Source organism: Miscanthus floridulus, chromosome 5 (assembly GCF_019320115.1).
Source record: "Miscanthus floridulus cultivar M001 chromosome 5, ASM1932011v1, whole genome shotgun sequence".
In the NCBI taxonomy this organism is placed as follows: Eukaryota; Viridiplantae; Streptophyta; class Magnoliopsida; order Poales; family Poaceae; genus Miscanthus; species Miscanthus floridulus.
The window spans coordinates 70946277-71018365 of record NC_089584.1 but is presented as its reverse complement, the minus strand read 5'-3'; the positions used below and the strand labels follow the sequence as shown (position 1 = coordinate 71018365).

At 45.8% G+C, this 72089-nt stretch overlaps 1 protein-coding gene and 1 pseudogene across 1 annotated transcript; both read left to right on the top strand.

The window, feature by feature from the left end:
• Nucleotides 1–39299: 39299 nt before the first annotated feature.
• Nucleotides 39300–40534, top strand: LOC136450062 (NDR1/HIN1-like protein 13). The gene has a single exon (XM_066450325.1). It carries the CDS (start codon nt 39441–39443, stop codon nt 40377–40379), a length of 939 nt encoding a protein of 312 aa, XP_066306422.1. The 5' UTR covers nt 39300–39440; the 3' UTR covers nt 40380–40534.
• A 3672-nt stretch (nt 40535–44206) lies between these two features.
• LOC136450061 (glyoxylate/succinic semialdehyde reductase 2, chloroplastic-like) lies at nt 44207–46950 on the top strand (annotated as a pseudogene).
• Nucleotides 46951–72089: the final 25139 nt, after the last annotated feature.

Genomic DNA, 72089 nt, shown 5'->3' with positions numbered 1-72089 from the left:
AGCACTTGCTTGTTACTTTTATGTTCAATACTTTTAGTATGATTCTAGACTTTCTCCTTCACAACGTATAACTTTAACGTCAATGTGTTTGGCAGCACACTTGACCGTTGTTATAGGAGCGAACTACTTCAATGGTTATTGCTGTTGAATACCATTATCAATTCCGGGTGTAAGTTCTTTTAACCATTTCGCCTGTCCTTAAGCCTCATAACAAGCTACACCATGGGTATGCATCTTTGATGACACCACAACTGTTTTGGAGCTTTTCCACAATAAAACTCCAACTGTGAGTGTTAGCTACTATGTGGGTTTCACTAAACATCTCGCCAAAATTTAACATTTGTACCCACAACTATTTGAGAGTACTTATTCTTTCTTACTCACCATGAGGCCTATAAATCTTTACACAATTGTAAAATATTCTCAACTCCATTCCAGTGATCTATATCTGGACTGGACTTCTGCCAAAAACATCCCGGATACATAAACTGTGTAAGGGTAAGTTCTTGCTTATAAGCATTCAATAAGCTTCCAACAACTGAAGCATATAGGACGTCCATTTGATCGATCTCACATTTATTCTTGGAACACTGAAAGTTCCAAAAACTATTACCCTTGACTATAGGAACAGGCGCAGGTTTATTCACATATATACTTTATTTCTTTAGAATCTTCTCTAAGTATACACTTGAGATAGTTCTAATACCCCTTTTCATTTTATCTCGTTAAGTTCCAATTCCTAGAACGAATGATGCTTTACCAAAACCATTCTCATTGAAACTTGAGGACAAGAACTGCTTCTTCTCCAACAATAGATTAACACCACTACTAGCGAGTAAGGTGCTACCCACATGCAGGATTAGGAAAATAAATTTCCCATGTTTAAACTTTGCATAAATACAATTGTCCTCTACATTCTCTTTAAAACCCAAACTTTCTTATTGTCCTGTCAAGCTTCAAGAACCACTATCTTGAAGCTTACTTTAATCCATAAATAGATTTCTTTAGGCAACATCCCTTTACGTTCTTTTCCTTCCACGACAAAACCTTTTGAGTTATGCCATGTAAACTTTTCCATACAAATCTCCGTTGAGGAATGTGTCTTTACATCCTTCTGATGTAACTGTAAATCGTAATGTGCCACTAATACCATTATGATTCTAAAAGAATCCTTGCATGCTCATTATAATCTATTCCTTCTCTTTATGTAAATCATTTCACCACAAGTGGCGCTTTATAGCTTTCCATATTCCCTTTGGATATCTTTCTATATTCCCTTTGGAGTCACCTTTGTCTTGTAGACCCATTATAGCCTATTGTTTTGGCTCCATTAGGAATTTCTTCTAAGTCCCAAACAACGTTGGTATTTATCGATTTCATTTCATGTTCCTTTGCTTCTTGCCATTTAGACGAGTGAACGCCTATCATGGCTTCTTCAAATGAGGTGAAATCACTCTCTATTTGAATTTCTTTCTTACCTTTTACTTCTTAGTCACCAAAAATATCTGATTTTCTTATTCTTTGAGACCTTCTAGGGTCTCGTGGCACTTCTTTCATATGGGGCTATTGTTACTCTTCATTGCCAAAAGGCAATTGTTCTATAGCCTCTTGTATCACAAGATCCTTGTTTACTTATTCATCCTCTTTAAGAGCTAACATCTGGTGTTGTATAGGTCATACAACATCAGCATGTATAAAGCAATTTGTTGCTCTAATAAACACTGTAGTGGATATGTAATCCCATTTCTATTCAAGCCTTAGGTATCTACATACCATGCTCCCCCAGATTACTCCATCTTCTGTAAAGATGGTGTATCTTCAAATTTCTTATTTTAGGTTTAATCTGCTAAAAAACTCATATGGCACATTTAGCACCGCCTTGATAACTCTGAACTCGTCCAGTATGAATACTAGCCGACTATGCTATCTTCCCATCGGAACTATAAAAAGTCCAGGAATTTAGCTATTTCTTCACTTTAGGGGTATCGTTATTATGACTGTCTTACTCCCTCAACGATCACACTCATCTTTTATAAATCACTTTTACCTTCAATGCATAGTATGCATTGCATTATCTGAAGTATGGGGAAAGTATCTTTCTTAATTGTCTTTCTTAATTAATCTTACATTTCTCCCCCTCGAAATGTGGTATGAACTTTTCTACCACAATTTCGAAACATTCAGAACTCTTATGAATGAGGAAACTTTGATTACTTACTTCATCCACATGATTACATCATGCAAACAAAATTCGTATGGGGGTACATTTTCCTCATTACACTTCAAAACTCAACATAGTCTATTATTATCAATACTTCTGCAAGTCATACTTGCATATCATTCTTATCTCTTGGTTCACATGCAACTTTCTTTTGTTCTCAAACTCATTGAGTACTTATGACCATGACACAATCAGAGTGTACGGTAAATACTAGAATAGCATAAGAGCTATTCCAAACTTCTCTCCATGTGCGGGATATTTCTTTAGAGCATATGAATCATCACATCCTCCTCCCGCCATGCGGGATAAGTACTATGCCAAACTCTTCCGCCATGCAGGATTGGTTAACATATGTACTATGCCAACTTTACCCCGTCATGCGGGTATTTTCTCAAACTTTTCCTGCCATGCGGGTACTATCATAAACTTTTTCCCGCCATGCGAGATATTCCTTTGAACGGACATAATTGCTAGGATTGGCTCGTGTTTAATCATCTAATTCAGAAATAAATTTGAATATTCTTTTAACACACATGTTTAATCCAATGTTAGTCAAATTAAACATGTATATGACTTTTACAACTCTCATAAGTGAAACTGAAAATAAATTCTTCTTCATAGAGAGTACATAAAAGACATTTCTCAATGAAGACTCTCATTGATCTATCTCTTTTCTTGGATCAATTTTAGAATTCTTTTCTTTTGAAGCCATTCTTTAAAAAGAACACAGTTTCTTAAACAATGGCATTCTTTCATACATAACTTGCCCTTAGGCATTTCATCATCTAAGTTATAAGTACCCAGCTCATTTCCCTTTCTGCCTTCAAGAATGAAAGCATGGAGGTCTTTTGTCTAAAAAAATATTCAACAATAATGCTCATTAAACTTTGAAATCTTTATGTTATATTCTATATCACCATTGGGCAGAAATAGAATAAAACATTATTCTTCTACATTAATTCCATATCACCGTTGGGCAGAAATGGAATTAACGTATAGAAATTCAATAATCTTAAAAACATAGAACTACTCCTCAAAATTAAATTCTCCCGTTGGTTTGAATTTAATTAGAAGACAATCAACTTCATTGCAGCGGAAACATGAAAATACATTTCTCTAGTTTAAGAGCATTCCTTGATCTTTATCTATTCTCTGAAAATTGGTCACTTTGATGCAAAATTCATTAGAGATTTAAACTTTAATCATAAAACTCATAAAATTATAATATTGTTATCATCAACGTTGGTCAGAAAATAACAATACCATAATTTAACTTTAAACTTAAACTCATAAATAAACTTATAATATTGTTATCATCAACGTTGGTCAGAAAATAACAATATTATAATTTATCTTAACTATCAACCAACTATTCCTCCAATTAAAAATTTTCTAGTTGGTTCCAATTTTAACTGGAGGATATTCTTCTCATTATTTACTGAATAACTATAACTGCTCCTCAAATTAAATTCTCCCGTTGGTTCGAATTTAATAAGAAGACAACATCTTTAACTTTGCAGCGGAAACTTGACAAAATTTCTTTATATACTTTTCAGAAGCATTTTACTGTACTTTTCTACTCTCTGGAAAATCTAACACGTTGGTGCAATTTTACCAGAAATTTAAACCTTCAAATTGATCAAAATTCATTCAAATATGCTTCTGAAAATAAATAGACTTCAAAACATCATTTACTATTCATTCTGGCCCGGCCGGCCTGAAGCCTGCTCGGCCCGAAGGCCTGCCCGCGCGTGTGGCCCAGCAGCCTAGCCGCGTGTGCTGCTCTTCCCCGTGCCCAGGCCGCAACCTGGGCCTGGGCCGGGAATTCGTCTTCCCACCTAGGCCAAAAGACAGCCCATTCATCGCTAGCCGTTGATAGCGATCCGACGGCTCTGCTTACAGATCGGGCGAACAAAAACCCAGAGCAGCCGACGTCTCCCCAAACCCTACTCCATTCTCTTCTTCCTTTCCTCTCTCTCCACCGAACAGAGCGGCTACGGCAGAGGAAAAAAGGTGGCGGTGGCCGCCGGCAACTGCGAGGAGGTGGTGCCGCCGCCTCCGCTACGAGACTCTAGCCGGCCAGCCTATCTATCTCCCTCCCTTTCTCCTCTATTCTAGCCCCGCATCGAGCAAGAGGTTCCCCATGGTTCCCTCCCTTTCTCCCAAGGCTGAGCGCACCGCCGTCGAGCGGCTTTGTGGTGGTGCCCTTTACCGCCGAGCCCGAGACGTGTCCGCGCGGCAGCGTGACCACGACGATCGGCAGTGTTCTCGCGCACACAGACACTACGGCGACCCGAGGCAACGACGACCACCCGAGGCGGCCGGAGCGGCAACAGCGTCCGCGCGTGGTGACTTGGCTCGATCCGCCCGCGCGACGGCGGACCTTCTTACCGCTCTACGGCGGTTCTCTTCCGCGCTATGGCGGTGGTGATGGGGTCGAAGAGACTCACGTAGGTCCCCTCCCCTCCATCCTTCCATTTTTTTCTTTTCTTTTAGGGTTAGGGTTTCGATTCCTCTTTCTTGATCCTCGGTTAGAGTTAGGGTTCTGATTTGCTTTTCGAAATCGAGACCCCTTCTTTCCCCGTTTCTTCACCCGATTAGGGTTTAGGGTTCAATGAACCCTTTGTATTTCTTTTCTTTCGATCCGAATCGGATCTAGCTCTGTTCTTTTCTTTTCTTTGCCTAGTGTCGTGATCTACACCTTGCAAACCGGCTCTGATACCATTGTTATATTCTTTAGATCGTCTAGGTGTAGATCCAGTGGGTGAGTTCTTTTCTATTTGGGATAATTAGTGACTTAGAGATTCAGAGGGAGTAGGAGACAGAGAGAGAGAGAGAGAGAAAGGGAAATGTAGGAACATCTGACCGTCGGAGGGGTTGGAGGAGCTCCCTGTCTTCGTCTAGTTTGCCGGTGATGATCTGCGCTAGGGCAGCGACGGGCGATGAAGTAGCGGTGGAGACCGGCGGTGGTGGTAAAGGCAGTGGCGCTTCCCGCCGCTGGCAGTGCCACCCTCTGAATCGGATTAGGGTTAGGACCGTGGGGCTGTGGCGGCGGTGAACCTCGTTAGCTGAGCCGTTTGCCCCACCTCCTCTTTATAGGCACTGTGCGCTGGGGGCCCACCAGTCAGTAGATGGCTGGACGTCCCCGATCAGGACGCGGTCAAGGGGTCCGTCTTGACCCGATCAAGACGGATGAGATCAATTCTAACATTAGCAGCTTGTCGCCCTTTATTCAGCCCCCCTTATATTTTTCCTTGGATACGTCACCGATTGATTGCTAGAGTAAATAAAAATGTTATTGAGCGCTTCTTAGGTTACGAGCGTAGATTGGTGGTTAATTAAGGTATTAGTGCTTCTTAGGCGTTCTCTAATATCCCTGTATTTGTGGAGGTTAACCCTAGATCATGAAAAGAAATGGATTCTTGTAGGAGCACTTAATCTACATATGAAGTTGCATTGCAAGAATTATTAACAACACATGATTCACTTATGGAAACAATCACTTGACAATATTGATTGTCCGGAAGTGCCGTGTCCATGGAATGAACTGCGATAGATATATTAAGCCATTAATTTGATTGAGGAAGTTTTTTGAAGCAATACAGTTTTGGGTGCTTACTGACATATGGAATAGAAGGAGCAGACCTTGAGTAAACTATTCATCCCGGTAACAGCAACCTCAGCTTGCTGGCATTTCGCCAAGCACCTTGCGTGCGCGCTCATGACTGTTCTCCTGCACATGACTGCTGACATGGGACAATTCAGCTGCACGAAATAACAGTGGAGGAAGAGCACACGGCCACACGGGGAGGCGGGACTCGGGAGGACGAGCGCCTGATGAAGCCGGTCTCGTCGGGAACGCAGCGAGCAGATTGGACGGGCTCACCTGCCGGAGGAAGTTGGGGGAGGAAAGCAGCATGGCGCCCTCAGCTTTTGCAGATGCCTCGTGAGCAGACTGGACGGGTGGCGGCCCCATCCGTCTGCCCTGGGGACCTCGCCCGTGCGAGCGGCGCTCGGCTTGACAGCGCGGGTCGCGCCGCCTCGCTGGTGGCTGGCGCCTGAGCTGCCATGTCGACGGCCGCGCTTGTGCGTGGTTGGTTGCGCCCTTGCCGTGGCCCATGCATCACGGCCGAGGAGGCGGTTGTGGAGGGGGGCTAGGAGCTGGCGGCGCGGCAAGCGGAGGCTGCAGGCTGGCCGTGGTTGCGAGGAGTGGGGAGCGGCGATCTCGTGGGACGGGATGCCCCTTGCCAAGGTCGTCGGCCGAGGAGAGACCGTGGGAGGAGCGGAGAGTTCAGGAAGAATCGGGATAGGCGAACTGGACGGCCAGTATCAACGACTCGATCAATCTGAGACTGGAAATCGGACGGCCGAAAAAGAAAGGCGACGTGGCCCAATGATATGGCAGAGCTTGAACTCTGGTTTCGAAAGGTAAAGATCCCGTTTTGCTTCTCCATGCATTTGCCGTCTCCATCGAACGGCAGACGCTGGAGCATCAGCAGCCCGGTGCATGGTTTTTCTTCGCCACGACACGCATCGCCGTCGTTGATCCCTTGCGCGTGCCATTCGACAAGTGGCCGGCCGGGTCTCCCCATCGTTTCTTTGGGGAAAGATCATTAATGAATGGAATTGACGTCGCGACTGTGCCGCGCTCGTGCCTCATATGTCTGGATCGGAGTCGTGGTACGTATGTACGCGTCTCACTCTCATGTCCCATGCATGTCGTCGCTGCTAGCTAGCTGCAAATAAGTACATTTTGGACGGTGCATGCAGAGGGCAACGACTAGGTGCCCGATCGATATCGATCTCCTCTTGGTGAGACGTACGGCAGCTAGGGGTATTCGACCCATGCGGACCGGCCGATAAGCGCGGAGAGGCGCGCATTGAAATGCTGTGCACGACGACGGACCGATGGAGTAGCACGCATGCACGACCGACCAGCCACCTTCCGACGACGACACGTCTTCGTTCCTCCTCCCCCGCGCCGCCCTTCCGTTCCATTCCCCCAACGGCAAGGCCGGATGAGATGACCTTTTAAATTTGACCTGGCCTTGCTTCGTGTACCAAAACTGAAACGGCGTTAATTCATTTCCTTTTTCTGCCCACATGCCATGCATACACACGCGACATGGCTTTGTGACCCTGTGTGTAGTGTACTCCTACATTATAGCACATTAGGCCCTCCGCAGTGTGTGGTTGAGTGGTGCCTGAAAGATGAGAGAGAGCATTTAGGAATCACTCCCCACGCTGTGGAATGCGGTGCTAAATCTGAGCGGTACCAACGAAAAGGGGAGCGGTGCAACTACTTTCACCGATGCCTAGTTCTTAAAAAATTATTTTTCACTGTGGCATGCAGGGCAAATGCGTGCATGCGGTGCATGTAGGAAGTCGAGACGGCCTGCAACTTTATTGGCGTGGCCCGCAATCCGATTAAATGTGTCCTTTTTTATTGATTGTGGGGACAGCCGAGATAGAATGGAGTGATGCTCTACACTGTAGGTATAAAATGAAGCAAAGTATCACTCCAAGGTGGAGATCGTACACAGTTCCAAGCATCACTCACGCTGTGGAAGGCCTTACATTTCATACATACGACACGCGACCATACAAACTGTTGCATGCAGCTAGCAAGCCGGCGGCTAGTTCAATTCAATGATCCACGTACGGGAGCTGAGGTTGCATGCAGCTGCGCACACCGCACAGCCACTAGGCACGATCGATGAGAGACTAGTCCTTCGCGTCTCCCCCAACAAATAAAATGCATGTAAACAAACAACTTTAATGAACTTTTGTCTTTTTTGGAACGACGACGACGACTGATCCCTGCTGGTGGTTCGTTCGTTGCTGGCAAGTCCCGATCGATCCACCACCATCCAAGGCCAGCAACACAACACAAGCTGATACTATATACTCCGTAGTTTTATTTTGTTTCAGAAAATTAAACCTGATACCCACTTCTTCTGGTTATATTACGCACTGATTAAGACCAGAGCTTTTGAAAAGGTCGATGCACGCATCTGATTACTCTCGTCTAATAATCTACTTACCATCAGCCCGTTAGGAGGACGCGCGCGCAGGTGCCACGCAACGCAGCTCTCTTCTCACGCTACGTTCTTGGCAGCCCGAGCGAGGGGTTGCAAACGTACGTTGCATATACTCCGTAAAAAGGACGCAACTTGCAGCTTCAAAATACATTTAGAATCCAGAAATCAAACGAATGGTATAGAATTTCATAAGAAAAAGGGAAAATGCTCAATTTCAGACGCCTAATCTTTCGGTGATTGTTTTTAGCCGTCCAATCTACGTAGATCCTAGGGCCCATACCATATAGGTCCCTTTGACCTCCGTCTCTTTTTGTCACTCCGAGGCAGGGATGAAAACGGTACGGATATTTTCCGACCGTATTTGAAACCGAATTCGTTTAGAGGAGTTGAGATCTGTCCGTAACTGAGTCCGGATATCCAACATCCGATACTATATCCATATCCGAATACTCAAATCGCATATTTATGATGTCGATATCCAATCGTATCATATCCGACATAGTTGACACTATCCGTATTCGAATCCGAATCCGGACAAAAATATGAAAACAAATGTAATATCGGTGATATCCGTCCGTATCCGATCCGTTTTCATCCCTACTCCGAGGTGTGTTAGTCATGGTTGTCGCCTCTCGTCTCCCTCCGGTCTACCCCACTAGTACAGAAACGGGCTTTACTCCTGGTTGGGGAACCCCTTTAGTCCCGGTTTTTCAACTGGGAGCATGAATTCGGAACTAAAGGGCTCCTCCTTTAGTCCCGGCTTCTCGCCCGGGACTAAAGGTGCACCACCAACCGGGACTAAAGAGGCCTCCCGGCCTGGCCACGTGGGGCGGCCCTTTAGTCCCGGTTGGTATTACCAACCGGGACTAAAGGTTTCCTTTTTTTCTTTTTTTTATTTTTATTTTCTATTGATGATTCGTTTTGGTTTTCGAATACGCATTCTACGCTACTAGTAATATACGTATTCTACACATTTATAATGTTCGAATATTTTGTACAAACTAAAGTATGAAACTAACGTATATATTACATGCATATACATATATTGTATGTTATTTTATGTACAAATAAAGCTTGCATTGTATATTCTATCATATCCTTGGGATAACAAATTCACTCTATTTGGTTTGGCTTCCATGTTTCGTTGACGTCATTGTAGAACTCGCCGGCGGGGTTGAGAACCTGGTCATTAAGAAATCCTGCTATGGTCTCTTGAATTACTTTCAGTTGGTCAAGTCGTATGACTTTTTTCTTCAACCATAGAGTCTTCAATAAAAGTTAAAGGAAAAGTATTAATATATATATATATATATATATATATATATATATATATATATATATATATATATATATATATGTGTGTGTGTGTGTGTGTGTGTGTGTGTTGGTCACGTGATTACTTATATATATATGAGCAACAAAAGAAATTATGAATATATGAATATATTTATATAACGTACTTTGAGGATCTCTTCAGGAGTTCTTTTTGCGTACGCCATGATGAACTCACAAACATAGTATCCGCAGTAGTTGTTCCCCTGTTCTCGCCTCAGAACCCACTTTTACAAGAAAAAAGATCTGGTGAATTGAAAACATGCATGGTGTTAATTAAAAGTAAGTACTATATATATATATATATATATATATATATATATATATATATATATATATAGAGCTAGTACTTACTTTATGTGCGATTACATCCAGTGGCGCTTTGCAATGTTTCATGTGGTGTTCCTCAATGAAACTTTTCCAAACACTGCGCCCAATAAAATAAAAAATTAATTTGGCCTTTAATAATTATTGCAGTTAAGAGATCGGGGTATACATAGTTGCTAGAGAGACTAAATTACCCTTGGATAATATCTATCATGTCTTGGTACTCTGTTTGCTCTTTTCTTAACGAGTCTAAGATGCTCAACCGACTATTGGCCATATCGATGACCATCAATATCCAGTGATTGTTGCATATGTTTTTATACACAAATATGATCCACATTAACTAGAGTCAACGTATATATATGGGAGATAGCTTAGCTAGTAAGCAAATAATTGAACAAATGTCCATATGATCGACATTAATTATTTAACACTCACTTGAAGTTGTAGGGGAAGAGTATGTTCTTGTTTTGTTGGTTCACTAAGAACCTCATGAGATTTTCTCGAGTTCAGCTTTCCATTGAGGCGGGGGTTAGGGTGTTTGAATACGACATTTGGATCAACGAAACCAACATCATTATCTTTTCTCTTTCTGAGTTCTATCATCTCATATCTGCATATATAAAAATATAGTGTGAGGATATATAATTTATATATATACATGTAGCTTTATATATATACACTTTAATATTAGAAAATAATCACACTTACAGATAATAACAGCTAATGAGACTTTTGTCGAGAGAGTCCAGGTGGCATAGTTGGTGTAATTCTATAAACTCGACATATATAACATCATCGCCATGAAAGTAATATTGGTTTCTAACTCTGATAGGAACAAAGGCCTCTCCCCGTTCACACGCCGCCATGTACCACTTGTTTAGCAGGTACATTTGCGTACCCAGTTCACCTAAGGCCTTAGGGTTGTATAGACTCTTTTCATGTTTGAATTTCTTCCAAGGATCCACTTTCAAAGCAGATGGTCCTTCAGCGAGCACTTGGACAAGGTCCAAACCAGTTTCCTCGTAAAACCGAGCCAGCTCCTAAAAATCAACGTCTAAGTCTAAGTTCGAACCATATTCATTACGAACGACAAGAGGGGGGACAAATTGTTGCGATTGTTATACGAGTTGTGTAACACCATTCCCTGGTCTAGTCTTTTTCTGCGCCGCCTCAAATGACTTGGTGAGAGAGCGGTCGTAGTCCGATTTTGGCAGGTCTTTTGAGATTCCTGCCTTTTCTTGTCCACCTTCTTTCTTAGAAGATCTGGAGGTAGGTAGAAGTACGGTTTCTCCGGGTTCTCCCTCGCTTCTCGTTGCTTTTTCACTTTTTCGAAGAAATTGTCCACATCTTTTTGTACTGCAGCATTTAATTCCTTTTCACTTTTCTCATAAGACAATTTTTGGAGAATAACTGGATTAGATGAGGTTTTCTTCTTTGCTGGCTGGTGGGCCAACGGCTTCATTTGCGGGGCGGACCTCTTAGGAGCTGGCTTCTTCTTAGTCATCAAGGGAGGCGGGGAAGCCGTTGGAGACCTCCTTGGAGGCGTTGGAGACCTCTTTGGAGGCGGCAGCGGTGGCGACGTTGCCACCTGATTTCCCGGAGCACTATGATGATCTGGAGATTAGATAATTGGACTTAGGTTGGCGGAGACCCTACTATGTGAGTACAGAAAAGAATAATTAGGTATAAGAAATTGTTATTTTTAATCATGCATGTCAATAGAAAATTAGTGAAAAAATTCCGTTCACTTTTGTCTGCACCTATTGTCTGGTAATTGAGAAAGCGGCGGTGGACTAGAGACCCCGAGAATAATGATGTAGCGCTTGCGCCATAGTATGAATGTCTTCTCTGCTTCTCCTAGAGTCTTCTCCCCCATCACCTCCTGGAATGTCAAGAGCCAGATCACTAAAACCTTTGTTAACTCTATCCACTGAGACGCTAACATATCCAGGTGGTATTATTGCCCATGGATTCTTGGTGTCTTGGTAGGATCTGGAGGAGAAAAAATACTGAGAGCCACCATGATTGTGACATTCTCTTTTGGAATATGTAGCTCACATGATGTAAACAGTGCAGTGATGTCATCCACAGGGAAACATAGCATTGCGTCATCTTGATTTGGCAACTCTGTGGAAGCGCAACTGCTTTTCAACTAATCAGGGCGGCTAATATTAATATTGATTCCTGGATCTGATGCCTGCCTTTGGACACTCATTGCTATTTGCACTTGCTTTATGATTTCGTCCTGCATTCTAGCTTGCATGTTTTTTTTGCGCTCTTATGCTTGAAGCAACGCCTCCCGTGACTCATGAACATATTCCTCCAACCTGCTGATCCACGCTGCTTCCTCATCCTTCCTTCTCTGCCAGCTTCTGTAGGTATCTCTGTCGTTAGGGAAACCATGCTCCCAAGAAATATTCTGTCCTAAACCTCTCGTTTGGCCACTGTGTTCAGCAGTCCCGATGGCATACGTCAGTTCATCTTTCTCTCTATTGGGCCTAAACGCACCAATAGTTTTAGCTTGTAGAGCATAAGATAATCTTTGTGTTGCTCTTTTGAGTTTTGGGCCATGAACGAGCTTCCCGGTCTCTAGGTCCAGTCTTCCCCCATGAGCGAAAAACTAATTCTTCGCACGTTTGGGTCAATTGAGTGATTCTGGTGTGATACCCTTGGCAAGAATGTCCGCTTCCATTTTCCCACTTGGGAATGACAGTCGCGTAGCCACCAGATCCCATGCCATGGTGGTATACCTTCTGTCGGGCGTTCTCTTAGTTCCTTCTCACCCGTTCCTCACCCTCTTCTGATGTCTTGTACTGTACAAAATCATTCCAGTAGGGCCTCAACTTCGTGAGCGGGCCCCTAGTATTGAAATTGGGCGTTATGTTCTTCTTGACGTATTTTGTGTATAGGGATTTCTTCCAAGTCTGGAATTGTATGGCCATCTTCTTCATAGCCCACTTTCGAACTAGCTCCTTCAATTCATCATCGTTGATATCATCATAATCATCCGCTTGTAATGTGAAATGTTGAAGGATATCATCCCAAATTAAATTCTTATCAAGATCAGAGATAAAACTAACATGAGGCTTGTTGATCTTTTGCTTCCATTCATGGGCACTGGTCGTAAGTCTGTCCCTTACAAGGTACCCACAGTGTTGCACGAATTTCCTTACATGTGGACCAAGTGGTTCGCCTGTCTCGATATTGAATTCTGATATTATGTAGCGCCCCTCCAATGGCTTTTTCGGGCCTCGAATATTTTTTGCTTTTCGCCGTTGTGGTCGTCGATCCAGAGGGCTACGTATAAAAAAAGAATAAATAAATATCATGTGTACACATAATAGATGATAGATATTCAAATATATATACAATATTCAAATATATATATAAATATATATACCTCGTCAGTATTTTCTTGCACAATATTTTTTTGGTTATCTTCAAGAGACAGGTATTGACTCCCGTCATCTACATCCTGCTGGTCACCATCGGCAAATTGAGTGCCGGTGTTGATAATATTCATCATTTCTTCATCCATGTTGTCTCTCGGAGCAGCCATCTAGCTTTTACTCCACTAGATATATCTATAAAAAATAAAATATGTTTCAATAAATAACCATCTGTACTAGTTGACCTTGCTTACGTGATCATCTCAGTGAGCATTTCTCCACCGGACGGCACCGTACTTGGCCAAGGAAGAGCTCTGATTCTATGAGGAAGGGAACACAGTCTTCCACGACCATTGCCGCTCTCCCTCATAGAATCAAAGCTCCTCCTTGACGTCCGTTACCGCTCGGCAAAGAACATGCTCGCCAAGATGAACACGGTCCGCAAATTCAACTAATATAGATTTTCTATAATTTTCTAACTATTTTCTAAGTTTTTCATTTCATGGAAAATTAATTCTAAAAAATAAAAGGCATGATTTCTAAGTATTTCATTTCATGGAAAAAATAATTCTAAGTGACCTACTCGATATCGGTGAGCTCGCGGGCGTTTAGGTTGCCGAGGATGGTAACATTTGTAGATAACATTTGTAGGTCTAAAGTTATCAAATATCCATCAAATTATAGCTCAAAAACATGTTTCAATAAATAACCATCCGTACTAGTTAACCTTGCTTACGTGATCATCTCGGCGAGCATTTCTCCACCGAACAGCACCGTACTTGGCCAAGAAAGAGCTCTGATTCTACGAGGAAGGGAACACGGTCTTCTACGACCGTTGCCGCTCTCCCTCGTAGAATCAAAGCTCCTCCTTGACGTCCATTACCGCTCGGCAGAGAACATGCTAGCCGAGATGAACATGGTCCGCAAGTTCAACTAGTATGGATTTTCTATAATTTTCTAACTATTTTCTAAGTTTTTCATTTCATGAAAAAATTAATTCTAAAAAATAAAATGCATGATTTCTAAGTATTCCATTTCATGGAAAAAATATTTCTAAGTGACCTACTCGATATCGGCGAGCTTACGGGCGATTAGGTTGCCAAGGATAGTAACATTTGTAGATGACATGTGTAGGTCTGAAGTTATCAAATATCCATCAAATTATAGCTCAAAAACATGTTTCAACAAATAACCATTCATACTAGTTGACCTTGCTTACGTGATCATCTCGGCGAGCATTTCTCCACCGGACGGCACCGTACTTGGCCAAGGAAGAGTTCCGATTCTACGAGGAAGGGAACATGGTCTTCCATGACTGTTGCCGCTCTCCCTCGTAGAATCAAAGCTCCTCCCTAACGTCCGTTACCGCTCGGCAGAGAACATGCTCGCCGAGCTGAACACGATCCGCAAGTTCAACTAGTACGGATTTTCTACAATTTTCTAACTATTTTCTAAGTTTTTCATTTCATAAAAAGTTAAAATAAAATGTTTAGTCATAGAGTCTATAGAAACGACCATATTTTGACCTAGCAACGTATTGTCAATTGTTATTGCGTTGCATTGCACCCCGGACCGGACTCCGAACAATAAAATACTATGGTCGATCGATGTAGTTCTTTGTCGTACAGTCACACGACGACGGCTGACGGACCCATAATCACCAAATCTGTCAGGCCGGCTGTTTGGGCGTATCGTCAAAAGAGAACAAAACCGTAGCAACGCAACGAAATCTGTCAGGGTGGCTGTTCAGGCTCTGATTCTACGAGCGAAGTGCATAAGACAGCAACGCAACCGCAAAACCATGATAGGAAGAGTAGAATTCCAAATGGACATGCACAGAGTCGAGCTAAACAACGACTGATGTCTGCCTGGCGCTCCCGATGGAAACGAGCCGCGCTGCACCGCACCACATCGCAGCCGTGTGGAGTCGGCAGCATGAGTTCTCCGCCGTCCCGCACGTCGTGTTTTCAAGTGTTACAGAAACCCAAACATAAAATGCTACTGACAGGCACATACAAGAGAAACTAATTACAACATAAAATCTTTCCTTGGTTTAGTTTGCAGCATGTCCGAATGAAGGAAGCACATACAAGAGAAGGCTTGGCCGTGCTCCGGTGAGGCAGCGCGCACAGGGAAGGCTCGGGCGAGCTCCGGTGAGGCAGCGTGGGGAAGGCTCGGCCGCCCTCGGGTGAGGCAGCACACGTGGGGAAGGCTCGGGCGAGCTCCAGTGAGGCAGCGCGGGGAAGGCTCGGTGCGCTCCGGTGAGCATGAGCGAGGTGGGGGCTAGGGACGAGGACGGTGCACGCTCCAGCGAGGATGAGCAAGGCGCGCGGCTGGCCAAAGAAGAAGCGTGCGTGCGTGTGGGGCTAGTGACAGCGTGCGCGCATGACGAGGCGAGGCAAGGGTGGTCACCTAGGAGCGACGACGCTGTTGGATCGATCTGGTGGAGAAGATGAGGCGATGGCATGATGGAGACAGAGAGGAAGAGAACTAGGGCGTGGTTCATAAAGGGAGACCTTTAGTCCCGGTTGGATCTACCAACCGAGACTAAAGACTCTTTAGTCCCGGGCTATGGTTAGAACCGGGACTAAAGGTCTGAGCTTTAGTCCCGGGTGTACCCATGACCTAGGAGTAAAGGGCATTTGGGCAGGCCACGAAAACTGCAGCTCCACCTTTAGTCCCGGGTGGTTGATCCACCCGGGAGTAAAGGGGGAGCTGTCCCGGGTCATGGCTACACCCGGGACTAAAGCTCCACCTTTAGTCCCGGGTGGTTGATCCACCCAGGAGTAAATGGGGTGCTGCAGTTGACTTTCTCCAATTACCATAAGTTTTTTCCTTTTTATATATTTATTTTATATAAATATGCAGAGAGTTATTAATTGCCTAATAAATAAAATATTATCCAAAAAAATTATAAAAAAATTCTTGGACTTGGTTTTGCATTATTATACACAACAAAAATTTATAAACTAAACTCTTTTGTTTTACTGTATAAATATTTGACATAGTGTAAATAATAATTACAATTTACACCATGCAAAAATATGCTACTTAATTAAAATCATTAAAACTATTGTTTTCGACAGAAAATTAGTTTTCATATCTTATTAACGTTCATCATTTGGTTTTTCATCACACATTCTCCACGGGAAATCCACCGTCTAGCAGAAAATTCATTTAAACCGTAGAAAATATGAAAACACGACAAAAAAATCTGAAATCATAATTATTACATAATAGGTCTAATACATCACTATATATATTAAGCGGGCACAGTAGTGAACATCTTCTTAACATATATCCCTTGGTTATGATCGTGCCGTAACCATGGAGTGTCCTCATCATTTAGCTGGATGCTTGGGTCTTTGTTCACTGTGAAGGGTGGAATTCGGTCATCCTTTTCATAATATTCTAATATGTCTAACTTGTCTTCAATTCCGACGATGTTTCTTCTCCCTGAAAGAACTATGTGGCGCTTTGGCTCATTGATTGGGTCGTTGTTATTTTTCCCTCTCTTTAGTTTTGTAGACATGTCCTTGACATAGAACACCTGATTCACATCCTTGGCAAGGACGAACGGTTCATCTTTGTACCCAATATTGTTGAGGTCCACGGTTGTCATTCCATACTGGTTGTCGACTGCTACCCCACCTTGAGTCGCCTTTACCCATTGGCACTTGAACAAAGGTACCTTAAAAGTAGGTGCATAGTTTAGTTCCCATATCTCCTCTATGTGGCCATAATATGTTTGCTTATTTCCATTAGGGTCGGTGGCATCTATGCGGACACCACTGTTTTGGTTGGTGCTCCTTTTATCTTGGGCTAGTGTGTAAAATGTATTCCCATTTATCTCATACCCTTTGTATGTGAGGATATGCCACGATGGCTGCCTAGCCAACAAATAAAGTTGCTCATCAATACTCTCATCACCCTGACATTCTTTTCGCAACCAGTCGCTAAAAGTTTCCATGTGCTGACGTGTAATCCAAGCTTCAGACTTCCCTTGAAACTCGGATCGGAGCAACTCTTTATGTGTCTCGATATACGGATCCACTAAAGAGGAGTTTTGCAGAACTATGTAGTGTGCTTTATTAAAATAATTGTCCTGCATACCAATATATGGTTTCTTCCCTAATGTCCCCTTTCCACTTAGTCTCCCCTTGTGTCGCGATTCAGGAACACCAATCGGGTCAAGGTCGGGAATAAAGTCAGCACAAAACTCAATGACCTCCTCTGTTCCATAGTCCTTGGCGATGCTTCCTTCTGGTCGAGCACGGTTGTGAACATATTTCTTTAGGACACCTATGAACCTCTCAAAGGGGAACATTTTGTGTAGGAACATAGGACCGAGAATGCTAATCTCCTTGACCAGGTGAACTAGAAGGTTGAAAGGTCCTAATGGCTAGAGGGGGGTGAATAGCCTAATAAAAATTTCTACAATAACACTTAACAAAATGGTTAGACAATTATGAGGCGAAGCAAGTGTTGTGCTAGCCTACTCAAAATGTAAGCCACCTACCACAATTCTAGTTTAGATAGTATCAATTCACACAATAGCTATGACACTACCCTATGTTAATGTGCTCTCAAAGGCTAACAAAAGAGCCACACCAACCAAGCAAGCAAGCTCTCACAACTAGCTACACTAAAGAGCTTGTCAACTAATTTGTGGTAAAGTAAAGAGAGTGATCAAGAAGGTTATACCGCCGTGTAGATGAAGAAACCAATCAATCACAAGGATGAATAACAATGAAGACCAATCACCTCGGAATCACCTCGGTAAAGTAAAGAGAGTGATCAAGAAGGTTATACCGCTTTGCCTTTCTTGGGGGTATAGCCCAATCCCTCTTTATAGAGAGAAGCTCTTTGGCTACCCAAGCACATAAGCAAGCGGTCCTCACCACCATAAGCCTTAGCTAGGTTGTGAGTGAGCTTAGTGACCTCCTTCTTGAGGTTCTCATTCTCAACCACTAGTGAGGCATCACAAGTGAGACCATCACTACTAGATGAGGTAGAAGTGGAAGTGCTACAAGAAGGGTTAGTAGGAGCAACAATGATAGGCATAGATAGTGATTCATCAATTATATTACAAGTTAAACCTACATCACAAGTTTCAACATGCTTCCTTTTATCTTGTTCATTAAGTAAAGTGGAATGAGCCTTTTCAAGCTTTTTGTGAGCCTTGCCAAGCTTCTCATGGGCTTCCTCTAGCTTCTCATGAGTTGCTTTAAGCTCATCAAGGGCTTGCTTAAGGGCTTTTACCTCCTTATTCAAGCTCTTGCATTCCCTTCTCTTAATGTCAAAGTGTTCTTTAGCATCTTCTAGCATGTCAAATAATTCGTCCTTAGTAGGTTCATCATCATCACTATCACTATCATTTTCATTTTCATGTTCATTGTCATCAACATGTTCTTCATCACAAGATTGTACCTTAGTGGCCTTAGCCATGAAGCATGATGAAGATTCAAAGAGAGAAGGCTTCTCATTGATAGCAATGCTTACAAGAACCTTCTTCTTAGTGGTCTTGTTATCATCACTATCATCATCATCATCACTTGAGGAAGCATCACTATCCCAAGTGACTACATATGAACCACCCTTCTTCTTCTTGAAAGCCATCTTGTCCTTCCTCTCTTTCTTTTCCTTCTTGTCCTTCTTCTTGTTCTTCTTATTGTCATCATCATTGTCACTATTGTATGGGCATTGAGCAACAAGATGATCTTTGCTTCCACACTTGAAGCATCTTCTTGACTCTTCTTTGTTCTTGGATGAAGACTTCTTTCTTCTAGCACGGTAGCCCTTCTTTACCATGAACTTGCTAAATCTCTTGACAAATAGAGCCATCTTCTCATCATCATCATCATACCATGATTCATCTTCTTCACTTGATGTTTCTTGCTTTGCTTTGCCCTTGGATGATGTGGCTTTGAATGCCACGCTCTTCTTCTTCTCATCCCTCTTCTCATCTTTCTTCTCCTTCTTTTCTTCCTTCTCATCATCATCTCTATAAGTATCATCAGTCATTATATCTCCCAACACTTGGTTTGGTGTCATGGTGTCCAAACCGCTTCTCACTAGAATGGTGACCAATCTACCAAATCTTGAAGGTAAGCATCTCAAGAACTTGTGGGAGAAGTCCTTATCCTTCACTTCTTCTCCAAGTGCTTTGAGATCATTGATAAGCACTTGAAGCCTATGGAACATCTCTGGCACACTCTCATCATCCTTCATCTTGAAGTTTGCAAACTTTTCTTTGAGAATGTAAGCCTTTGCACCCTTCATGGCTTGAGTGCCCTCAAATGATTCTTCCAACTTCTTCCATGCCTCATGAGCCATCTCAATTTTTTGACTTGCTCAAATGTTCTTTCATCAATTGCATCATGAATAGCACTTAGAGCAATGTCATTGTTTTGGAGAAGCACTTCTTCGGCCGCGGTGGGATTTTCCGGATCTTCAATCTCAATTTTTGTTTCTACCACCTTCCAAACCTTCCTATTGATTGACTTGATATAAGTTGTTATCTTGGCCTTCCAATAGGGATAGTTGGAGCCATCAAATTGGGGTGGCTTCTTGGTGTTGTTGATTTGAGCCATTTTAACACCGAAGGTTGTTAAGCCTCAAATGATGGTGACCTCTGCTCCGATACCACTTGAAAGGTCCTAATGGCTAGAGGGGGGTGAAAAGCCTTATAAAAATTTCTACAACAACACTTAACAAAATGGTTAGACAATTATGAGGTGAAGTAAGTGTTGCGCTAGCCTACTCAAAATGCAAGCCACCTACCACAATTCTAGTTTAGATAGTATCAATTCACACAATAGCTATGACACTACCCTATGTTAATGTGCTCTCAAAGGTTAACTAAAGAGCCACACCAACCAAGCAAGCAAGCTCTCACAACTAGCTACACTAAAGAGCTTGTCAACTAGTTTGCGGTAAAGTAAAGAGATTGATCAAGAAGGTTATACCACCATGTAGATGAAGAAACCAATCAATCACAAGGATGAATAACAATGAAGACCAATCACCTCGGAATCAATGATGAACACAATGATTTTTTATCGAGGTTCACTTGCTTGCCGGCAAGCTAGTCCTCGTTGTGGCGATTCACTCACTTGGAGGTTAACGCGCTAATTGGCTTCACACACCAAACCCTCAATAGGGTGCCGCACAACCAACATAAGATGAGGATCACACAAGCCACGAGCAATCCACTAGAGTACCTTTTGGCGCTCTGCCGGGGAAAGGTCAAGAACCCCTCACAATCACCACGATTGAAGCCGGAGACAATCACCACCCTCCGTTCAATGATCCTTGCTGCTCCAAGCCATCTAGGTGGTGGCAACCACCAAGAGTAACAAGTGAAATCCGCAGCGAAACAAGAACACCAAGTGCCTCTAGATGCAAACACTCAAGCAATGCACTTGGATTCACTCCCAATCTCACTATGATGATGAATCAATGATGGAGATGAGTGGGAGGACTTTGGCTAAGCTCACAAGGTTGCTATGTCAATGAAAATGGCCAAAGATGTGAGCCATAGCCAGCCATGGGGCTTAAATAGAAGCCCCCTCGAAATAGAGTCGTTATACCCCTTCACTGGGCATAACACGGGCTGACCGAACGCTCTGGTCCAACTGACCGGACGCTGCTCCTCAGCATCTGGTCGCCCAATGGTGACCACGTGTCCCTTGCCTTCAACTATGAACATTTGATCTCAACGGTCGAAATGTTGACCAGACACTCCGACAGAGCTTACCGGATGCTGGACCCTCAGCGTCTGGTCGTTTACAGTAAGGGTTCAAAACATATTTTTGCCGACCGGACGCGTCCGGTCATGCTTGACTGGGCATAGCCCAGCGTCTGGTGCTTAACCCTAATTACTGTGCCGACCGACAACGTGACCAGATGCAGCCCTTCAGCGTTCGGTCGTAGAGTGACCCAGCGTCTGATCAGTTGACCGACGCCAGCATCGTTGCGACCAACTCTATTTCACATCTAACTTCTCCACCCTTGCTCAAATGTGCCAACCACCAAGTGTATCACCTTGTGCACATATGTTAGCATATTTTCACAAATATTTTCAAGGGTGTTAGCACTCCACTAGATCCTAAATGCGTATGCAATGAGTTAGAGCATCTAGTGGCACTTTGATAACCGCATTCCGATACAAGTTTCACCCCTCTTAATAGTATGGCTATCAAACCTAAATGTGATCATACTCTCTAAGTGTCTTGATCATGAAAACAAAATAGCTCCTACAAGTTGTACCTTTGCCTTGAGCTTTTTGTTTTTCTCTTTCTTCTTTTCAAGTTTAAGCCCTTGATCATCGCCATGCCATCACCATTGTCATGCTATGATCTTCATTAGCTTCTCCACTTGAAGTGTGTGTAACACCTCTGGTGTTTTGACCTAGCACTAAAACTTGACATGTCATCATATGCATTGCAAAGCATTCATAAAGTAGAAAATTTTGAATGCATTCACTAAATAAGCTTTATTTCATAAGTTGTTATTTTATGGGATGTGATTCAAAACTCTAAATAAAGATCATGACCACAAGGGTCAAATTTCATGTGATCATGTGAGGCCATGTGTCATTTGACTCAAATAACCCTAATGGGCCATGTTACTGGTCAAAAATCAAAGTTAAAGTAAAAAGGTAAACAAATCAAATTTGAATTCAAATTCAAATCATAAAGGTCCTTTTTGCCCCTTTTGTCTAATTTAAAATCCATTTGGAATTTGGGGTTGTGACAAAAAGCAAAGTAGAAGCTTATTTTATAAGGATCAACTTTGGTATTCAAAGTTTTTCAAGTTTACATATAAAATTTGGAGTAATTTTGAAATGATTCAAATACTCAAATGCACCCCAAATTCAAATTTCAAAATGGAGGTAGAATTTGAAAATGTTCATTAAAGAAAAGTTGTAAAGTTGAGCAACTTTCATTTTTGGAGATTTTCAACTTCTTTAGAAAAATTGTGAGTAATTTGCAAAATAAATGCAATGGCAATTCTATAAATTATTCAAAAATCAAAACGAAGCCGAGCGCCACCTCCCTGCTTGTCGCCGGCGCCACACAGCTGCCGCCACCAATCGATTTTCACTGCTTTCTCGCACGGTGACACGCAGTAGGCTCTGTGGCAAGCTCGTGCGTGAGCTGTCGACACCGGACGCATCCTTCCTGTCTATAAATAGGAGCACCGCCGCCGTCGTCCTCCTTTTTCCTCTCTGCTCTGCTCCGCCACTGATCAACTCCGCTGCTCACCATAGCCGCCGTCGATTCCTTCCCATCGTGCCTAGCTAAGCCAGCGTAATCGCCTCGAAGTAGTGCTTCTCTTCGGCTTGCTCACATCACTCAAGTTAGCCAGAATCGCCCAGCACGACACCTTCTTCCTCGGAGCCGGCCGAAGTACCGCCACCATCGACCTCGCCATGGCCAGGACGTTCCAGCCCATCTCCGCCTTCACCAAGCACACCGTCATGTTCGCGAATCCGAGAGTGAACCGATCCTAGTTGAGCAAGTTGTTGAAGGATCCCCGGTTGCCTCGAGATTTGATATTTGTGGTACTGATCCAGAACCCGAGATCGTCAACGAAGGCAAGCCCCAGTTTATGCATTAAACCATTACCTTGTTTACTTTGAAAAGTTTATCACCTATGTTACCTATTGCATTAAGTTGATTTATTCAAATGTCACCTACTTGATGCATTGCCTACCTTGTTAATTGTTTACCATCCTTGAAGATGATTTCATTTACAAAGGCGTAGAATGCTTAGTATGCTTTATGGTAGGCTTTTAAAGTAAAAAAGTTTTAATACAATCAAAGATGGCATACTGGCCAAAGAAAGAAAGAAGATAGAATGAACTAGAGACTAGTCGGGTGACTTATCTTGAATGTTGGGTAATGTTGCCGACTATGTTGCTTAAAGGCCACTCATTGTGGATCTTTTGAACAAGACACTTTGTAGTACTGGTCACATACCCCGGTAAGCCTACTTCGGCTAATCTGATACTAAGGCGAATGCCCACGCATAGGGAGTGGAGAGATGGCGGGAGTAGCGTGTACCCTCATGGCTGGAATGTGGCCGGATTTGAGGTGTGCTGTGCTCTCGGGTGGCGTGGAGATGGCTTAGTATAGGAGGATCCGGTAGCGAGGTTGATATATGCAAGATTAAGTTCTACATATGTCGTGTGATAAGGAATCCCCAGCTGGGACTTGAATCAATTCGAATTACCGATGCTCCACGGATATGGAGACTCGATTCATTACAGAAGCAATGCAGGACTGGTGAATTACTAAAACATGAGAAAAGGGAATGGAATGAGAAGGATTGGAATATGGGATATGAACAATTAGTTTGATATAATGAACTAAAGTACTTAGGGGTAAAACTTGACAATAGAATCAAGAATAGTAAGCTTTTGGCAAAGAACTTTTTAATCTTGCTACATCCTTACCTTGACCCAACACCTGCATCTCTAAAGTCCTTCACCCCCTTTTATGTCAGGTCAGTCTTGTTGAGTACTTTTGTACTCAAGGTTTGTTAACCCTTGTTGCAGGTGAGTCGCATGTGCAGGCTTGTTTTGGTCCCTGCTGCATGTTTGTGTTTGAAGTCAATGACGATGAGGAATGATGAATGGCCTTTAGGCAAGGCACTAGTTTGTATGATAAATAATGTTAATATAATATTATCCTGCTACTATGGTTGTATGACACTTATGGTATCGTAAGTTTGAAAACAACTAGTTTGTAAACTATGTTATCTTAAGACTTCCACTATCTTTTACTCTGATGTATATATTTGAATAAACTATTGTAATATGCAATGTCTGTGATTGGGATCCTATTCAAAAAAGAATCGTGGATGATTCGGGTTTCCCGAGGACACCCGACAGACCTGTTAAGTTGTTGGGAACTCGTGTACGCTATCAAAGGTCTGTTGAGACAACGATAGATGCATGTGGGCCCAATTTCTCAGGAGGTTCTACCACAGCTAGTATCAGAGCAGTTCCTATCTAGATCATTGTAGGTTACTTTGGAAAACCTTCAAATTGATTTGGATCAAAGAAAGTAAACTTGATATTTTAAAATTCAAATTTCTTTCTTCTTACCTTCTGATCTAGTTTCAATTCTATCTTATTTGAAAGTTCATGGCGGATAATATGATTAGGTTTGTCCTATGTATTAAAAATCTAGTACTTATGATTATATAAATCTTTTGTACCTAGATTCGTAAGATCAATTCATGCATCATGCTTGAACACCTTGCATAATAATTCCCCTTGAGAAGTGGTTGGGTAAGTAATGTCAATCCCATTCTTGCTAACCTCCATTATCCTCAAGCTATTCTTATAGTCCTACCCTAAATTCTACATGCTATGGCAAAGACCAAGGTAACCGCATGCAAGTCCATGGGACCTCATGGAGTCCCTCGTCACTAGTTGGCACCATGAAACCATGAGCTTGGTGAAGGAAGTTCCAAGACCCTAGGAGATGAAGGATCTTCAAGCAATCCCACCAACATCGAGAATCTTACCAAGGAGCTCAACACTCTTCATCGAGCTCATGCCAAAGATCAAGAGGAGCTGGCAGAAATGCAAAGGGGCATCACCATGACCATGGAGCTGTGGAATGAAGCCTAGACACGAGAGGATGCAGCCAATGAACGCGTCCATGAGTTGGAATTCTACGTAGAAGACCTAGAGATGGACAATGCCATTCTTCATGAGAATGTCCACATGCTGTATGCTCAACTTCATCCTCCTCATGGGGATGGTGAAGTTACAGATGAAGAAATGATTGTAGATCCAGGAGAAGTCGAGAATGAAGAAGAGGAGGAGGATCCTGAGGAGTTAGGGAACTTCTCAGATGAAGATGAGGTTTCATTCGGTATGGGCACGGACACCGATGATTGAGAGCTTGGAATAGTAATAGTTCCTTTACTGCTTTCCTAGTAAACCAGGGTTGTCTTGTGGGATACAAGACATGTAATTTAAATAAGTAACCCTTTGTAGCATGAAACCTTTTTATTGCTTTCAATAAATAATAATGTAAGTAAACGTGTTTCTCTAATAGATGCCTTGTCCTATCACCCGAGCTGGTGCTAGTGGCTCGCATGACGATGATGATTACCCAAATCCTCCACCAATGCCTTCGACTATGGTAGATGTCATAGCCGCACTCGTCAATGCAACGGTAGAGAATGCTAGGTTGTTAAGGGAATTAGCGCAGAACCAATAGGCACCATACCCTAATCGTGGCCGCCGTAATAATGGAAATGATGAGTCGACCTATGTTGATTTTACTTACACACGTCCACCTATGTTCTCTAAGGCAGAAGAGCCTTTAGAAGCTGACGATTGGCTTAGGACAATAGAGCAAAAGTTTGAGCTGATTCACTGTACCGAGATTCAGAAACCAAGGTTTGCGGCACAACAACTCCAAGGAGCTGCTGGTGCCTGGTGGGCAAATTTGGTAGCTATACAGCCCGCTGGTCACCAAATCACCTGGATGGAGTTTAAGGATGCCTTCAGGGCACACTATATTCTAGATGGTGTGATGACCATGAAGTTAGAAGAGTTTTTGGCTCTTAAGCAAGGGGAGCACCCGGTGATGCACTATGTTGAGCGCTTCAATCACCTATCGCAGTATGCTATAGAGTATGTCAATACTAATAGGAAGAAGAAGAATCATTTTCTTAGAGGCCTGAACACTAAACTTCAGACCATGATGGCAACTTGTGGCAATGCAACTTATCATGAGACAGTCAACATTGCTATCGCTTCAGAGGAGAATTACCGCTGACACGAGGCAAAGAAAAAGAGAATATCTGCTTCTGGATCGTCAAGTGGAAAGCGTCAGAAGATAGTCTACCATCCTCAGAATCATGGCCATGCGCCATTCCGCCCACAACAAAGCCAAAGCAGGCAGCAAATTTTTATTCGCCCTGCAACTAATACGCCTTATCCTCATCAAGCACAGCAGCAGCAAAATAATACAAATAATGCAAACCACACTGCTACTTCCCAGAATCACAATTATCCATGTTATAATTGTGGTAAACCCGGACACTTTTCTCGAGAATGTCCGTATCCCAGGAAGAACAATCCTAATGCACCTAAAGCCCCTGTTACTCAAGCTCAGAATCAGTACAAGGGCAATGCTCAGAACAGTCAGAAGGGTCAGGCTAAGAAGAAAACTAGAAGGGTCTTCTATACTCAGGTGGAATCTATTCCAGAAGGAGAACCAGTAATGATGGGTATGTTTCCCATTGCTAAGCATCCTGCAATTACCTTATTTGATTCTGGTGCATCCTATACATTCATCAATCATACGTTTGTTGTGAAGCATGGGATAGCTATTGGGGAAACAAAAGAACCATGTCATATACAGTCGCTCGGGGGACGAATCTATACAAGGGAGGTAGTTCAGCATGTACCTATTGATTTGGGAGGTTATGAGTTCCCTACCAATATGCTGATATTAAAGGATCAAGATATAGATGTAATCCTTGGTATGAACTGGTTAACCCAACACGGGGCTATCATAGATGTCCTGCGTAGAACCATAAGGGTAAATGCACCTGACAGCAAAACCCAACTTCTCATCCAACTTCCCTTTCCTAAGAGTACGGTTGAAACAGTCTATGCAACTACTATTGAAGAAGCCGAGAAAATTTCAGTGGTATGTGAATTTATGGATGTCTTCCCCGATGATCTGCATGGTCTGCCACCAGACCGAGATGTAGAGTTTAGAATTGATCTGAAACCAGGAACGGCACCTATGTCCAGAAGAGCATATAGGATGCCACCCAAAGAATTAGCAGAATTAAAGATCCAACTACAAGAGTTGTTAGACAAGGGTTTCATTCAACCCAGTTCATCACCTTGGGGATGCCCTGCTATCTTCGTGAAGAAAAAGGACCAAACCTTAAGGTTATGTATTGACTATCGGCTATTAAATGAAGTCACCATAAAGAACAAATACCCCTTACCCCAAATTGATTTGCTTTTTGATCAACTTGCGGGAGCTAAGGTGTTCTCAAAGATAGACTTGAGATCAGGCTATCACCAGATTCAGATCAGACGAGAAGATGTGCCAAAGACAGCGTTTACTACCCGATATGGTCTATACGAGTATCTAGTCATGTCTTTTGGGCTAACCAATGCCTTGGCTCATTTCATGTATCTGATGAGTGTTCTCAAAGATAGACTTGAGATCAGGCTATCACCAGATTAAGATCAGACGAGAAGATGTGCCAAAGATAGCGTTTACTACCCGATATGGTCTATACGAGTATCTAGTCATGTCTTTTGGGCTAACCAATGCCCTGGCTCATTTCATATATCTGATGAACTCAGTTTTCATGCCTGAGTTGGATAAGTTTGTAGTGGTGTTCATTGATGACATTCTTATCTATTCTAAGAGCAAAGAGGAACATACGGAACATCTCCGCATTGTTCTACAAAGATTAAGAGACCACCAATTATATGCCAAATTCAATAAATGTGCATTTTGGTTGGAGGAAGTACAATTTCTGGGTCATGTGTTATCTGCTGAAGGTATAGTTGTTGATCCAAGCAAGGTAGAAGAAGTCCTTAACTGAAAAGCACCTACCACTGTTCATCAAGTTTGTAGTTTTCTGGGGTTGGTAGGGTATTATCATCGGTTTATCCCTGACTTCTCTAGAATTGCAAAGCCGATTACTGGACTGCTGAAAAATCAAACTAAGTTTGTATGGTCGACAGAATGTGAGGAGGCCTTTTAAACATTAAAGAAGTTGCTGACAACTGCACCAGTATTAGCACAACTTGATATCGAGAGGCCGTTTGATATCTATTATGATGCATCTAGAATTGGTATTGGCTATGTTCTTATGCAAGAAGGCAGAGTCATAGCGTATGCTTCCAGACAACTCAAGAAGCATGAAGAACATTATTCTGCCCATGATCTTGAATTAGCCGTTGTTGTTCATGCACTCAAGGTTTGGCGACATTATTTATTGGGCAATATCTGTCATATCTATACGGATCACAAAAGTTTGAAATACATCTTCACTCAGTTAGAGTTGAATATGAGGCAAAGAAGATGGTTAGAATTTATCAAAGATTATGACTTAGAAGTGCATTATCATCAGGGCAAGGCTAATGTGGTTGCCGATGCCCTGAGTCGCAAGAGTCATTGCCATTGTCTGACTGTGAAACCTATGCAACAAACATTGTGTCAAGAGATGGAGCATCTGAATTTACAAATCATAGAACAAGGTTCCCTGTCTAATATTGTAGTAGAGTCCACTATCAAAGATCAGATCATTGCTGCTCAACAGAAAAGTAAGGGTATAGTCCATATCAAAGATAAAGTCAGATCTGGAAAACCAACATGTTTCAATATTGATGAATCCAGCGTTGTATGGTTCAAAGATAGATTGGTAGTACCCAAAAGTCTGGAGCTGCGAAAGCAGATTCTTGATGAAGCTCATTCTACAAGATACTCCATTCATCCAGGTAGCAACAAAATGTATCATGATCTGAGAAAGAGATATTGGTGGACCAAAATGAAAATAGAAATAGCTCAATATGTTGCCAAGTGTGATATTTGTCAGAGAGTCAAAGCGGTTCATATAAAGACTGCAGGTCCATTACATTCATTGCTAGTTCCATCTTGGAAGTGGGAAGATATATGTATGGACTTCATCGTGGGATTGCCCAGGACATCTGCAGGCTACAATTCAATATGGGTTATTGTTGATCGCCTAACCAAGATAGCTCATTTCTTACCAGTTAGAGATAAATATCGAGCGGAACAATATGCAAAGCTTTATCTTGATAGAATCTTCAGTCTGCATGGGGCACCCAAGACCATTGTCTCTGACAGAGGGTCATTGTTCATATCCAAGTTTTGGAAAAGTCTACATGAGTCTTTGGGAACTAAACTTATCTGTAGTTCTGCTTATCATCCGCAAACAGATGGACAGACTGAGAGGTTAAATCAAATTCTTGAAGATATGTTAAGAGCATGTGTCCTTTCCTATGGTGCTAAATGGGATGAATGCCTTTCCTTAGCTGAATTCTCATATAACAATAGCCATCAAGAGAGTATTAAAATGGCACCATTCGAAGCATTGTATGGCCGTAGATGCCTAACACCTTTAAATTGGTCAGAAGCTGGAGAACGTTGGTTCTTTGGACCGGATGTGGTCAAGGAAGCTGAAGAGAAAGTTAAGCTCATACAAGCTAATATGAAGGTAGCTCAATCTCGACAGAAAAGCTATGCTGATAAGAGGAGACGACCGCTAGAATTCAAAGTGAGAGATCATGTCTACCTCAAGGTATCACCGATGAAAGGAGTTCATCGTTTTGGGATTTGGGGAAAGTTGGCGCCCCGTTATGTCGGTCCTTTTCAAATCCAACAACGATGTGGACCGATCGCCTATCGCGTCAAGCTACCAGATCACATGTCAACTGTGCATGATATCTTCCATGTATCTCAGTTAAAGAAGTGTCTTCAAGTACCTAACCAAGTGATCGACTTTGGTGATGTAGAACTAGAACCTGATCTGACTTATGCTGAGTACCCTATTAGAGTCTTAGATTAGAAAGATCGAGTCACTCAAAGACGTACAATCAAGTTCTACAAAGTACAATGGAATCAGCACACTAAAGATGAAGCTACTTGGGAGTCCAAGGATTATTTAGAAGAAAACTTTCCTGATTTCTTTGCTTCTATCTAGTTGCAATACCTTGTCTATATTGTAACTTGTCTCGTTTGTCAACAGAATGGAAAACCCCCTCACTAGCCTTTTGAATAAAGTTATGAGGTATTCACTTGACACATTTCCTTTTCCATTACTTAGCCTTAGGTTTTAAATCTCGGGACGAGATTTCTTTAAGGGGGAAGGGTTGTAACACCTCTGGTGTTTTGACCTAGCACTAAAACTTGACATGTCATCATATGCATTGAAAAGCATTCATAAAGTAGAAAATTTTGAATGCATTCACTAAATAAGCTTTATTTCATAAGTTGTTATTTTATGTGATATGATTCAAAACTCTAAATAAAGATCATGGCCACAAGGGTCAAATTTCATGTGATCATGTGAGGCCATGTGTCATTTGACTCAAATAACCCTAATGGGCCATGTTACTAGTTAAAAATCAAAGTTAAAGTAAAAAGGTAAACAAATCAAATTTGAATTCAAATTCAAATCATAAAGGTCCTTTTTGCCCCTTTTGTCTAATTTAAAATCCATTTGGAATTTGGGGTTGTGACAAAAAGCAAAGTTGAAGCTTATTTTATAAGGATCAACTTTGGTATTCAAAGTTTTTCAAGTTTACATATAAAATTTGGAGTAATTTTGAAATGATTCAAATACTCAAATGCACCCCAAATTCAAATTTCAAAATGGAGGTAGAATTTGAAAATGTTCAATAAAGCAAAGTTGTAGAGTTTGAAAAGTTGAGCAACTTTCATTTTGGAGATTTTCAACTTCTTTAGAAAAATTGTGAGTAATTTGCAAAATAAACGCAGTGGCAATTCTGTAAATTATTCAAAAATCAAAACGAAGCCGAGCGCCACCTCACTACTTGCCGCCGGCGCCACGTAGCTGCCATGGCTTAGTATAGGAGGATCCGGTAGCAAGGTTGATATATGCAAGATTAAGTTCTACATATGTCGTGTGATAAGGAATCCCCAGCTGGGACTTGAATCAATTCGAATTGCCGGTGCTCCGTGGATATGGAGACTTGATTCATTACAGAAACAATGCAGGACTGGTGAATTACTAAAACATGAGAAAAGAGAATGGAATGAGAAGGATTGGAATATGGGATATGAACAATTAGTTTGAGATAATGAACTAAAGTACTTAGGGGTAAAACTTGACAATAGAATCAAGAATAGTAATCTTTTGGCAAAGAACTTTTTAATCTTGCTACATCCTTACCTTGACCCAACACCTACATCTCTAAAGTCCTTCACCCCCTTTTACGTCGGGTCAGTCTTGTTGAGTACTTTTGTACTTAGGGTTTGTTAACCCTTGTTGCAGGTGAGTCGCATGCGCAGGCTTATTTTGGTCCCTGCTGCATGTATGTGTTTGAAGTCAATAACGACGAGGAATGATAAATGGCCTTTGGGCAAGGCACTAGTTTGTATAATAAATAATGTTAATGTAATATTATCCTGCTACTATGGTTGTATGACACTTATGGTATTGTAAGTTTGAAAACAATTGGTTTATAAACTATGTTATCTTAAGACTTTTGCTATCTTTTACTCTGATGTATATATTTGAATAAACTATTGTAATCTGCAATGTCTGTGATTGGGATCCTGTTCGAAAAAGAATCATGGATGATTCGGGTTTCCCGAGGACACCCGACAGACCTGTTAAGTTGTTGGAAACACGTGTACGCTATCAAAGGTCTGTTGAGACAACGATAGATGCACGTGGGCCTGATTTCTCAGGAGGTTCTGCCACAGTGTGCTACCTATCTCTTGATCACTTGATAAACTAGGTTAGCACTTAGGGTTTCATCAATTTACTAAAACCAAACTAGAGCTTTCAGAGGTGTGTCATGATATTAAAGAAGGAAAGAGGGAACACCAACTCAAAGCTGATAAGACATTGAACCATATCATTCTGTAGTTTAGCTAGATCTATTAGATCGATTGCCTTCTGAGAAATTGCATTGAGGAATGCACATAGCTTCATGGTGGCTAGACATACATTTAGAGGTAGAATTCCTCTTAATGCAACGGGAAGCAATTGTGTCATGAGCACGTGGCAGTCATGGGACTTTAATTTTAGGAATTTCTTCTCTGGCACATTTATTATACCCTTTATATTCGAGGAGAATCCAGATGGTACCTTGATGCTTGCTAGGCATTCAAACATGCTTTCCTTCTCTTCTTTGCTAAGAGTATAGCTGGCAGGACTTAAGTAATGGCGTCCATCATCTGTCTTCTCTGGATGCAGGTTGTCTCATTCTTTCAAACACCGCAGGTCCTGTCGTGCTTCAAGTGTGTCCTTAGATTTCCCATACACACCCATGAAGCCTAGCAGGTTCACACAAAGATTATTCGTCAGGTGCATCACGTCGATCACGCTACGAACCTCTAAGACTTGCCAATAGGGTAGCTCCCAAAATATGGACTTCTTCTTCCACATGGGTGCGTGACCGTCGGCGTCGTTCAGAATAGGTTCGCTACCATGTGCCTTTCTAAATACTACTTTCACATCCTTGACCATATTGAGTACATCCTCACCAGTTCGGTTGCCCGGCTTGGTCTGGTGGTCTGTCTTACCTTTAAAATGCTTGCCTTTCTTTCTTAGGGGGTGATTCGCAGGAAGAAATCAATGATGGCCAAGGTACATGACCTTTCGACATTTTTTCAAGAATATACCTTTAATGTCATCGAAACAGTGTGTGCATGCATTATATCCCTTGTTTGATTATCCTAAAAGATTACTTAGAGCAGGCCAATCATTGATTGTTATAAACAACAATGCTCGCAGGTCAAAGTGCTCCTGTTTGTGCTCATCCCACACACGTACACCTGGTCTATTCCACAAAAGTAGAAGTTCTTCAACTAGTGGCCTCAGGTACACATCGATGTCATTACTAGGTTGCCTTGGGCCTTGGATGAGCACTGGCATCATAATAAACTTACGCTTCATGCATAACCAGGGAGGAAGGTTATAGATACGTAGAGTAACAGGCCAAGTGCTATGACTACTGCTCTGCTCCTCGAAAGGATTCATACCATCCATACTTAAAGCAAACCTTAAGTTTCTTGCATCATTTGCAAACTTCAGAAATTCTCTATCGATTGCTCTCCACTAGGACCCATCAGCAGGGTGTCTCAACATATTGTCTACCTTACGGTCTTCTTTATGCCATCGCAACAACTTTGCATGGTTTTTGTTTCTGAACAGACGTTTCAAGCGTGGTATTATAGGAGCATACCACATAATCTTGGTAGAGATTTTTTTTGTGGGACGTTCGCCCTCAACATCACCAGGGTCATCTCGTCTGATCTTATACCGCGATGCATGACATACCGGGCGTGCATCTAACTTCTCGTACTCCTCGCCACGATAGAGGATTCAGTCATTAGGACATGCATGTATCTTTTGGATTTCTAATCCCAAAGGGCAGACTACCTGTTTTGCTTCGTACGTAGTGGCGGGCAATTCGTTATCCTTCGGAAGCATCTTCTTTTGAATTTTCAGTAACTCCCCAAATCCCTTGTCAGATACACCATTCTTTACCTTCCATTACAGAAATTCCAGTGTGGTATCCAACTTTTTCTGCCCCGCATCACAAGTTGGATATAACAATTTCTTGTGATCCTCTAGCATGCGCTCAAACTTGATCTTCTTCTTTTCACTTTCGCATTCTCTTTGTGCGTCACGAATGGCCTGACCAAGATCATCAGCGGGCTCATCATCTGCCCCTACCTCTTTTTTAGCTTCTCCCATTGCAGTATCATTGAAGGCCCTATATTCAGCAATAATGTCATCATCGTCCCATTGTTCTTCTTCATCTTCTTCCATTACAACCCCAGTTTCTCCGTGCTTCGTCCAACAAATATAGTTAGGCATAAAACCCGACTTCAACAAGTGTGAATGAAGACTCCTTGAGCTAGCATATTCCTTCAAATTCTTACATATGGCACATGGGCAGCACATGAAACCATCGCGCTTGTTTGCCTCGGCCACATGCAAGCAAGAATGCACGCCCTAAATGAACTCTTGGAAGCGGCGATCAGCATTGTACATCCAATACCGTCTCATCTGCATTACATGACATACATACCATATTAAAACCTAGAATATAATTAGCTAATTATACGACATGCATGCCACCACATAAGGTATTAATTTATGAAAGTCTCGCTACAATGTAGACAATCCTAACTACCACTAAAAAACTAAAGCTAAAATATACTTCAGCAGCATAAGGATTTCGCAACCAATCCCAACTAAAACAGACAGATCATGCGTTTGTTCAACATCTATATGCTTCTTCCGCAGGATCACTGCCTCATCAGCCGCCGTAACCGTCTGTGCAAGAGAGTTTTGCACATGTTCAACATACTCTTCTTCGCAGTACCAGCCTGAACATCCAGTGCCATCCCACTGAAATTAAAATAAAAAATTAGAACTTTAATCACAATCATCATAAAAATAAGTATAAATTAACCATAATCATCAAATATGACAAAATAACTCACATTGCGATCCGGACACTTGTAGAAGATACGGCCCTTGTTGGGACACTCCTTCCTCACTCGGTACTCCATCACAATCTTCTCCTCACACTTGCCGCATGCAATGAGAGGGGGTCCGGCCTCAGTCGCTTTGTAACCCGATGAGAGGCCGAGGACCCGAAAGCAGTTGCCATCTACTCTCTATTCTCATTTTTAATATAATATAAATTTCTCATTTTATAAACAAAAAATAAAAAAACTCTAAAATTCTCTATATCTCTAAAGCATGAAGTGTGCTATGCATGCTAGAAATGAAAGCTTAATACTAGTTTTGAATAACTACTTTAACCTTGTTTCATCCAAATATGCAAACTTTAAAGTGATTTTGAGCTTAAATGGCTTAAAAAATAAAAAAAATCTACCGTAAAAAACCACATATATCTAGTCCACAAAATGAAATAAGCTACTGATGAAACATGGGAGTATAAAGTTGGTAACCTTTAGAACTGAAGAATCGATGGAGGAATGGAAGAAATCTTGTGATCACCGGTGATGAGGAAGAAGAGAGGCCGGCGATGAAGCAAGAACACTGAGCTCGAAGTGGCTCGGGCTCGGGGAGAAACAAGGAGTATATAGGAGGGGACCTTTAGTCCCGGTTGTATACAGAAACCGGGACTAAATGTCCCTTTCTAGTCCCAGACGGAGCCTCCAGCCGGGAGTAGACTTTTACTCTCGGTTGGAAGGACTAACCGGGAGTAAATATGAACCTTTAGTCCTGGTTGGTAGCTTCAATCGGGACTAAAGGTCCCCTTCAGCAAAAGCCTGGCGCAGTAGCCGTTGGGCAGGGACCTTTAGTCTCGGTTGGAGCTACCAACCGGGACTAAAGGTTTCTCTAGTTACGGGGGCAAAAAATACCGGGACTACAACCAAATTTCGAAGTGGATCAAATGTCGTTTCTCTACTAGTGCCCGTTCTCGCTAGCCTCCTGGCCGCTGCGTCATGCACCGCTCTAGCGTTTTTCCCCTGCTCCGTGCCCATCTCCATTGGTCTGGACGGCTGTAGCCTAATGATTTTCTTTAAGAGCAAGGCTAGTATTACAGCTGCGTGCTGGATGTCAACCTTCTCTCAGTCCACCTGCATAATAGTTAGCTATTCACTATTAATACATGACATGTTTGTCCCTCTTATGAAGTTTCTTGGTTCTTGTGATTAAGCCGGCTGTAAACTTACAGTCCGCTTCTCATCTCTCCTCCACCTCAGTATTTAGCCAGCTTACGACCTCTTAGTATATAGTTGCTTTAAGGCTGGCAGCCTCCCTCCGAACGGCAAGCCCCTCCCTAAACTCGTCGTCTTTCGAGATTCAAGCGACTGAAATGTAGGCCATGTGTAGGGGAAAAAACACAAGATTCGTCAAACAAAAAAAAAAAGTGCGAACTAAGCAGGAGTGTGGCCATAGCCCCACGCGTGAAGTGGACACGGGGTAAATAAAAGCCAAAACGCAGTAGCGCACTCTAGCAGATAGCACGATGCAACGGGAGGCGCGCACTCATCCGACATCAGATGTCCACTAATCTGGCATTTTGGCTAGCAGCGACTGCAACAAAGTCGTCGTCCCTCACGCACGCACATCACATATCCTTGGTTCGTTCGATTCCTCACTATCTATGTCCTAATCTGTCCGCGCCGCTCGCCCATAAGCCGGGATTATTCCATCCTTCAGATGCTGCCTCCTGGTAGCTACTAGTATGATAATGTAGTGACGACTAATTTAATCAGTTAATACTCACAGTCACAGGCTAGCTGATTCCAACAATTAGTGGCATCCACGGACGATGACATACCAGGCCCGATTTTATATTAAAAACTGATGAAAGAACTGCTAGCAGCAAGTTGGCATTTTGCTTTGCCTGATCAAATCCATGCTCTCTTCGCTTGAGCTTATAAGTCATATCCAACTCTATTTTTTTAGTTATAAAATAATATTTTTCTCTCACAATAAATTAGTTCTACAAATCAGTCGTAACAGCAATAAGTCATGTCGCTCCATCAGCTGGTCACGATCTGCTCTGACCTGGTCAACGTGGGTGTCCATTTTATGTTATCTAGTCTGTCTCTCTGCTGGGTCATCCATCTCCGTGGCCCATGGGTCTGCATTTATGTTAGCTATTGTAGCTCTGTTGGAGAGAGAGAGAAAGGTTAGGAAACGATGGATGGAGATATACTGTTTATTGGTTGGTTTTTGAGCTGATTTGAACAGGTCGGTACTGGTTTGTTATGAGAGAAAAACAATGTTGGTTGGCTGATTTGGGTTGGCTGGAACCAACAAGCGAATAGGTTGATAGATAGAGATCGATATAAAATAAAGGTTAGGAAACGATGGAGATATAGAATTGGCCACATTCGGCTTGCTGAATCTTAGCTGGAAAACACTGTTTTGATTCAATCGTTGTAAAAGAAAAACATTATTCTGACTTAAAAAAATAAGTTAAATAAGTCGAATATGAGATAAACCTAGCGGCGCCATGGGTCATCCATCTCCGGTCAACGAAAACCCACTCACTAGTCCTTAATCTCCACGGTGCTTTAACTTCCCTGCAACTGCCAGCGCATCCACGCACGCACACGCAGGACGGCAGGAGTCGCCTATCCGTCACAACGAAACCTGGAAATAAACCCCACTGGCCACCGCCACCGCCACCACCGTACGAATCTCGGCGTGCCATCGCCGCCGTACGCCGCGGCCCGCGACCCGGCCCGCCCGCCGCCCGCGCCTCCATGCACCATGTGCGGCCGCTGTGTACCTGTACCGACTACCGAGCGAGAGCGAGCACCCACCGCCACCGTAGATGTACGTACGTACGAAACGGAGGCCTACTCTGCTGGCCGGCTTCTTGTACTACCTGGCTTATACCACGGCCCCGTTCGTATGTCATTAAATCCGGTTTGATCCGTTTTCATTTAGAATAGTATTTTTGTTTCATAAATTTCTCTAAATTTATTCAAATGCATTCAGATTCTTTCAAAAATCCTCCGAGCAAACGGGCCCACGTCACGTACGCGCGGGCGCCAGCCCTCCACGGCTTTCCCAAACCCAAATCACGTACCACTCCATAAGCGAATAATACGCCTTCGTACACGTACGTAACCGATGCATGGGTGCGAGCCTGGAGTGTTGGACCTACGTACTCCATCAGGTCCATATACGACTAGTAATATTCAACGCCATAGCGATATCTACAGACATCATACACGCACGCACATGGCCTAGCACTAAGCACCAGCAGTGGTACTACTCGTAGGGTGGTGCCGCCTGCCGCTACTACTACTACAGCCAGCAGTACTTGAGTCGTTATATGGGGCTCTACCGGCTTCGGCTGAATAATGGCTTCTCATCACACTTTTACAAATCACAGTTAAAAACTGGGAACACTACACAATGTACTCCCCCGGCTCCTCTGCTCGACACGTAGCAGTAGCAATGACGGGAAAAACCTTTTGCTTTTGGGCCAGTCTCGTAAACTCAAGGGACCGGGGTGGTGTGATGAACTCAAGGAGGCCAAAAGCGTCGGTTTTATTTAAATCATGTCAAATGCTGTAAAGCGTTGGTTTTCAAATGCTATTTAAGAGTACGGATGGACGGATGAGATTGCTTCATGGAATTCGTACTTTACTTCTTTTTATTTTGTCTTGAAAAAAAAAGATATCGAGTTAGAAATCAAGCTTTTCCGTTTGAAGAAAAAGAGTAAAAAAAATTCATGATGTATGCTGTCATCATCGTTTCATCAAGCAAAGCACGTAAGGTGCTGCTTTTACCAAACAAGAAGTAGGATTTATACCGCTTTTCCTTTTTAATTTCAGTGTTTGTCATTATATCATTACCTCATTTGTTTATCATCGTTTTAGTGATTATTAGACCAAAGTCACACAACCTTTACATCTTACTGTCTCCCTTATCTTTAAATAAAGGACATGCCTTTTGCGCTAACAACAAATTACTGCAGCGACCTTACTTTACTCACGTGTGTCGTGGTGAACACCACCTCTAAACAAACATAGAGTTTAGTTTGCCATTACCATCCTACTCGTATTCTACACACGCTACCATCAAGACGTTCGCGGTTATAGGTCAAACGCTATCAGCTTTGCTATCTGTTGTGGCGTCATCATGGCACCAACAATCTAATTGCTGTCGGGCTGACGTTAGTCACGCAGTCCTCGTGTTTCTTCGTATCTCTTATCTTAAATGAACGGTATGTCTCTACTTGAAAAGCAAGATATCCTTCCTTTACTCGTATTGTCGTTTTGCAATACCGTTTGGATACATTCCGTATTACTACCAAATACCATATCTTTCAGCTATGGTTACTATTCTATTAATATTTGTTAGCAGAGCTGCTAAAATAAAACATAAAACGATATACGTAGATATTTATGAGAAATCTAGTGGTCACACTACAGGCATATGTATGTTGATTACCGTGGTAATTGAAAAAAAGTAAGGTATCTTTCTCACCTTTCTCACTCGTCTAAGTCAAAGAGAAACCACGCTAATCAACGGAAAAAAGACTAGAAAACCCATCGTCCATTCCGGCTCGCCCAGTCTCTCACTCTCACTGAGAGACGAAATCCAGGGTGACCGTAGCAGCAGCTTGGCGCCGGATGGGTGACTGATTGGTGAAGAAAAAAGAAAAAGAGAAGAAGCACACAGAAATACTACATACGAGTACACTAGATAAACAGTGCATATATAAATGGTCCCACTTATTACGCTCCTCTCTTCTCCTCCGCGTTCTCCACCTCAGTCCTAGCTAGCAGCTCCTTTACTCATCCGTCCGTCATCCTCATCCCCTCCATCTCCATCCATCGCTTCCCCAAGCAGGGGGAGAGCCGAAGAATCCGAGGGAGAGGCGCAATGGGCGACCGGGCGTACGCGCCGGCCGCGAAGCCGGTTCCCGTGCGCGCCACCAACGGCACCGCGAACGGCGGCGGCGGGCCGCCGCGTCCCGCGCCGCCGTCCATGCTGCCCGGCGGGCGCGTGCCCCCTCCGCCGATGTACCGTCCGAAGCCCGCCCAGTCGCGCCCTCCGGCGCGTCGGCCCCGCCGGAGCGCCCGCGGGTGGTGCTGCGCGTGCTGCCTGTGGCTGACGCTGGTGCTGGTGGGCCTGGTGTTCCTGGGCGCCATCGCTGCGGGGGTGTTCTACGTGGTGTACCGCCCGCGCCCGCCAACCTTCGCGGTGACGTCGCTGCGGCTGGCGGCGCTGAACGTGTCGGACTCGGACGCGCTCACCTCCCGCATCGAGTTCACGGTGACGGCGCGGAACCCCAACGACAAGATCGCCTTCCGCTACGGCGACATCGCGGCGTCCTTTGCTTGCGAGGGCGCGGACGTGGGCGACGGCGTGGTCCCGGGGTTCCTCCACCCGGCGGGCAACACGACGGTCATCCGCGCCGAGGCCTCCACCGCCGCGGCCACCATCGACCCCGTCCAGGCGGCGGCGCTCAGATCCAAAAAGTCTCACGTCATGGCCGCGCAGATGGACGCCAAGGTCGGGTTCCAGATCGGGCGGTTCAAGTCCAAGAGCATCAACGTCCGCGTCAACTGCGCGGGGGTCTCCGTGGGGCTCGCCAAGCCGGCGCCGGCCGCCGCGCCCGCGCCGGACGCGGAGCCGACCGTGGTGGTCGCCCCCGCGCCGGCCCCCGCACGAGGCCGTGGGCGTGGGCGGTCGCCGCGGTCGGTCGTACGGACGTCGTCATCGTCGTTGTCCTCCTCCAGCGGTGGTGGCGGCGGGAAGATGACGCCGACGGACGCAAAGTGTAAGGTCCGCATCAAGATCTGGATTTGGTCGTTTTGATGGATGGGCGGATTCCATTTGGGGGGCTTTGGGGGTGGCGGCCGGCGGGGTAGAGAGACAATTTTCCTTTCAACTTCTTTTTTCTCTTGCTTCTTGTCTTGACAACAGTGTGTGTGGATTTATTGGAGTATAGTCTATATGGTTTTCGTTTTGGATCCCCTGATTCCTGACCAATTTTGCATCCAAAATTCCCAATCCGCTACATGGATAACCGACGATAGATTCATGCTTCCGTTGTGCAATTCGCCAGCAGTTATTATTAGTATTAATCACAAACTGGTGAGGCTAACCGTACTAAGTAATTTAATTTCAGTGCTGAGCTAACCAAACCAGCGGTTTGTGCTGAAAGCTGGGATGCGACTGTGGCTTTGGCTTGTCGGTGGCGTAACCGTAACGGCGGATGGATTTGGATTTCCAGCTAATGCTAGGCTAGATTTCGTCGTCGGCCTCCTCACCCCCCTTTTAATTCCTCCTGCTTGCTTCTCTCTCCGTCCGTCCCGCCCCGCGCCCGCGGGGGTGGCGGCGTGGCGTGGTGGATGGATGGATTTGCGGGGGCCGGGCGTGCTGGGGTGGAGGAGGCTGACGCGCGGGACCGCGACGGTTGGGCCCCACGTGGAGAGTGGGCTGAGGGGGGCGTCGCGGCCGCGTGGCGAGGGGATAGGACGTGTGTCGGGGACTGGAGTGGTGGGGGATGACCGCCTGATGTGCTGAGGAGAGAGAGAGCGTGAGAGAAAAGGGCGTCACCTCCACACTTGCCTGCTGCAGTGACAATTTCTAGAGAGAGAGAGAGACGAGTGATGACTGGAGGGAGAGGGTAGTAGTACAGTAAAAAGTGGGTGATTAATGGCGGCTAGTGGTTGGGTATGGGGCGGAGCTGGAATCGGGAATGGAAATTCGCTAAAAAGCACATGCCACCAACGGTAATATGTCACCTGTCTCTGCCGCTTTCTCCGGCCTGTTCGGCTTACCTAGGCCTCGTTTAGATCGTGAAAAGATTTCAACCCGATGAATAGTAGCACTTTCGTTTTATTTGATAAATATTGTCCAATTGTGGACCAACTAAGCTCAAAAGATTCATCTCGTGATTTCCAACTAAACTGTGTAATTAGTTATTTTTTTTACCTACATTTAATGCTCCATGCAAATGGCTAAAAATTGATGTGATGGAGAGAGAGTGAAAAAACTTGGAATTTTGAGTGTATCTAAACAAGGCCCTAGTATTCGACTGGTTCGGTTTTTTTAGTTATAATAGTATTTTTTTTCTCTCATAGTAATTTAATGGGAACAATATTTTGTTTGAACCCTGCTATTTTTTATACATTCTCTGAATTTTGGAGGAATTCTGGCATTAGGATAGTACTACGTACCAGAATGCGCACGCCTCATTCGAATTTTAGAGGAAACTCAGACGTGGCTCCTGCCTCCCGAGGAACCCAATTTCGTGTCTTCCTCTGATTCCCATCTCGTGTACCACAGTAATAAATTATTAACCGTTCGCGTGTCGATTCAATTTTACTCTCTTCCAAATCTGTACTACTGCTGCTACTCACTAGCCTGCTTTTTGTCTCCGTGCACTGGGTAAGCGCGAAGAAGCAAAACTATTCGTTCGTCCGTATGCGCTTGTCGTCGTGCCGGAATTGCCATCTTCAATCTGTAGGGGTCATCTCGAGAGCACAGTTTGCTTGCTGTGCTGTGCCGTGCCCGTCGACAAAGCACGAACCGCATGCCGCGGAGGCACGGCAGCATCAGTGCTGCGTGGCTGACCAGTGGTCGTCAAAGATGGTTCTCCATGTGCTGCACGCTGCCTTTTCCTTCTTCTTCGGTAAAATAAATAAATAAACTGAACAAGAGCTGCAGTAACATCCAGTAACATTTTTGTTTTCATTTGTTTATTTACTCTGGTAGGACTGTTAACAAGAGTTTGGGGCAAAATGTTGTGTATAATACTAGGAAAAAGTTCCGTACATTGCTCCAAGCCTCCAATACGAAAACATGCCGGTTGCTGGAAATGAGTCAGCGGCACACAACGTTTGGACTTTGGACAGCCGAGGAGGTGGTCTTGAATATATGTATTTGTTTATTAGTACAAATAAATACTAGGGCGAACAAAATGATTTTTTTTTCTCTGGAACTCTTGCTGAAGCAATCCAGACTTTCTTGTGTTGGAATGAAAAAAGAAAAAGAAAAGAAAAGAAAAAGGGGAGCATGATGTTGAGGTTGATCAATCTATGGATGATGGATGTACTAATCCGTGGACTATTGGGCTCGCAGCGCTAATGACAGCAGTTTTGTCCTTTGGAGAGACCATGAGCTATATAGTACTTCCAGGAGTACTCCTCGAATGGTGGACGGCATGTGGGGTTGGGTAAGTGGCAGTATATGGTAGATTATTATACGGATCGGACGTAGGGAGGCTCTGATTGTCAGGTATTCTTCCAACATGTACGTTACAAACAAAAGTTATTAGTTCCTACTACTCCACTACCAGTTGTTAATTAACAACTACTGAATACTATATATCTACATCTACATGCAGCATTCAGGGTGGATGCAGCCAGTAGCAGGGCGACTCGCGGACCTGATCGACCACCGTCCCACCGGCCAACCCTTGCGTGAAGGACGCCTGTGCGGCCCGGTCCACAGTGTGCGATAATTAAAGGCCGCCCGCTGTGGTACCGTCGTCCTCAAGTCTGTACGTACAAATCAGGGAAAATCCGCCTATCCTAGGGAGATGGTAATTTGCATTGCATTGAATGTTATACTAAATACATTGAGATTTGAGAAGCTAATTAACAACTGCTGGATTCAATTAGTTACCACACAGCTAGCTAGCACGAGAAGAGGATGACGGTGGCAAAGCAACTGTACAGCACTTCGGGCATGCGGTAGTAAGAGAGGAACCCGCGGCGTATGATGAATTGATGAGAGAACGAATAAAACGCCTTGTGATGTGCTTTTCAACGTGGAAGGTGGAGCGGAGCCGTGTAGTAAAGAGGGCCGAAAATAAAATAATAAGAGGATCGCATCGTTCGTGAGCATCTTTGCAAATAAAGCTACTTGTATATCTAGGCATCTCACAGATTCGCAGCGGTACTACACACTGCACGTACCATGATTTTGTCTTGAACCTCACTTCTTCTCCCCGCTGCCAAGTAAATGAAGGCACGTACGTACGCAACGCACGCGTGTGCCTCCCAGCGCCGACTGCCGAGAGAGAATTCATACTCATTCACTTCAATTCGTTGCATTATATACTCCGTACGTAGCAGTATATCTGTCTGGTGCCCAAACGTGTACGTGACCCGTGCTCCGATCCCCTAGTGTGTTACGTGCACATGCTCGTATCGTAATACCAGTCAGCACGGCGCAGCTAGCAGACAGGCTGCTGCATCCTCATTCTCTCGTGTCATCACGGCCATCATCATCATCGGCCGAGGAGCAAAAGGCTGCAGAGGACGACCGGATGGAAATGGAATAATCACGGCGGCCCAGACAGGAAAAGCCGCCTGCCCTCCTCCGTCAGCCGGCGGGCCCAGATCGGCCCACCCCGCGCAAGCCCCGAGGCCGCCCGCCCAACGGCAAAGTGGAAAGGGTCCATCCAAGCGACAGGCGCACGTGGCAGCTTATCCCTCTCGCCCACCCGCAGCAGCAGCCCAGTCATCGGCCATGGGCGCGGCGGCCTTCCTCTCCGCCAGGGCGGCGCCCGCGTTGCTCCATCCCTCGCGCAGGCTGTCCCGCCGCCTCGTCGTGTCCCGCGCGGCCGCGGCCTCAGCATCCTCGTCCTCCGGCTGGGGGGGGGGGGGGGGGGGGGGGGGGGGGGGGGGAAGGTGCGCTGCTTCCTCTCCGCCTCACGTGACGCGGCCCGACCCGACCCTGCCATGCTGCTAGTCCTGCTGCGGCATGCGTAGGCGACGAGACGAGTGGGGCATCATATCGCTGGATGATGCAGAGCTCCCCTGCTCACCGCTTGTTTCTGATTGGGCGGCTTTCGCAGGTGGTGGGGGGAGTGGAGTTCCAGGGGAAGGTGGGCTTCCTGGGGCTCGGGATCATGGGCGCGCCCATGGCATCCAACCTCATCAACGCAGGGTAACATTCATTCCCTTTGCTTTCTCAGCGGCAGCCATGGCAGGCCGCTGTATGTAGCTTTGGTTTCTGTGTTCGTCAGCTGCGACGTTACGGTGTGGAACAGGACCAAGAGCAAGTGCCATCCCCTCCTCAGCGTCGGTGCCAAGTATGCCTTCCGTTTCGTTGTCAACTTCGTCTTTGCATACCCAATTAGCAACCTATTTTCCTCAATGCATACTAGTAGTGGTAGTGGTAGTGCTCCGTATGAATAAGCGCGTGCAAATTCCTGAAATGTGACACACCTCGGATTTCCTGATAAATAATTCGGTCAGGACCCTGCAGAGGCCCAATTTCGTGGTTCACCATGAACATTTCTTCCTCGGTGTCCACCTTGTTGTTCACTCTTAATTTCCTTGAAAGACTATTATGTTCTGCTGAAATTCCACTAAAAAAAACATTCCAAATCGAGGAACCAAGCCCTTTACAGCTACAATGAATTTCCTTTCAGTACCACCTAGATGGCTAGATAGTGTCATTTTGTTATTCATGTTGACCCACAACAAAAGCAGTGTTCTATTGAAAATATATATAAAAAAAGATGTGCATCATGCATTGCTGCGACCTCCAGGTACGAGCCTTCACCGGCCCAAGTCGCTTCATCTTGTGACGTGACATTCGCGATGTTCGCTGATCCACAAAGCGCGGTATGTGCTTCATTCCAGAATTCAGATTCAGACAGCAGTCTTCTCTGTTCATGAAACTCACATGACAAACACAATCATGTCTGTGACGATATGTACCTACTACAGGCTGAGGTTGCATGCAGGTCCAGTGGAGCTGCTGAAGGGTTGGCCCTTGGGAAAGGGTAACTAACTAACTAACCTGCCTCTGAAGAACAATGATGCATCAGAGAGCTTGCCTGGAGCATGTGAGGACGCATAACTAGATATTGTTTTCTCTTATCTTCTTGCCTGTTACCTGCAGCTATGTCGATGTGTCGACGGTTGATGGTGCTACATCCAAGCTGATCGCTGAACGCATTACAAGTAGCGGGGCATCTTTCCTTGAGGTAGTCCCTGGCCCCTGGCCGCTGCCACTGTTTACAGACCCATCTTGTACAATGAAACTGTTCATCTGCTTGTCCCACTGTATTCATCAAAAGTGTAATTGCAATGCCTGTACTTTGCTCCAGCGCTAACTCGATAACTTTTCAGTAGGCTCCAGTTTCAGGCTCGAAAAAGCCAGCAGAAGATGGACTGCTCATCTTTCTTATCGCAGGTAAACTTCCACTTCCATGATCATAATTGTAAAGCCCCTTTTCTGTTTCTTTCGACACAAAAAAGCCTTTTTTCTGTTATCTGAAACTGTAAACACTACTGCACCAAGGTGATGAATCCTTGTACAAGAGAGTGGCGCCCCTCCTTGATGTCATGGGGAAGGTTAATCTCGTATCTGCAAAGAACCATTTCCCTCACCACATTCTAGATCGAGAAAATGCGCTAATTTTTCCGCCTCACTCTGAAACCAGTCAAGATTTTATCTTGGCGATGTAGGCAATGGTGCGACAATGAAGCTTGTGGTTAACATGGTCATGGGGAGGTGGCACAAAATCATTCCTTATCTACTGCATTCTTAATATGTTTGAGCAAAACCTTTCGATATTGTCACTAAATGTTCTGGTTCCTTTGCTGAAATATTGCAGCATGATGGTTTCCTTCTCAGAAGGGTTGCTCCTGAGTGAAAAAGTCGGCTTAGACCCTAATACTCTTGTTGAGGTAATTTCCGAAAGAGAAACAAAAATAATCTGAACTCAACACTGCAGCAGTATTAAATAGTGAAACACCGATATAGAGGGAATCTAATCTAGGGTACTTTGGTCGTTTCAGGTTATTTCCCAGGGTGCTATCAGTGCCCCCATGTTCTCCCTTCCATGGTTAAAGCTGCATATCCTACTGCCTTTCCTCTGAAGCATCAACAAAAGGTAGCACTTACTTGCTTGTCCATTAATTCAGCAGTGATGAACAGTTTCATTTGCATCTGGTCGGACCTAATCACGACTGAGCAGAGCTCTTGACAATAATGAAACAAACCCCAACTCATGGCAGGACATGAGGCTCGCATTGGCCCTGGCGGAATCAGTGTCCCAGTCCATTCCTACAGTTGCAGCTGCGAACGATCTGTACGAGGCTGCAAAATCGCTTGGCCTTAGAGACCACGACTTCTCGGCGGCTATTGAAGCGATGAAAGCCAAAGTGCAGAGCTCACAGCAGTAGTTGTTGCCTGTTCAGCCGCCATTGAGGCAGCATTTTGTCTTGACGAGGAATGAAGTTGACAGCAAAATCGCTTGGCCTCAGTGACCACGACTTCAGCAAATGCAAAATAAGCACAACTTTTCTATATTTAATATTTGTAAAAAATTTCTCGGAACAATACAATTTCTGTATTTGTAAATATTTTCTCGAACATTGCAGTGACATTTCATTAAGGTTTTCTCGGAACAATACAATTTCTTTATTTGTAAATATTTTCTCGAACATTGCAGTGACATTTCATTAAGAATATATTTGTAAGAATAAAACTCTATTGATGACAGGCAGCAGCACATGTACATGAAGCGCTTTGGCTAGATAAGAAATGGTGTTGCTTTGCCTGTGCATGAAGTGCATTGTAAAAATATGAAGGTTCATTGATGTCAGGCAGCACCGCAGCACCACAGTTTCTGTTTTTGTAAAAAATAAAAAGTCGATTGATTACAAATAGCACCACATGTACATGATCTATAAACAACAGACTCACGGGAAAAAAGTGTTGAGATGTATACAGCTTTGGTAGAGCTAGTTATAGGTAGGGATGAAAACGGATCGGATACGAACGGATATCACTTATATTATATTTGTTTTCATATTTCTGTTCGGATTCGGATTCGGACACGGATAGCGTTCGGATACATATACGAATACGGATTGACTCGGTTACGGATACGAATAATGAGTATCGAATACGGTATGAATCGGATTCGGAGAAGGTCGGATACAAATATCTATTCGGATATTGAGTAAAAGCAGCATATATATATATATATATATATATATATATATATATATATATATATATATATATATCATACGTGCGCAAACCATTACACCACTCTATGAGTCCATAATCCATCTAGATTAAGCCGAAAGACTAAGGAGTAAAGCAACAAATAAGATAAAGATACAGATACATCAAACATCATACAAGCACCAATCTTCGCGGCATGAGTAGAAATAGCCAAGCTCATGGCTTCATGGGTCTCATGGAGTCATGGTCATGGATTCAAGATCTACAATCCTTATATAGGCCATTTTTTTCATTTGAGAAAGTTTGAACAAAATGTAGTTCAAATTTCACAAGTGTGTGACATAGTTTTAGAAAGTCTGTATGAGATTCAAGAATTTGTGACTAGTGTTTGATAAAACTTTCTCAAATGGGAAAATGAGCTATGTAACAATTGTAGATCTTGCTGAGATGATCAAACTTGGTATTCAGAGTTTTTTCATCTGAGGTCATTTAGTGTCTCATTTGAGCAAGTTTGACCAAGTCAAATTTGGTCAAATGAAAAAACAACACTTTGACTCTAGTATTATGAACTCTAAATGACTTCAAATTGAAAAGTTTTGAATACCAAGTTTGTTCAACTCATCAAGATCTACAATTGTTGTTTTGGTCAACTTTCCATTTGAGATAGTTTGGACGGTTCAAATTTGTGATTTTTAAATTTTGATGCTTACAAACTAGTTTTCGGAACCCTAGATTGTCTCAAATTGAAAAGTTTTGAATGCCAAGTTTGTTCAGCTCATCAAGATCTACAATCCTTATATAGGCTATTTTTTTATTTGAGAAAGTTTGAACAAAATATAGTTCAAATTTTACAAGTGTGTGACATAGTTTCAGAAAGTCTATATGAGATTCAAGAATTTGTGACTAGTGTTTGATAAAACTTTCTCAAATAGGAAAATGAGCTATGTAAAAATTGTATATCTTGCTGAGACGATCAAACTTGGTATTCAGAGTTTTTTCATCTGAGGTCATTTAGTGTCTCATTTGAGCAAGTTTGACCAAGTCAAATTTGGTCAAATGAAAAAACAACACTTTGACTCTAGTATTATGAACTCTAAATGACTTCAAATTGAAAAGTTTTGAATACCAAGTTTGTTCAACTCATCAAGATCTACAATTGTTGTTTTGGTCAACTTTCCATTTGAGATAGTTTGGATGGTTCAAATTTGTGATTTTTAAATTTTGACGTTTACAAACAAGTTTTCGGAACCCTAGATTGTCTCAAATTGAAAAGTTTTGAATACCAAGTTTGTTCATCTCATCAAGATCTACAATCCTTATATAGTCTATTTTTTCATTTGAGAAAGTTTGAACAAAATGTAGTTCAAATTTCATAAGTGTGTGACATAGTTTCAGAAAGTCTATATGAGATTTAAGAATTTATGACTAGTGTTTGATAAAACTTTCTCAAATGGAAAAATGAGCTATGTAACAATTGTATATCTTGCTGAGACGATCAAACTTGGTATTCAGAGTTTTTTCATCTGAGGTCATTTAGTGTCTCATTTGAGCAAGTTTGACCAAGTCAAATTTGGTCAAATAAAAAAACAACACTTTGACTCTAGTATTATGAACTCTAAATGACTTCAAATTGAAAAGTTTTGAATACCAAGTTTGTTCAACTCATTAAGATCTACAATTGTTGTTTTGGTCAACTTTCCATTTGAGATAGTTTGGATGGTTCAAATTTGTGATTTTTAAATTTCGACGTTTACAAACTAGTTTTCGGAACCCTAGATTGTCTCAAATTGAAAAGTTTTGAATACCAAATTTGTTCATCTCGTCAAGATCTACAATCCTTATATAGGCTATTTTTTCATTTGAGAAAGTTTGAACAAAATATAGTTCAAATTTCACAAGTGTGTGACATAGTTTCAGAAAGTGTGACTAGTGTTTGATAAAACTTTCTCAAATGGGAAAATGAGCTATGTAACAATTGTAGATCTTACTGAGATGATCAAACTTGGTATTCAGAGTTTTTTCATCCGAGGTCATTTAGTGTCTCATTTGAGCAAGTTTGACCAAGTCAAATTTAGTCAAATGAAAAAACAACACTTTGACTCTAGTATTATGAACTCTAAATGACTTCAAATTGAAAAGTTTTGAATACCAAGTTTGTTCAACTCATCAAGATCTACAATTGTTATTTTGGTCAACTTTTCATTTGAGATAGTTTGGATGGTTCAAATTTGTGATTTTTAAATTTTGACGCCTATAAACTAGTTTTCCATTTGAGAAAGTTTGGACGGTTTAAATTTTGAAGCACTAAATGATTTCAAACGAAAAAGTTGTAAACAACAAAGTTTCATAACTTTTTGAGATCTACAATTTTTATTTTGATCATTTCTCCATCCAAGATCGTTTGAATAATATCCGGATAATATCCGTTTTTAAATATTCGGATATATCCGATACTTAACCGGATTATCCGATATCCGCCGGATATCGATGATATTACATCCGTATTTGATATCCGCCTAAGATATCTGTTTTAGTATCCGTATCCGAAAAAAATTATGGATATCCGAGTAACTATCCAGATAAGTGTTCATATTTGTTCGGTCGAACGGACGGTCGAATAAATATCCGTACCGTTTTCAACCATAGTTATAGGTTTGGCGCGGTGACCACGACGTCGCCCACGGCATGCTCCCGTGCGCTCCTTGTGCACACCACTGTAACATGTATATAAACCTTCAGTGCTGCAATACAACAACTGTTGGCCCTATTCTACTCTTCTACATGGTATTAGTAGACGCAGCTTGATCCTGCTCGCCTCTCTTCCGCAACCGCCGTTCGCCTCCGGCGACGCCATCCACCATCGCTGCTCCCTCTCCTCTCCGCTACTCTCGCTCTCCGGCGCCATGGACACCAACGCCAACCTGTTAGATTGATCTATAATCCCAAACTGGGCCCAACAACCCAGTTGGGCCTTTAATTCATGCCCTGATCGGGGGCGCCCAGCCCACTATGGCTGGAGGGCCCCTGTCACACTGCGCTATATATAGAGGTGGGGGCCGGTGGCTCTGAGTACGAGGTTCACCGAAGCCGAGCTCCCCACCGAAACCTAAACCCTAATCCCGATCAGAGAGGGGCGCAGCCAGTGACGGGAAGCCACTAGCCGCGCCGCCCCGCTCCACCGACATCGACGACTTCATTGACCTCTTCCCCGAACGTCGCTGCCCGTGCGCAGACTTCACCGACGAATGAGATGGTGGCTTCTAGACCATCTCCCTCTGCGGTGTTAGGTTCGACACGTTCTTCTTCTATTCCTCTCTGTCCCTCTACTCCCGATATCATATTCACAATAAAGAGAACCCGCTAGACCTAACCCTAGATGATCTTTTCGATCTCAACAATTGAAAGGTCCTAATGGCTAGAGGGGGGGTGAATAGCCTAATAAAAATTTCTACAACAACACTTAACCAAATGGTTAGACAATTATGAGGCGAAGCGAGTGTTGCGCTAGCCTACTCAAAATGCAAGCCACCTACCACAATTCTAGTTTAGATAGTGTCAATTCACACAAGATCAATGACACTACCCTATGTTAGTGTGCTCTCAAAGGCTAACTAAAGAGCCACACCAACCAAGCATGCAAGCTCTCACAACTAGCTACACTAAAGAGCTTGTCAACTAGTTTGCGGTAGAGTAAAGAGAGTGATCAAGAGGGTTATACCGCCGTGTAGATGAATGAACCAATCAATCACGAAGATGAATAACAATGATGACCAATCACCTCGGAATCAATGATGAAGACAATGATTTTTACTGAGGTTCACTTGCTTGCCGGCAAGCTAGTCCTCGTTGTGGCGATTCACTCACTTGGAGGTTCACGCGCTAATTGGCTTCACACGCCAAACCCTCAATAGGGTGCCGCACAACCAACACAAGATGAGGATCACACAAGCCACGAGCAATCCACTAGAGTACCTTTTGGCGCTCCGCCGGGGAAAGGTCAAGAACCCCTCACAATCACCACGATCGGAGCCGGAGACAATCACCACCTCCGCTCGATGATCCTCGCTGCTCCAAGCCATCTAGGTGGCGGCAACCACCAAGAGTAACAAGCGAAACCCGCAGCGAAACACGATCACTAAGTGCCTCTAGATGCAATCACTCAAGCAATGCACTTGGATCACTCCCAATCTCACTATGATGATGAATCAATGATGTAGATGAGTGGGAGGGCTTTGGCTTAGCTCACAAGGTTGCTATGTCAATGAAAATGGCCAAAGATATGAGCCACAGCCGGCCATGGGGCTATAAATAGAGCCCCAATCAAATAGAGCCGTTATACCCCTTCACTGGGCAAAACGCGCTCTGACCGGACGCTCCGATCATACTAACCGGACGCTGGCCCTCAGCGTCCGGTCGCCCGATGGACGCCACGTGTCATCACCTTCAAACGCTGTTCGTTAGATTCCAACGGCTACGAAGCTGACCGGACGCTCCGGTCAAAACTGACCGGACGCTGAAGCCCCAGCGTCCGATCATTTCCAGTAAGCTCCCTGAGGCATGTTTTTCTGACCGGACGCGTCCGGTCCACCTTGACCGGACGTAGCTAGCGTCCGGTGCTCAACCCTAGCCTACTGTGCCGTCTGACAGCTCGACCGGACACAGCCTTTCAGCGTCCGATCGCTGAGTGACCCAGCGTTCGGTCAGTAGACCGACGCCGGCATCAATTTGATCAACTCCATTTCAACTCTAACTTCTTCACCCTTGCTCCAATGTGCCAACCACCAAGAATTTTGCATCCGGCGTAATAGAAAATAGACATTTCATTTTTTCAAAAGCGCCGAAACCACCAAGAGAGGGACCCAAACCCATCTCAACCCTGCAAACACCTTGTGCACATGTGTTAGCATATTTTCATAAATGTTATCAAGGGTGTTAGCACTCCACTAGATCCTAAATGCATATGCAATAAGTTAGAGCATCTAGTGGCACTTTGATAACCGCATTCCGATACGAGTTTCACCCCTCTTAATAGTACGGCTATCAAACCTAAATGTGATCACACTCTCTAAGTGTCTTGATCACCAAAACAAAATAGCTCCTACAAGTTATACCTTTGCCTTGAGCTTTTTGTTTTTCTCTTTCTTCTTTTCAAGTTTAAGCCCTTGATCATCTCCATGCTATCACCATTGTCATGTTATGATCTTCATTTGCTTCTCTACTTGAAGTGTGCTACCTATCTCATGATCACTTGATGAACTAGGTTAGCACTAAGGGTTTCATCAATTCACCAAAACCAAACTAGAGCTTTCAACAATGGTACCAGAGCTGAGTTGCTAATGTGTAGATCTAGTATGGGGTAGAGAATTAAAAAGAAATCAAAGAGTAACAGAGGGTTCGATCTGGTTCGGATTGAAACCCTAACCCTAATGGGGGGGGGGGGAAGAAACAGAAATGCAGAGGGTTCAACCAAACCCAAACCGTCGGGGAAGAAGAACAGTGATGTAACCCAAAACCCTAACCTGACCCCAAAATTGGAAGAGCTAGGAAGGGGCTTACCTCGCCGATCTCGAATCAAAACCGAAAGAAAAAACGAATTGGGTTAATCCTAACCCTAACGAAACCATAACCCTAACCCTAATCCCCAATCGGCAAAGAACCGAGAAGAACACAGCAAGATCTAAAGACAAAGAAGGGGAAAGGGGAAAGGGCATGGGAGGCGGCTTGCCAGAGCTAGACCGACGGCCGCCGGTAGCAAGAGTAGCCCTAACCTAGAAGGAGGATGGAGAGGGGAGGGGACCTACCTAGGTTTCTCTCGCCGCCGTCGCCGCCACCGTTGTGCGGGAAGGTCACCCCGCCACAGCGTGGAATCCACCTGAGCCGTGCCGGCTCACCGGCGTTCTGCTGCGCCGTGCGTGTGCTTAGGGCACCACCACAAGGCCGCTCGATAATGACGCGCTCAGCTTTGGGCGTGCACGCGTGCCGGCAAGGGGCCCCGTAGCGGCGCCACTACCTTCTTTTGCTCTGGCTGCCACGGGCTGCCATCGCGTCGTGGTCCTCTCTGACTACGGCGCTGAGGAAGAGAAGGGGAAAGGGAAGAGAAAGGAAGAGGAGGAAGGGGAGCCCAGACTTGGTCTGGTGGCTGTCTTCCTCACCGGCGCTGATGGCCACCGTGGCCGCCACCGCTGATGTCGGCTCGGCATGAGAGAGTGAAGAGAGAGAGAGAGGCAGAGAGTGAAGAATGAGCTAGGGTTTTGGGGAGGGTGACACGGGGCTAGTTTTGATCGACCGAGATCGCTGCGCGACCGCTGGATCTGATCCAATGGCGACCAAAAAACTAGTCCGCCTTTCGGCCTAGGCGGGCGAGGGCGCGAGGCCGTTTTCCCGGCCTAGGCCCAGGTTGCGGCCTAGGCGTGGGGGAGCGCGTGGCACAGGGCTCGCACGGCCATGGGCTGTGGGCCGGTTTCACGTTTGGGCCGAATTACCAGTAAAGGATGAAGCTATTTTTTTCAGTAAAAGTTTTATTTCCTGAAAAATGGATAAATGGCTTAAAGAAAATTAAGAAAAGGGAATTTTCCTGTGGGTAAAATTCATTAAATTGAATCATGTTTTCGCTGCAATGTTAAAGTTAATAATCTTCTAATTAAATTCTAACCAATGGGAGAATTTAATTTGAAGAGTAGTCATTTTTAGTCAGTAAATTATAATATTGTTATTTTTCTGACCAACATTGATAATAACAATGTTATAATGTTTATTCATAAGTTTTTCATGCATTAATTCTATTTCTGCCCAACGGTGATATAGAATTAGTGTATAAGAATATTGTATATTTTAATTTTGACCAACGTTGGAATCAAGGCATGCAATTGTTGTTATTATTTATGTTCTCACTCTATATGAATTGTGTTTTCAAATGGATACAACTTGATGGGTTGTATCAAAGAGATCCCCACTCTCAAAGGTGACAAGTACATGGAGTGGAAGAAAAAGATTGACCTAGCCTTCATCTTGGCTGAGGTGGACTAGGTAGTCACCTCACCGTGTCCTACTGAGCCTGTGGCACCAGTGAGGGAGACAAACGAGGCTGATGCCGCTTGGGCAACTAGAGAGAAGGATTTTGAATCCCAAAAGATGTCCTATGACCTTGAGCATAGGAAGTGGGTCACTGCCAACAAGAAATGTTTGACTGTAATAAAGAACACGATTGAACCTACAATCGTGGGCTCAATCCCAGAGTGTGACACGGTCACCGAGTACCTTGATAGAATAAAGAGTTAGTTCACTAGCTCTTCAAAGACATATGCTACCCAACTGATAAAGCAGCTGGTGATAGAGAGGTACTCTAGAAATAGTGGCATAAGAGAGCACATACTAAGGATGAGCAATTTGGCATCCAAGCTAAAACCAATGGATCTGGCTCTCAAGAAAGAGTTTCTTATCCATCTGATTTTTGCTTCCTTACCAAAGGAATTTGACACTTTTGTTGTCAACTACAACATACAGCCTGAGAAGTGGGACTTAGAGAGGCTCATGGCTATGTGTATGCAAGAGGAGGAGAGAATAAAAGCGGCCAATGGTGGCACTATCAATTATGTGAAAGACAACAAGAAAAGGAATAATAATGCTAACTCCTCCTCAAAGTCAAAGGGAAAGGGCCCCATGCTGCATCAGCCTCAGCAGAACAAGTTCATAGTAGAGAAAGACCAATGTCTCTATTGCAAGAAGATAGGACATTATAAGAGAGATTGTCCCGATTACTTAAAGATGATCATGGCAAAGAATTATTATGTTCATAAATGAATCCCTGTATGTACAATATTCTAAATCTACTTGGTGGATTGACTCAGGTGCAATTGTTCATGTTGCTAATTCCTTACAGGGATTCCGTTCGACGAGGACTACGCAAAGAAGAGAAAGACACGTTAAAGTTGCAAATGGAGTCCGATCAGATGTTGAAGCCATTGACGATCTTTCTCTAGAGCTTGCTGATGGCTTCACACTTTTACTTAGAGATATACTTTATGTTCCCTCTTTACAGAGAAACTTGATTAGTGTTTCATGCTTGGACAATGATGGATATGATTGCCATTTTGGAAATGGCAAATGTAAGATAACATTTAATAATGCATGTGTTGGTCTTGCTATCTTACAAAATGAGCTTTATTTGTTATCACTACGTGATGATGTGAATGTTGTATGTGATGATGGAAACGTTGCATGCAACAATGAGAATGTATCCTTGTCTGTGGATGTAAACAGAAAACGAAAGAGAGCTCACGATGAGTCGTCGAAATTATGGCACTGTCGTTTAGGCCATATTTCAAGGGGGAGAATAGAAAGACTAGTTGTCGAGGACCAAATACCGGGGTACCCAACAAGGTGGAACTAATAACCATCGAACATTGACACTTTCGGTTAGACGAGAACACTACTATGCTTCTTGCCCGAACGACAGAAGAATGGTTCCGCCTCGCCCGACCCCCAAGGGCTAGGCTCCGTCTCGTCCGATGGCTAGGGGCGGGCTTCGCCTCACTCGATGTCTGAGGGTGGGCTCCGCCTCGCCTGACCCGCAAGGGCTAGGCTCCACCTCGCCCGATGGCTAAGGGCGGGCTCTGCCTCGCCCGACGTCCAAGGGCAGGCTTTGCCTTGCCCAACGTCCAAGGGCGGGCTCCGCCTCGCCTGATGACTGCGCCCTAATCCTTCATAAAGATGAGCATAGGGTACGACAGGACATTCGAGTCAACCGGAGTATCAAGGGCCATGCCCTGTATGCCAGGACATGATGGGACAGGCACTTTAAGCCCTTTCTGACCTAACAGTGCCCGAATAGTGTTGTAGGCGTTGACTTTTGTCCCACAGTGTTATAGGCGCTGCCATCAGCCCTCGAACACGGATACTAACACAAACATACGATAACCACTACGATCCAAGATAGAATTCACATCACCTACAGTGACAGACGTAGGGTCACTTCCCCGTCTACTCCCCGAAGGGTCGTAGCTTGGCCCTCTGACACGCCGCACCCTCCGCCAGCGCAGGATGGGACGCACCCACTTGCTGACAAAAGCCAGGGCATGACCCTATAAGGATCAGCAAACACACCATCCTTGAGACGGTCTGCCATGTTAGTAGGACAGGCACACGGGAAAAGGAAGACCTGACTCCCCCAAAGGACCTTCTTCACCTTTGTTTTTTTCCTCTTTCTCCCATCTATAACCCCTGCCCCCCTTGGTCTATAAAAGGGAAGGCAGGGCACCCCTACCTGGGAACAACTTTTGATGGATCAATTCAACATAACACACAGCCTAGTAGCAACCGAGCTCTTGGCGTCCTTTCGACCATTCCATCAGAGACTTAGGACCTGTCCATCTCTCAACCATTTGTACCCCCTACTATGAACCTTTTTCGGTACTAATAATACGAGCAGCAGTAGACTGGACGTAGGGACATTCAGCCCGAACCAGTATAAATCTTGTATCCTTTAGTGCACCATCCGGGCCTAATGCGCAACAATTATAAATTTACTAGCCGGTGTTTGTTCGAAACACCGACAGTTGGCGCGCCAGGTAGGGGCCTTTGCGCATTCAAAATCAAGCCTCGAATGGCTAGCCATGCAATCAGCTGGGTCCTGGGCACACACGTGTGTTTTGGTGACCTGGACTTCATCATCACAGTGGGAGGAGAGTTGGCGTTGGCCCACGCCGCCATCTAGTCTCTCCCCTCCGTCAGCTTCTACTATGGGAGGCTTGAGTGCCTGCTCGATGACTCCCCTAGACCCTAGCCTTCTAGGGAGGACCCGCACCGCCTCACCCTCTCTCCGGAACACTCCGCATGGAGCGCCCTAATGGCGCTTCTATTCAGTCTCCACAACAGCGCAGCGACCGTTAGCCACCTTGTGACACAGCGTATGATCCTATCCATCACAAACAACGAGTTCGTGGGGATGATCGAAACCATCACAGAATCCCTCCATGGCCTCCTCATGGAGGGGCCATGGTCAGACTCTAGCTCTGACTCTAGCAGGGGGAGCCATCACCCCTCCTAGGAATGTTTCATGGCGGAAACCACCGAGGGACACGTCGAAAGCGTCTCCACGGAGGAGACTACTCCGGTAGGCAACCCTAGTGGTAGAACCGAAGGAAGGACAGTGGCCTCGCCTTATGTAGGGGTGGAGTAGCTGAGAGCCCGAAAGTGGGAGATAGACGAAGCCAGACAATAGCTTGTTTGGGAGTACGTGGAGGTTGATCAGGAGATCGAATGCTGTGGAAATGATGGGCGCCCACACGCTGTGGCCCATGACATAAACTGAAGGATCATCACCGATGATGAAACCCTTCCTCACTTCGCTTGGGCAAGCCAAAACATCAACGCCACAATAGCCTTGCTTCATGGCCTCCTAGAGGCAGTGACGCCCAAGGATCATTGAGCCCACCATGAAATACACACGCTGCTCGAGCGTGTGGTGGTGCAGCAGGTGAAAAGCTCGTTGTCCTGGCAACGTGAGCTCGACACTAGCTAGTGTACACCCTCGATACGTCCCACTAGGGATGCATCAGTCCTCCAAGCACCACAAGGCAATGGGCAATGCGTTGTGACCCAGATACATCAGCGTCTTGGTCACAACCGTGAGGCACACAGCACCATCGATGCTCGTAGGCGCACCTAATGTGATCCAAGGGAAGGAGCCCACCGCGGCTATCATCCTCGATGTGGTGGATGCTACGACAATGGCGAGGACCTGAGCCCTCGCCCTAGCCTCCTAGGGCCTCAGGCCTTTAGCCGACACATCCTCAATGTTGCATTCCTGCCAACATATCGACCAGCTACCAATATCCCTAAATACTCTAAGGAGACAAAGCCCGACCTCTAGCTTGAAGACTATCAGCTTGCCTATCAAGCTGGTGGTGCGGATAATGACAACTTCATTATCCACAACCTTCCACTGTTCTTGGCCAATTCGACCCGGGCATGGTTCGAACACCTGCCATCCAACGCAATCTAGAGTTGGGCGGATCTGAAGGAGATCTTTGTGGGAAACTTCCAGGGCACATACAAATGCCCTAGAACCCATGGGACCTCAAGAACTAATGTTAGAAGGCTAATGAGACCCTCCATGGGTACATTTGGCCCTTCTCCTAGCAGTGCAATGAGCTCCCTAACGTCGTCGACGCCGACGTGATAGGAGCCTTCCTGTCCGGTATGACCTGTGAGTCCTTGGTTCATAAGCTAGGACGCAAGGGCCCATGAACCACCAAGGAGCTCTTGGACATCGCCACCAGCCATGCCTTAGGAGAAGAGGCAGTTAGAGTGATCGTCAATCGCCTTGAGGGCAAGGCAAGGTGGGACAAGGATGCCAACGAAGGCACCTCTAATCATTCCGCCAAGAGGAAGAAAAAGAAGCAACGACACGAGGACTCGCTCATGGCTGCTGCTGACCGTAAGGGTGGTTAGAAGCCCGCAGAGGGCACTCTGAACGACTTTGAAAAATTACTCAAGGGGCCATGCCCGAACCATGCCTTTCCTGTAAAGCATCTGCTTAAGGACTGCGACATCATACGGAAGTTCTTGTTCAGAAGCTCCAACAAAGGAGAGTAGAGGAAGGAACCTGCCCCACTACGGACGACGCCGAGGAGAAGGATGATGGATTTTCAACACCGGACAGCTGCCTTATGATCTTTGGAGGGTCAGCAGCCTATGACTCCAAACATCATCAGAAGGTCACGCGTCATGAGGTCTACATAGCCCAATCGGCCACACCTCCCTTCCTCTGGTGGTCGGAGTCCGCCATAACCTTCGACCGAACTAACCATCTAGATACCATCCCACACCCAGGGAGGTATCCGCTTATTGTTGACCCGATTGTCGGCCCAAAGAGACTCACCAAGGTATTGATGGACGGAGGCAGCGGCCTCAACATCATGTACGCCAAGACGCTCGACGAGATGGGCGTCGACCAGACAAACCTCCGCCCAACCCGAGTGCCTTTTCACGCCATCATGCCTAGGAAATAGGCCATGCCACTAGGATAGATTGATCTGCCCATCACCTTTAGAGATTAGTTCAATTACAGGACTGAGACCCTTATCTTTGAGGTGGTTGGGTTCCCCAGAACCTTCCATGCCATCCTAGGACGACCATGCTACGCAAAGTTCATGGCCGTCCATAACTACACATACCTCAAGCTAAAGATGCCAAGTCCCCACGGGGTCATCACTGTCGGCACCTCCTTCCAGCGGGCCTATGAGTGCGAGGTCGAGTGCCGCGACCATGCCACAGCAATCGTCGCCTCTAGGGAACTCACCGCCCTTAGGGAGGAGGTCGTCGAAGAAGCGCCCAACGCGAAGAAATCGACCAGGTCATTCAAATCAGTAGAGGACTCCAAGGGGGTCCTCATAGATCCTAGTAGCTCCTAGGGTAAAACGGTACGCATTGGTACCACACTCTCCTCTGAATAGGAAAGCGCGCTCATCGACTTCCTTCGCGACAACAAAGACATCTTTGTGTGGAAACCCTCGGATATGCCAGGCATTCCGTGGGAGGTCACCGAACATACCTTGAAAATCCATCCAGGCTCCAAGCTAGTGAGGCAATGCCTACGTTGCTTTGATGAGAAAAAGCGCAGGGCCATCGGTGAAGCGATAGCAAAACTGTCGGCCGCTGGATTCATCAGGGAAGTACACCACCTAGAGTGGTTAGCTAATCTCGTTCTTGTACAAAAAAGAGCAGGAAATGGAGGATGTGTATTGACTATACAGGTCTCAATGAAGCATGCCCAAAGGATCTGTTTCCTTTACCGTGCATAGACCAAATAGTTGACTCTACCTCGAGGTACGAAACCCTCTACTTCCTTGATGCGTACTCCGGCTACCATCAAATCGCGAAGAGAGAATCCAACTAGCTCATGACATCTTTCATCACCCCTTCGGATCGTACTGCTATGTCTCAATGTTGTTCGGTCTAAAAAATGATGGAGCTATGTACCAGTGCTATATGCTCAGATGCTTCGGGGACCTCATCGGGTGGATCGTTGAGGCCTACGTCGACGACATCATAGTTAAGTCCAAGCAGGCTGATCACCTCATCACTGATCTTGAGCAAACCTTTGCGAAACTCCAAGCAAATAACATCAAACTCAACCTCAAAAAATGTGTTTTCGAGGTCCCGAGGGGCATGCTGCTCGGCTTCATCGTCTCCGAGCGCGGCATCAAAGCCAACCCGGAGAAGATTTCGGCCATCACGAGGATGGGCCCAATTCAGAACATAAAGGGGTTCAGCGAATCATGGGGTGCCTCGCCACCCTTAGCCAATTCATCTCGCGCCTCAGTGAATGAGGTCTCCCCCTTTATCGACTCTTAAAGAAAGCTGACCCCTTTGAGTGGATGTCCGAGGCCCAGGAGGCACTTGACATGGTCAAATTATTTCTGACAAAGCATCCGATCCTAGTTCCTCCAAGCAACGGAGAACCCCTCCTGCTATACATAGCGGCCACCATGCAAGTAGTCAGCGCCACCCTAGTAGTGGAGTGGGAGGAAGAAGGGCACGTGCTTAAGGTGTAGCATCCTATGTACTTCATCGGTGAGGTACTATCTGACTCTAAGACCCGCTACTCCTAGATCTCGATGCTCCTATGCACCGTCCTCATCACCAAGAGGAAGCTACGTCACTACTTTGAGTCACACCCGATGATGGTCGTGACGTCGTTCCCCCTCAATGAGGTCGTCCATAGCTAGGACACCATGAGAAGAACTACAAAGTGGGCACTCGAGTTGATGGATCAAGGCATCACATATGCCTCCCGAATGGCGATCAAGTCCTAGGTGTTGGCTGACTTCATCGCGGAATGGACCGAGGTCCAGACACCACCAGCGGTCGTCGATCAAGAGTATTGGATGATGTACTTCGATGGATCGCTGATGAAGAAGGGCACCGGCATGGGGCTGGTCTTCGTATCTCCCCTCGAGGTCCGTATGAGGTACATGGTTCATCTCCATTTCCCCTCATCAAATAATGTGGCCGAGTATGAAGCGCTCATCAATGGCCTACGAATCGCCATCGAGTTGGGCATCCGACACCTCGACATCCATGGTGACTCCTAGCTGATCATCAACCAAGTCATGAAAGAGTCGAGTTGCCACGACGCTAAGATGGCTACGTACTGCCAAGAGGTCCGATGGCTGGAGGAAAGATTCGACGGCCTCGAGCTCAATCACATCCCAAGGTGCCTCAATGAGGTGGCTGACGCACTTGCAAAAGCAGCGTCCGGTCGAGAATCGGTGCTGACGGGCGTCTTCGCCAGCGACCAACATGAACCCTCGGTGCGCTACGAAGGGTCAGAGGGGGCCGACGATGGCCCATCTGATCTAGCCCCAGGGGCTGACCAACCGATGGCTCCACCCGGCCCCGATGTCGTGGAGCTTGAAGAGGATCCAGCGACAGAGCCCAGCCCTCTAGATGACTAGAGGACACTCTACCTTGACTACCTCCTCCGCGACACGCTACCGATGGATAATACGGAAGCTCAACGGCTCACATGCTGCGCCAAGTTCTTCATTCTTGTAGAAGGCAAACTCTTCAAACAGAGCCACACTAGGATCTTGCAGCTCTGTATCCCTGCCGAACAGGGGAAGCTTCTGCTAGGCGACATCCATGGTGGGGTCTACAGTCTCCACACCATGCCTAGAACCTTGGATGGGAACGTATTCCGACAGGGCTTCTACTGGCCCACTACAGTAGCCGACGTCGAGCAAATCATACGCACCTATGAAGGGTGCCAGTACTACGCTTGGCAAACTCACTTCTTGGCCTAGGCACTCTAGATGATCCCCATCACATGGCCCTTCATGGTCTAGGGGTTTGATCTGGTTGAGCCTCTCAAAAAGGCGCCTAGGTGCTACACCCACCTGCTTGTCACCATAGACAAGTTCACAAAATGGATCGAAGCTCGGCCAATCTCTGCAATCAAATCTGTGCAGGCTATGTTGTTCTTCCTCGACATCATCCATCGCTTTAGGGTACCGAACTCCATCATCATAGACAATAACACGTAGTTCACTGGCAAGAAATTCATTCGATTCTATGATGAATAACACATCCGAGTCGATTGGGCTACCATCGTACACCCCCAAATGAACGGGCAGGTCAAGCGCGCAAACGACATGCTCCTATAGGGCCTCAAGCCTAGGATCTTCAACCAGTTGAACAATTTGGCGCACGCTGGGTCACTGAGCTCCCTGTGGTGCTCTAGAGCCTAAGGACAACTCCCAGCCGGGCCACTAGCTACACACCTTTCTTCATGGTCTACGGTTCCGAGGCTGTCCTCCCGATGGACCTCGACTATGGAGTGCCAAGAATTAGAGCATATGACAAACAGGGAGCCGAGGCATCCCATAAAGACGCCATAGATCAGCTAGACGAAGCCCGTGACATTGGCCTCCTCCATTCAACTAAGTACCAGTAGGCACTGTGTTGGTACCATAGCCGACGGGTGCGGGACCGAGCCTTCAACATCGGGGACCTGGTTCTCTGCCTCGTACAGAGCAACAAGGACCGTCATAAGCTCTCCCCGCCTTGGGAGGGGCCCTACATCGTCATGGAAATACATTGGCTAGGCACCTACAAATTGAAAACCGTCAAAGGCAAGGTCTTCACCAACGCCTGGAACATTGAACAGCTATGTTATTTTTACCCTTAAATAAACAAATACTCTTTCTTATCAGTTTTGTCTCCAAAAATCCCTAATCTTTAGTGACTTCCAACCCCTACAAAGAGCGAGGGGTCGGACCTCACTCGGGGGCTGATATAAGTACGTTTATCTTGTAAACACTCTCTGTGTTATCTTTGCAAACATTCTCTGTGTTTCCCCCTTTTTCTCATGGTAAGTCCTAAAGGCTAGAATTTTGGGAACAAAATCTGAGTACAATTGGTAGGACTGCAGGAAACCCACGCCCCCATGGCTATGGCCTCCTTGCTCACTAGCGTGATCAGAGTTGGCGCTCCCGCATGCTGAGTTTTTTGTGACCTTAACTATGAGAAGAGTCGGAAGGCACCAAAATCTCTTTTACAAAAAGAGGGAGAAAGGCCGAAAAGCTATTTATCATAGCAAAAGTTGAAAACTTATTCATTTTTTTGTACAAATTCATCGCTTACAAACTAATTTCATCACGAAAAGGACTGATGTATTCATCAATACAGAAGGCTGTTCACTCGGGGACTCCCCCACAAACTTATTCAATTATAGTTTCTGACCAGCCCTACTACGAGTACTACTACAGTTGCCGCACCACGCTCTCCATTGGCGATGTCCTACCACTCCGTAGGATCCTCGAGGGCACCGTTATCTGCAACGTCGAGCACCACATTAGCGACTATGGTGCCTCCGCCAGGGCATCCAGGGACTACGCCATTGCCATCAGCCACAACCCTGACAACGGCACCTCCACCGGAGCATCTAGGGACTGCACCATTGTGATCAGCTGCAACCCTGACAACAGTGTCTGTGCGGGGGTGTTTCCCACTGAAGAACGGCCGCCACGAATGACGACAAAGCCAATGATGCTCAGCACCCTCTAGTCCACCTCCTCCTTCGATGGAGGCGGCCCCTTCTTAGCAAAGGCAGCCGATGCCATCTCATCTATGTTGGATAACCTCTAGCTCAACATCATGCTCCGGATTCATGAGCGGATCCATGAGTTTTTCTCTCCCTAGCATTACCCTCTCTCACCTAGGAACCGCCACGATGCACGAACGCATTCGGTGGAAAGGAAGAAGAAGAGATAGCAGCTCATAAGCAGGCGAAGGAATGGGACGAGAACTCCCCTCCCCCTCCCTATTTATGGAAGAGGCGCAGCAGCTAAGGAAAGACGAAAGATTAGGACAAAAAACTATCTTCCTTCCCCTATTCAATGTAGATGGGAAATCAATGCTGATGGGAATCCAAGGGGACATGCCTAGACCGACAGGACATGCTCTGGTCGATGAGACATCGCCTGGTCAAACATGACGTTGCCTAGGCATGCCCCACCACTACTGCACGCCGAGCGCAAGAATTAGGGCACACCCACATATAGGCGACTCTCTGCTTGTCTAGGCAGGACCATGGAATGACCCAACAATGGAACCCCCATCTAGGGGGCCCAACGGGCCTCCTGGGTCGATCGGATGACCCAGGTAAAATGGCGAATGAACGACCACTGAAAGATAAGCACCTCTATTCAGTTACTTTGCGTGTTAATTTCATTACCGAGCGTCCAACCCCAGCAACGACAGGGGCGCGGACATTGCTCGGGGGGCTACCGAGGGTGTCTACTCGTTTAGACATCCTCATCGCTTGACCCCTCCTTACATTTAAAAAACCAAGAGACGCGGGGTGTGGGTGTAGAACTTTGAGTAGAACTGGACGAACCACTAGACCCTATGCCCCAATGGCTACGGTGTTTTCGTTCACCAGCATAGTTGAATTCACAGTTCCCCCTACACCGAGCTTCTATATCCGCCTTCTCAAGAGGGGTTCATAGGGGTCCACCTATAGAATCTCCTTCAAGGAGAAACTATCAGGTCGCTTAAAGTCAATTGAACGGCTCGAATCACCATTGAGAGATGGAGACAAAAAATCACGATGCTTGTGCAGGTCACGCCGGCCCCATCACAAACGCTGGACTCAAAACCCACACGGACATGTCCGGTAAGAGCTTTTCATCGCTCATACCACCAAGGTAACATTACCGACCACCGCTTTCATTTCCATTAAATCACACATTAATCCATCATCCAAACATTGCATATGCAATCTTCGCATCTCAACACTTCGTGTCACGCCACAAAGCAGCGCCCGCCTCATTCGATATGAGCGGCAACTGACCGAGGTTCGAAGGCCAGCCCGCAAAGGGCTCGAAGTCGCCTCATATAAAATAGAGCCAGGGAGGAAAACCATGATGAGCCCCAGTGGCCTTGCCCGACCCCGCTCATAAGCGAATAGGGACATCTCGACCTTTCTCGTTTGATTCTAACCCCGAGCCAAACCCATAGAATCTCCATCGAGGAGAGGCCAACGGGCCACCTGAGCCTATCAAACGGCTCGGGCATCTGCCGGGGGGCGGGTTAAGAAGTAGTGAAATGACACATGAGGGCTCTACCGACCCCATCAGCGAATGATGGACCCAGATTTCACACGAATATACCCGTTAGCGAGCTCATTGAGCATGACACTTGAGCCATCGAGGCAAGTGTCGTCAACTCAGCCCCTCCGGCTACGGAAACCAAGGACAGGGTGATGCACAAAACATGACCGACCCCTATCAAACCCTAAGAGGCTCGAGGGCTCGAGCCGCTCGATCCAAGATCGAGAGACTGAGGTTTGAAGGCTAACCCGCGAAGGGTCTAGGGCTGCCTCACGTCAAACAAGAGCCACGAGAGAAAACATAGATGAGCCTTAGCGACCTTTGCCCAACCCGCATTGAGGTGGATAGGGTCATCTCAACCTTCTAGTTCAATCCAGCCTCTAGCCGAGCTCATAGAATCCCCATTGAGGGGGAATCTATTGGAAGGGAGGTCAAGGAGTAACGGAATGCCACCCGAGGGCTTTGCCGACCCTATCACAACGCAACAGGATCGGATTTCGACCGAACGTCCCCGTTAGTGAGCTCATAAAGCACGTCACTCGAGCTATCGAGGCAAGTGATGTCACCTTAACCCCTCCAGTTGTAGAAACCATGGACAGGGTGACAATCACGCAACAAGCCGACCCTTGACCGAACCCCCGCCATGCACGGGGGCTCAGGGAAGGTCAGGCCAGCAATAAGACCAAACGCACAGTCACAAAGCAATCGCCAAAGTCCTAAGTAAGGGGTGCATATGAATGCAAGAGTAAGTTCGCTACCCTCGCTTCGGTCTCCAGTAACATCGGGCCCCAGCGACTGCAAGGGATCGGATCTCACTCAGGAGCTAATAAAGGTATGAATACCTTCTTTCTTTTTCCAAAATAGTCATTACATCAGACCTTTTCCTCGCATCAAGACTGGCGGCAAGGTTCGGGGGAACAGATAGGTAAGACTGCAAAAAGCCCATGCCCAGACGGCTACGGTAATTTTGCTCACCAGCATAATCAAAATTTCCCCTAAAAACACCTTGGGCCCTACAGTCTTAATGAACGGAAAGATTGGATTGCATTAACCTTTTTTCAAATGCAAAAGGGGAAAAAGTAAGCTCTAACGAATGAAACAAAATTGCAAATCAAAATCATGAATCTATTTTCGAACACGAAAGTACCGACACTTGTCCACATATTACAGATAAATGTTTATCAAACTTGTTCAACTAACTACTTCCTCGAAGGAAGAACCATGACTTTCAGCCTATTCACTAGGTTCCACGCAATAGGAGTCACCGCCTTCTCAATCTCATCCAGCTCAGAGTCTGCATAGCTAGGCGCGAAGCCGAGGCTCATTACCTCCAAGTTGATCTCCCGATCGTAATGAGAGCAGGCAACAGTGAACGCTTGGGTGATCCTAGCGTGAAAGACGTCCTCCTCAAGCTACCCCACTCATGTCATGATACCCGCAGCACGAGCCGCAAGTGAGCTAGCTTCCTCCGGCTGCGCCACCCCCAGGTCATCAAAGACCACCCCGACAATGGCGCATAGAAGATCATGCTCGTCACTCTCTGCCTAAAGAATCCCTCACACTTCAGTGTGCTCCTTGCCCAGCTCGGTACAGACGCTCTTGGCCTCCAACCTTTAGGTCACTGTGACTTCAAGATCCGCCTAGAGGAGTTGACCACCTGATATACCTCATCGCGCTCTCGGACGGCCTGATCGCGCTCCTCTTGGACCTTGCCACACTCCGAGTGGAGCCTTTTTGTAGTCTAGAGCAGCTCATCTTACTCCCTGCGTAGCTGGGCAATCACCTCAGCATCCTGATCTGCCCTCTGCAGCAGTGCCGTAGACCTATGCTCGGCTTTTAGCTTGAGATCCCGCTCCATCTCCAGCTCCGCCAAGAGCTCGATGGTCCGCTGGCTGGCCTCAGTGTCCTTCTAGAGCAGCTCGTCCTGCTCCTTTTGGACCCTGGCAGCCACCTCCTCGTCCCACTTCACCCTCACCGATAGGTCCTCAAACATCCCATGGATCTCCTTCGTGTCCCAACGTGCCTTAGCTTCCCGCTGCTGGGCAGCAACAAGCTACGCGCCCACATCTCCTTGTAGCCAGGCCTCCTCAGTGAGGTGGCCCCATCCCACCTTTTGCTCATAGAGGAACTAGGATTTGTCCTAGCTATGAGCAATGAGGGACTGAAAAGAAGACCGATATCAAAAATACAAAAATACAAAAATACATGGAGAAAGAAGAAAGTGAGGGAGAAGATCAAGCAAATACCCGGTCATTGGGAATGATGACGTCATGCAGGACACCCCTAGCCTAGCCCACGGCATCCATCATAGCCAAGACCCCAATGTCGAGACTCTCCTGCTCCATGCTCTCGGCAGCATCATCGAGCGAGAAGAGAGTCATCGTTGGGTCTTGAGGAGCCATCCACTAGAGCGATGGCTCACCCTGCGTGGGCAAGTGGCTGCCCCCTAACATTAGGGCCGAGGACCCTTAGGCTGTGTCCCCCTCCGTCTGACCAGCCTCGGGCTCTATCGCCTGGGCTGCCTAAGGCGTGGATTGCGCCACCCCCTCGGACACCACCGTGGCTACGTTTGGCTGCTCCTAACTTGGCGTGGTCATGTCCACCTCCGCTTGCAACGCTAGGGCCTTGGCTTGCGGCACCGTGCCCACCGCAGAGGGCGCCACACGCGTGGGCGGTAGCCCCATCTGCTCCAACGTAGGCAGCGGTGTCACTTCCACCGTCATCTGCTCGGCAACCCCCAAGGGCGCTTCTTCAGCTCTGGCGCCTGCTTGACCCGCTGAGGGCACGGGAGCCACCATAGGTGGCACTTGACCGACCAACGAGGCCGCAACGTTGGTTCCACTCCTACCCGAAATAGGGGCGACGTCGAGCGACGGTGTCCCTCCCGCCTAAAGAGCAACGCTCTTCTTGGGTGCCAACGCCAAAGAATGGCCCCGTCGCAAGAATCTACAAGAGGTAAAAGGCATAAGGTTAAAATAGAAAAACAAAAAAAAGAAGAGGGAAAAATAGAGGAATCGGTGACCTACTCTAGCACTTTTGGGCGGCGAGAATGTTTTGGGGACGAACCCCTAGCTCCCTGCTCCAACTCATCTGGGTGGGACCATTTCGAGCCTGCCCCCTGCTCCTAGGCAGGGGGCTCATCTCCCTTATCACCGAGGGCATGGAGATGGAGCCATCCCTCTCTATCGACACCTCGAGCATGGTGGTAGATCCACTCGCCCCCATCAGCTCATGGGGCATGATAGCAGAGCCACCCCCTCCATTAGCACCTTAGGGGTGGCCACAGATCCGCCTCCCCCCATCCACCGATCCTCTGACGGCACCCCTAGGTGTAGCGGTGGATCCACTAGCTCCCACCGGCCCTGAGGACGGGCTGATGGTTTGGCCCGCCTTTGCTGGCCTCACGGACTCACTTCCCCCATGTGGAACGGGAAGGGTCCCTGTGTGGATAATTGGGTGTCTGTCAGTGAATCTTTGCCCTCCAGGACATCCCAATCCACGTCGGTAACTACCTCGTCAAACTTGTCGTCATCGTCATCGTCACTGCCTATCTCCTCTCCTCCATCCCGTGCTTGCTGCTTCTATAGCATCTCCTTCTTAAGCTCCCTCGTCCTCTTATCCCACTCGGTCACGGTGTGATTCGCTGCCGCTAGGATTCGATCCTTCGGTAGTGGAGTCAGGCTATCCCCAAGGACAAGTCTCTTTGGCTAGTCTCGCTATCCCAAGGTTAGCATGTGGCTCATCAGCGGCGCCACCCTCTGTGTGTGGTAGGCGCCGATGATCCCCGATCTCTTCACACCCCTCTCCTTCAGAATTTGGAGGGCGGTGAGATGGTCCTTGATCCTCTTCTTATCCTTGTCCGGGACACCCCACTTCCATGACCCCGGGATCTCTTCAATGGGGCGCCCAGAGTACGCCAGCAAGGGGGCGGCCACGTCATCCTTGATGTAAAACCACTGCAAATGCCACCCCTTGTTGGAGGTCGATAGACGCATCAACAGGTAGCCATTCGCCCAGTTGTTGCACAGGTGAATGTTGGCACATCCCATCGGCATACTCAGCTCCTGCTTCCCGACCTGCTTCTTCGATAGGTTGATGGCAAAGAAATATCGCCATAGATTGAAGTGGGGACTAATCCCTAGGAACCCCTCGCACAGGGTGATGAACGCCGCAATATGCTGGACCCCATTGGGATTAAGGTGCTGTAGCTCCACCTGGTAGTACTCCAGTAGCCCTCGAAGGAACTTATGAGCAGGTACGGTGAATCCCCGCTCATGGAAGAGAGCAAAGGACATGACATACCCTTCAGGCGGTGATGGCTTGTCCTCATCACCAGGTAGCCACCACTCCTCGATGGCGGACAATGGGTGAAGGAGGCCATGGTGGACGAGGCCCTCCAGGCGCTGAGGGGTAATGTTGGATCTACACCATGGCTCCATTGAAACAACGAGAAAGGGGCTGGACACAAGCTCGACGATGGCTACAATGTAGATGCGAGCTGGACGACGGCAGCAATACGGGTGCGGGAGGCTCAGACGATTAGCGGCGGAGGCTATAGATGCGAAGGCAAGGAGGTGAAGTACGAAACCCTGGGGGTGAACCCTATGGTTTTATAGGGGTGAGAAATGCAAGAAGGGGAACCATCTGCCTCGATCTCTAAGCCTACCATGACACACCGCCGCATCACATCATGGGATACGCGCCCACGATCCCTATCCTTTCCCACTAGAATCACATCAGATGGTTCGCCTTCCCAAGCGGACCGGACTCTTTTCCCATAGAGAGGGTGCGAGTCAAAAAGCTTCTTCTTTGGCCCACCTGGGCCTAGGAGTCCAAGGGCCGACCCAACAGTCTCGATGACCGTCCCAACGAGGGATGGGCCCATGAGCGACTAGGACTCATGTACACGAGCATTAGTGGGGCCTCGATACATAGTTGAGCCCTAGCTAGGCTGACCTTGGATGAAATCTCCGCGAATAGGATACCAGGGTTCCCTTAAAACTATCTAGTTGATAAAAACCGAATCTCATAGCCCTACCCGTGAAGAGTCCAAAATTACCCCCTGGGCGATTCTGCTCGAATCACCTGGGGGCTTGAGGGCTACACCCGACGGGTGCGCTCGCGCGCACCCTCTAGCAAATCGAAATACCCCTCGGGCGATTCTACCTGAATCACCCGGGGGCTCAAGGGCTACACCCGTCGGGTGCGCTCGTGTGCATCCTCTAGCAAGCCAAAACACCCCCCGGGTGATTCTGTTTGAATCACCAGGGGGCTCGGGGGCTATTGTCGGGGACCTAATACCGGGGTACCCAACGAGGTAGAACTAATAACCATCGAACATTGACACTTTCGGTCAGACGAGAACACTACTACGTTTCTTGCCCGAACAACGAAAGATGGGTTCCGCCTCGCCCGACCACCGAGAGCTGGCTCCACCTTGCCCGACCACCGAGGGTTGTCTCTGCCTCGCTCAACCCCCGAGGGCTAGGCTCCATCTCACCCGATGGCTAGGGACGGGCTCCGCCTTGCCCGACGTCTGAGGGCGGGCTCCGCCTCGCTCGACCTCAAGGGCTAGGCTCCACCTCGCCCGATGGCTAAGGGTAGGCTCTACCTCACCCAACGTCCAAGGGCAGGCTCCACCTCACTCGACGTCCGAGGGTGGGCTCCGCCTCGCCCGACGACTGCACCCTGATCCTTCATAAAGATGAACATAGGGTACGATAGGACATTCAAGTCAATCGCAGTATCGAGGGCCATGCCTTGTACGCCTATAAGAAGGCATCGCCAGGACATGATGACATGGGCGCTTTAAGCCCTTTCCGACCTAACAGTGCCTGAATAGTGTTGTAGGCACCAACTTTTGTCCCACAGTGTTGTAGGCGCTGCCATCAGCCCTTGGACACGGATACTAACACAAACATACGACAACCACTATGATCTAAGACAGAATTCACATCACCTACAGTGAAGAACGTAGGGTCACTTCCCTGTCTACTCCCCAAAGGGTCGCAGCTTGGCCCTCTGACATGCCGCACCCTCCGCCGGTGCAGGATGGGACGCACCCACTTGCTGATAGAAGCCAGGGCATGGCCCTATAAGGATCAGCAAACACGCCATCCCTGAGACGATCTGCGATGTTAGCAGGGCAGGCACACAGGAAAAGGAAGACTCGGCTCTCCCGAAGGACCTTCTCCACCTTTGGTTTTTTCCTCTTCCTCCCATTTGTAACCCGTGCTCCCCCTTGGTCTATAAAAGGGAGGGCAAGGCACCCCTACTTGGGACCGACTTTTGATGGATCAGTTCAACATAACACACAGCTAAGCAGCAACCAAGCTCTTGGCATCCTTTCGACCATTCCATCAGAGACTTGGGACCTATCCCTCTCTCGACCATTTGTATCCCCTACTACGAATCTTTTTCGGTACTAATAACACGAGCAACAGCAGACTGGACATAGGGACATTCA

Coding starts and splice junctions, on each gene's coding strand:
- LOC136450062 (XM_066450325.1), top strand. CDS start 39,441: ATGGGCGACCGGGCGTACGCGCCGGCCGCGAAGCCGGTTCCCGTGCGC.